This window comes from Schistocerca americana, chromosome 6, assembly GCF_021461395.2.
Source record: "Schistocerca americana isolate TAMUIC-IGC-003095 chromosome 6, iqSchAmer2.1, whole genome shotgun sequence".
NCBI classification, from domain to species: Eukaryota; Metazoa; Arthropoda; class Insecta; order Orthoptera; family Acrididae; genus Schistocerca; species Schistocerca americana.
Genome location: NC_060124.1, coordinates 299,225,212 through 299,297,300, shown reverse-complemented (window position 1 = coordinate 299,297,300; position 72,089 = coordinate 299,225,212). Strand labels below are relative to the sequence as shown.

The 72,089-nt window shown below is 42.1% G+C and overlaps 1 non-coding gene across 1 annotated transcript; it reads left to right on the top strand.

Moving 5' to 3' along the window:
• The first annotated feature begins 26,765 nt into the window (after positions 1-26,765).
• Positions 26,766-26,839, top strand: Trnat-ugu. Its single transcript has one exon. It is a non-coding gene; the product is annotated as a tRNA-Thr (tRNA).
• The last annotated feature ends 45,250 nt before the right edge of the window (positions 26,840-72,089 follow it).

Below are 72,089 nucleotides of genomic sequence, written 5' to 3'. Positions count from 1 at the left end.
CTGAAAGCCTCTATGAGGGTGAAGATTTGTCTGATGTGATAGAAGAAGAAAGAGGAATCGATTTAGGAGAGATAGGGGATCTAGTATTAGAATCGGAATTTAAAAGAGCTTTGGAGGACTTACGGTCAAATAAGGCAGAAGGGATAGATAACATTCCACCAGAATTTCTAAAATCATTGGGGGAAGTGGCAACAAAACGACTATTCACGTTGGTGTGTAGAATATATGAGTCTGGCGACATACCATCTGACTTTCGGAAAAGCATCATGCACACAATTCCGAAGACGGCAAGAGCTGACAAGTGCGAGAATTATCGCACAATCAGCTTAACAGCTCATGCATCGAAGCTGCTTACAAGAATAATATACATAAGAATGGAAAAGAAAATTGAGAATGCGCTAGGTGACGATCAGTTTGGCTTTAGAAAAAGTAAAGGGACGAGAGAGGCAATTCTGACGTTACGGCTAATAATGGAAGCAAGGCTAAAGAAAAATCAAGACACTTTCATAGGATTTGTCGACCTGAAAAAAGCGTTCGACAATATAAAATGGTGCAAGCTGTTCGAGATTCTGAAAAAAGTAGGGGTAAGCTATAGGGAGAGACGGGTCATATACAATATGTACAACAACCAAGAGGGAATAATAAGAGTGACGATCAAGAACGAAGTGCTCGTATTAAGAAGGGCGTAAGACAAGGCTGTAGCCTTTCGCCCCTACTCTTCAATCTGTACATCGAGGAAGCAATGATGGAAATAAAAGAAAGGTTCAGGAGTGGAATTAAAATACAAGGTGAAAGGATATCAATGATGCGATTCGCTGATGACATTGCTATCCTGAGTGAAAGTGAAGAAGAATTAAATGATCTGCTGAACGGAATGAACAGTCTAATGAGTACCCAGTATGGTTTGAGAGTAAATCGGAGAAAGACGAAGGTAATGAGAAGTAGTAGAAATGAGAACAGCGAGAAACTTAACATCAGGATTGATGGTCGCGAAGTCAATGAAGTTAAGGAATTCTGCTACCTAGGCAGTAAAATAACCAATGACGGACGGAGCAAGGAGGACATCAAAAGCAGACTCGCTATGGCAAAAAAGGCATTTCTGGCCAAGAGAAGTCTACTAATATCAAATACCAGCCTTAATTTGAGGAAGAAAATTCTGAGGATGTACGTCTGGAGTACAGCATTGTATGGTAGTGAAACATGGACTGTGGGAAAACCGGAACAGAAGAGAATCGAAGCATTTGAGATGTGGTGCTATAGACGAATGTTGAAAATTAGGTGGACTGATAAGGTAAGGAATGAGGAGGTTCTACGCAGAATCGGAGAGGAAAGGAATATGTGGAAAACACTGATAAGGAGAAGGGACAGGATGGTAGGACATCTGCTAAGACATGAGGGAATGACTTCCATGGTACTAGAGGGAGCTGTAGAGGGCAAAAACTGTAGAGGAAGGCAGAGATTGGACTACATCCAGCAAATAATTGAGGACGTAGGTTGCAAGTGCTACTCTGAGAGGAAGAGGTTAGCACAGGAAAGGAATTCGTGGCGGGCCGCATCAAACCAGTCAGTAGACTGATGACCAAAAAAAAAAAAAAGGCTTCAGTAATATATATGTTCGGATGGCTATACAAATGGCCACTGCACCTGACTAGACCTAAAACTTTCTACCCCATGTTCCTAGCTCAAAGAGGAACAGAGGATCTAGACCCCTTCATCTCTACCCCGGAAACCGCGGCCATTTCATACATATTTGTTACAACACTTCCGTGCAGTATCGATTGTTTCATACAATTTGAGTACTGTTTTTGTTCTGGTCTTCAGTCCGAAGACTGATTTTTGATGCATCTCTCCACACTAGCCTATCCAGCGCATTTCTCTTCATCTCTGCATAAGTACGGCAACCTACATCCGTCTGAACGTGTTTACTGTGTCCAAACCATGGTCTCCCTCTATAATTTTTACTCCCCCACACCTCCCACCGTTACGAAACTGACAATTCCGTTGACGCCCATGAATGTGTACTGAGCCCACGAGTGCTTTATAACGGTTGTGTCTCTTGACAATACCGAATGCATGATGGATTAATATCTAGCGATCACAGGCCCTGCGGACCAAGCGCTGCTTCGACAACCTGCCTCCATTTCTTTCTGCTTTGTGCCCGGTTCCTCCAGGTGTCTTCAGTTCCCAGGGCTGCTAGGTCCTTCGCCAGGTCGTCCATCCAGCGCTGCCTTGGTAACCCAATGGGGCGTTTGGTGTTTGTTTTCCCTTCTAGTGCCATCTTCGCTTGTCTTCCATCTGGTATACGGGCTACATGGACCGCCCATTGTATTCTTTTGCTCTTTATCTTCTGTAGGACAGTTGGTTGTCGCAACAGAAGGTAGATTTCCTCTTTTTCCTCCTCCTCCATTCTCCGTTATCTAAAACGTCCCCGTATCTTCCTCATTACTCCTCTTTCAAATATCAACAGTTTTTCCTTTTATCGCTTAGTCATGCTCCATGTTTCTTAACCATACATTACTGCTGCACATATCACTGTGTTGTAGATTTTCATCTTAGTGTTCACTGAGATCGATTTAGAGCCGAGCGGCTCTCTGAGCGAATGCATGCATTTCTTTCCCACTGCTATTCTTTCCTTGATGTCCATTTTTATGTTGTTGTCCGTGGTAAACCAAGATCACAAGTATTTGAACTGGTGTACTCTCTTGAACCTCTTGCCATCTACCTCAAGAAATTCTTCCTGTTCATGTCTTCTTCCTACCTGCATGAACTCTGTTTTGTCTCGATTCACTTTGAGCCCTACCTTCTGTGCATAATTGTCTTACTTCTGGTACATTCCTTTCAACTCGTGCTTTGATTCACTTAGTAGTACTATGTTATCTGCATGTGCAAGACAATTGAAGTTACCGTCCATCTCTACTCCAGCCAACTCCTTTTGCCTACACTCTGTTATTACTTTCTCTAAGATGGCATTGAACAGAACACATGAGAGAGCATCCACTTGTCTGAGGGATGTATCAGTCTCGAATGTTTCTGATGTGGCTCCTCGGAAACGTACTGCTGCCTTTGACCCTTCCATACAAGCTTGCACCATTCTCACTAGCTTCTCAGGGATTCTGAAGTCACGCATTGCATTGTATAGGCTATTCCTGTGGACGCTGTCATATGCATGTTGAAAGTCGACGAACAGGCTGTAGATGTCTTTATCATATTCCCAGTTATTTTCAAACAATTGTCATAGTGAAAATGTGATCTATTGTTGATAGATTTGGTCGAAAGCCAGCTTGGTAGTCCTGTATGTGGTTCTCTATGAACGGTTGCAATTTTCTGAGGATAATGACGGACAGCATCTTATACGTTAAATTCAACAAGCTGATTCCTCTGTAGTTACCGCATTCCATTTTGCTTCCCTTCTTGTATATTGGGCATATTATAGCCAATTTCCATTCTTCCGACAGTGTCTCCTTCTCCCATATCAACTGGATCAGTTTATATATCTCTAAGTGTAAGATCTCACCTCCCTCCTTGATTAGTTCTGATGTTATTCTTTCCTCCCCTGGGGCTTTGTTGTTTCTGAGTCCTTTGATTGCGATCTTCACGTCTTCTTCACTAACTTCCCATTCTTCTTCATCTTTCCTTTCCTCCGTAGTGTTTGCAGGTAATATCTCATCTGGATCTGGCCGATTCAACCGTTCTGAGAAGTATTTTTTCCATATTTCTACAATTCTTTCCTTGTCATTTATCAAGTTGCCGTTCTTATCACCAATGAAAAAAGCTGAGCTCTGAAATCCAGGTTTCCAAATTTTTATTTATTGGAAGAATTGCCTTGAGTTCTTGTTTTGGCTCTCTGCCTCAACTTGTTCTAGCAAAGTGATTAGATATATTCTCTTCTCTGCTCTTAGGGTTCGCTTTGTCTCCCTTCTGATGTTGATAAAATGTTCCCTTTTCTGCTCATTCTCCCTGTCAGCTAGCCACTTCTCCCTCATCTTCCTTCTCTTTTCTGTAGCCTTCTGGCATGCCTCGTTGAACCATTTTCTCTTCTTCAATATCTTCTTTCGTCCCAATATATCTTCTTTCGTCCCAACACTTAGCACCGTGGACTTTATTTCTTTACACCTTACCTCCATGTTTTCTCTTGCTTCCAGGGTCTCTAGGACCTCAAAACGCTTTTTGATTTCTATAGCATATTGTTCTTTAGTGGCACTTTCTCGTAGTTTCTCAACATTCAAAGCAGGTTATAGTCTCCCCTTCTTCTTATGCATGTAGGTGAACATACGTTTAAGCCTGCACACAATGAGAAAGTGGTCTGACGCACAGTCGGCTCCTCTATACGACCTGACATCCATGACTCTATGGCTATAGCGTTGGTCCACCAAGATGTGATTTATCTGGTTGCTGGTTCTTCCATCCGGTGAGCACCATGTTCCCTTATGCATTTTTTGTGTTCGAAGTAAGTCGAACTTACCCTCAGGTTCTTTGAGATAGCTAAACTTATCATCCTCGGACCATTCTCATTGGTCTCATCATGCAAACTGTGTCTTCCTATAGTTGATATGTAGAATTCTTCTTTGCGTACTTTTCCAATAAAATCTCCCAGCACTATCCTGATATTTCTAGTTTGTGTGCTCTCAATTGTTTGTTCTAGTTGGTCATAGAGCTCTTCCTTTTCCTCATCTGTTTGCTCCTCAGTTGGGGCATGAACATTGATGAATCTGATGTCTGAAACTTGGTTTCCAAGTACTATGTAGGACATTCTCTTGTTAACAGCTTTTAATTCCTTCAGCGAATTTGCTGCTTTGTTGTGTATTACAACACCGGTGCCGAATTCGTGTTTATCTACACATCCGCCGTAGAATGGTGTGTATCAATCCTCTTTGTGAGTTCCTTCTCCTAGCCATCTTGTCTCTTGTACCGCCACCAGGTCCAGTTTATATCGGTTAATTTCTGAGACAATAGTCTGGATGGTTCCTGGCCTATATAGGCTCTTAACATTCCGAGATCCAAAATTAAAATTTCTAAACCGTATACCATTTTTCGTTTGCCGTTTTCGTATTCCATTGCATCCATCCACGTCCGACGCAAGTTTGTGTTTCGTAAAAAAGAGTTTTTTACAGGACTGGGTTGTTAGCCCAATGCCCAACCCTCCTCCTTTATCCAGTCTTGGGACCGGCAGTGGCTGTTGTAAGGCAACTAACCCCAGGCGGAGTTACGGAATGCATATGATACAAAATTACTTTTACAGCCCCACTTTCTATAAATGGCATCGTGCCTCCTTGTCCCCACCTTCTCCTCTGTGTTCCTTGTCATTATCTTTCAGGAGCGACCAAATTTCATGTCTACAAACCACCTCTCCTCCTTCACCCACCTAACAAATGCCTGCCTGAACAGTCAGTATCATTCACATGTTGTTGTGTCTTCAGCTCGAAAACTGGTTTGATGTAGGTCTCCACGATAGTCTATTTTGTGCATCCCCAGTACCGCAAACTACATCCATCCGAAACTGCTTTCCGCAAGAGTCATTCAATGAAAAATCGGATTTATTTACTTAAAAAAATCTATTACGAGAATAAAGTGCCGATTTTTCAACGTAGTCCTTCTCCCCCCCCCCCCCCCCCCCCACCCCACCCCCCACCACAAGTCCTGTTCACTTACACCAGCGCTGGACAAGCTTGTCAATTCCATGTGCAAGGAATTCCTGGCGGCATGTGTGCAACCAGTTATGTAGTGCTGCCTGTACTTCCTCATCACCAGCGAGCCATGAGCTACTAAGAGCTTATCTCAATTGTTAAAGATGTTATAATCTGAAGGTGCCAGATCCGGGAAGTACGGATGGCGGAGCAAGCATACCAACTTCAGGTCTCCCTGCACATATAAATGCGTCTTTCTTGCATTTCTGATGTCAAATGTTTTGGAAGCCACGTCGAACTCACTTCCTTAAACATCAGTAAGTCATGAACAGTATGGTGGGCTAAAATAAAATGTAAATATCGTGTGTCTGGGGTCTCCCGTCTGTACACTGTTCGCCGGGTGCAAGTCTTTCGATTGGACGCCATTTCGGCGACTTGCGCGTCGATGGGGATCAAATGATGATGATAGGACAACACAACACCCAGTCCCTGAGCGGAGAAAATCTCGGACCCAGCAGGAAATCCTACCCCGGACCCTTAGGATTGACATTCTGTCGCGCTAACCACTCAGGTTCCGGGGTGGCCTATGGTGGGCTGATCCGACACTAATGTTTATCGCTGCTGCAATATACGCCTTTTTTCCCGTACCATCTCATCAGCTCTCGCAATGTTGTTCGACTGCACAGAGAGACCATCATGGTCGTGGTGAATCTCAAGCACTTGTTACACACTGAATTTATCTGCCTACTTGCTCAAAGAACTCTCACCATATTGCGCTGCCATCCGACGGAGAATTTCATCTAACAGAAATTTAATTACACTACGCTGTTCCATGTTGGCGCAAACCTGCAAGATTGCCGCCATCTTCATTCTATTTCAAGTGCCCGGCTCTTCTCAATGTTTATTTTTTTCCAATGCTGCGTTTTTATGTCCGAAGGAATGATCGAGATTTGTATTCAGTCATGAAATGTATTCACAAATATTTCATGCCAAAGCCGAAGGAACCTGACGGAAATATAAGTCCCTATCTGTGCGAGAATCACATAATTGTGTGAGCGGTATGGAAAGAAGAAAGTGGGACATACTGAGATTTGGATCGGTCTTCAAAGTGTTCTGCGATAGCCGAAGAGGTTAAGGGACCGATCGCACTAAGCCGGAAATACGGGTTCAAGTCCCAAGCTGTCACTAATTTTCAGACGGCTCCGTTGAATTTTTGTGATAACGCATTTTCAGTTTGCGAATACATTACATAATTTACTAGGGCTGTCAACCGTCAGCAGTATCTGTTCCGTCGTACATTGCATCGAGCTATACACACGCAGTTAAACATAGACATTGCCCGAACGCGTAATCACCTGATTTTATTCGATTACATTCCGTTACATTAATTTCTGGATCAGGTTTAACAATCCTGTTGTAGTGCCTAATCTTTGAATTACAGGAGGATTTTTTTTCATCTGTTCTACATTAGCCTGTTTGCTGGTTCTATCTTTCTGCCTTCTACTTTGTTTGCTCCTCTATTAAGCCCATTTGACAGGATTCACTCACCAAGGTACTTCAGTTTATCTGTTCTCTTGGCATCTCCAGTCCCTGTATTCAGATGAGTTTTTCCATCATGTTTGCATTTCCTGTGTTCTGTTTTTACGTAGGATATCTTACGGTGTGTGGCGGAGGATACACTTTTGCTGCCATTAACATTTCACCTCTTCTCCCATTTGCGATAGGTGTGCGGAAAGAATGATTGCTTATAAATTTCCGTATGCTCGTGTATATTATTTAAGAAATTTGTTTGAATGACACGTGAAATTCACGTCTCTTTTTCCCACTGTTGAATACGGTTACCGTGTATTTAATACTGACATCTTCCAACTACAAAGATATCTTTTTGTGGGTATCGGACAGATTTCTCGAACACCCTACCCGCAAAGAGTCCAAATAGTTTGGGTAGGGGAAATGATCGGCACTGTCAAAAGCTAATGAGTATAATTAGTATTAGCATCAGTTGCCAGACAGACTCTCCCGTGGCGAACAGTGAGTACAGGGTACAGTCACATTGTAAGTAGGCTGTTTATGTTTTCTTATTGGCAATGTTACATAGCGCTCTGTATGAAAATCACTGGCTGTGCTGTGTGCAGTCTGTGGCTAGTTTGCATTGTTGTCTGCCATTGTAGTGTTGCGCAGCGGCAGCTGGCTGTTGAAATGAAATGTCGTGTGACGAGGGCCTCCCGTCGGGTAGACCGTTCGCCTGGTGCAAGTCTTTCGATTTGACGCCACTTCGGCGACTTGCGCATCGATGGGGATGAAATGATGATGATTAGGACAACACAACACCCAGTCCCTGAGCGGAGAAAATCTCCGGCCCAGCCGGGAATCGAACCCGGGCCCTTTGGATTGACAGTCTGTCGTGCTGACCACTCAGCTACCAGGGGCGGACAGCTGGCTGTTAACAGCGCGTAGCGTTGTACAGTTGGAGGTGAGCTGCCAGCAGTGGTGGATGTGGGGAGAGAAATGGCGGAGTTTTGAAGTTTGTAAGACTGGATGTCATGAACTGCTATATATATTATGACTGTTAAGGTAAATACATCATTTGTTCTCTATCAAAATCTTTCATTTGCTAACTATGCCTATCAGTAGTTAGTGCCTTCCGTAGTTTGAATCTTTTATTTAGCTGGCAGTAGTGGTGCTCGCTGTATTGCAGTAGTTCAAGTAACCAAGATTTTTGTGAGGTAAGTGATTTGTGAAACGTATAGGTTAATGTTTGTCAGGGCCGTTCTTTTGTAGGGATTTTTGAAAGTCAGATCGCGTTGCGCTAAAAATATTGTGTGTCAGTTTAAGCACAGTCATGTATAATTGTTCAAAAGGGGACGTTTCATATGGCGACCCTGCCAGGATTCGAACCTGGAATCTTCTGATTTTTTCTTGTAGTTTGTGTAATTAGTGTAGATTTTGTTTATTGCTAGCATGTAATTGTAGAGAGAATCTCCTTTGTAGTTGCAGTCTTCATTGTTGTACAGTAAAACAGGTGTGGCATGCATGTAAATTAGCACCAAGTATTTCGCAGCTTGCAATTAACTAGATATTATTTTCAGCGCTATGTTAATGTGTTCTCTTATTTTCTGTGTTATCGTGTGAAATATTGTGACAATAATGGCGTGTGAAAAACGTAACACTAGGCTCCAAAGTAAACAGAGAAATAATAGTGACGACGAGCGTAGCTTACCAGCACCGCTGTGTAATGAATTAACAGACATTCATAGTAGTAATTTGGTAACTGTGCATAGGGAAATAGAGCGGGCGTCAAATAATGGTGTAGACAGTGAAACAGGTAGTGAACAGGGAAGCATTATCGATCGATCGGTCGGCAACAGCTCGCCTCAGGAATCGGGAATGACAGAACACAATATTACAAATACTGTAGACTCAGGTTTTGGGTTCTCACCGTTTTCTCAAATGAGTCAAGACTCATTTTCCGCTTGTCAAAATGTGAATGTTGCCGGTGAAAATTCACTGCCGAAAAGCACTGAGGAACATGTTTCAGACACCAGTGCATTGTTATTACAATTAATGCAACAAATGGGACAAAAGCTTCAAAAGTTAGACACAATGGAACAAAATCAGAGACAAACACAGCAAAAGCTTCAAAAGTTAGACACAATGGAACAACACCAGAGACAAACACAGCAACAGTTAGACGCAATGGAACAAAATCTTCACACCACGCTTGAACAAACACGTGAAGATTTAACTACTGAGTTACAAAAAATCGAATCGAAATGTCAAAAAGTCTGTAACGACGTAAAAACACAAATTTGTGAGCATTTTCAACCTATTTTTTCGCGGCATGAAAATGCATTACAGAATCACGAAGCAGCCATAAAAGAACTGCAAATTATTGTTCATGAAAATCATGAGACCTTGCAAGCCAAGACTGACTCAGTTGCATCTACCGATTCGGTTACGCAACTTGCAAAAACTCAGAAAAATTTAAAGGACATAGTTGAAAGACACATGGAGGAAATTAGTTCATTATCAGAGAAAGTAGTTGAACTTTCGGATCAGATAATTAATTTATCTACGAAGGTAGATGATAATCTGAATGACACAAAACCGGTAGCCTTAATGACACAGAAGAGTGCGAACAAATTAGGAAATTCAAACAAAATCAGAATCAAATTAATACGCAACACCAAAGAGAAATCCGGGAAGTACAAGATCAGCTGACACAAGTAATACAGGAATTACGTATTTCAGAGGACACTCGCGCCCCAACACGGGAAGAGGGACATAGAAATACGGAACAGCCACAAAATAATACTTAGGGCATTTCGGAAGTTATGAAAGAAATTGGCAATGTGCACCGAATTTTGAGATGGAACGGCCGACACGACCTAACAATGACCGATATGCGACTCGGCGACATGATGATTTTGACTATAAGCTGTTCATTACTACACGTAAATTCAAAACATTTAAGAATTCTGGCAACGACATTCATCCACAAGCATGGCTCCTTCAATTCTCTCATTGTTTTCCTCCCAACTGGTCATTAGAGCACAGATTAGAATTTATGTGTGGCTACTTAGAGAATGAACCAGCTGTAAGAATACGATCGGTCATTCACGATTGTCACAGTGAAGGAGAATTTTATCATGCCTTCCTCTCAGCAAATTGGTCTCAAGCTACGTAAGACTGAGTAAAACATAGCATCATGATGATGAAACACTTTGAACAATCTGAATTTTCCAGTTTTGTCAAATATTTTGAAGACATGTTGCACAAGAATCAATACCTGTCAAACCCATACAGCCATTCAGAACTCATCCGCATTTGCTTAATGAAATTGCCTGAACATTTAAGAAATATTATTTTGGCAGGACGTTGCAAAGACGACATTGAAGCTTTTCAGGGACTCTTACAAGAATTAGAAATTGACACAGACAGTCGCGGGATGCGAAAACAGGAGTACAACAATTACAGGTCACATCTGTCACAATTCCGCGATGACAGAAATAATAAATGGACACGACAAGGCTATTCTTACAACGTAAATCGTGACCAAAACAGACACCACCCATATGACAACCGTTGGCAGAGTAGTAATAATTACAGGGAAAGATCACCTCTCCGTGGTAATGACTATCACAGAGACAATCAGAGAAACAGACAATATGGGAACAAAAACAATTATTACCAAGGGAGACAGAATAACTTAAGACGCAACAGTTCAGCACGCAGGTACGATTCCGGGAGAAATTCTCCACCACATGACCGACAAACAAGAAACTATGTAAACTACCGACAAAACGACAGACCTGAATTCCATCAGAACTGGCGGGATTCAAACAGAGCAGGGCACTCTCGACAAGGTGAATTTGTAGAAGTTAGGTCTCCAAATCCGAATAACGATGCGCGCCAACAAAGAGACAATAGGCAATGACTCATACCGCTGGCAGCCACAAAACGTACGTATGAAACTGACGACGCAGCTGCCGTAGCTAGTAATTACGTAAAAATGGAAGACATTAGGGACATCTTACTCCAGGAAAACGACATAAAACACAACAAAATTGCATATCCTGTGATTCACATTACAGTAAGTGACGTAAAATTTACTACAGTACTTGACTCTGGCAGTCCCATTTCAGTAATTAGTGAAACAGCATTTAGCAAATGCAACAAATCGAACGATTGCCCCACACTTCCGTTACGTAAAATTAAATTACAAGGTGCAATCGTTGGAAAAAGTGTAGATGTACGCCAACAAACAAACTTAGAATTCTTTTGTCAAAGCTACAGCTTCTCTATGAACTTTATCATTGTTCCATTATTGTCGACGGAAATTATATTTTGAGTAGACTTTTTGAATGAATTCAAAGCAATCTTAAACTTTCACGATGCTGAAATAAGTTTAGAGAAGGAAGGTAAGTCAATAGCTTTGAAATTTGAAGATTGGCTCTCAAACCATGACGAGGAAATTAATCGGCTTTACCTTCTGTTAGACAACAGTTCGGAATTTTCTACGGAACTAGACACTAACAATCACTCTGCAAGTACTGACAGGGATGATATCGACGACATATTTGATACTAATGAGTTAATTCAGAATAAAATTCGAACAATTGAGAATTGTAATGACACTGATAGGCAAGACCTTTTTGAGATTTTACAATCACATTCCACAGTTTTTACTCACAAAACAGGAACAATCAAGGGATTTCAATACGAATTTCGTGTTCGTGAGCATACTAAATTTTGTGTTAGACCATACGTAATTCCAGCACATTATAGGGACCGTGTTAGAACAGAAATACAATCTATGCTTAATGAGGGCATTATTGAGCCTGCAGCAAGCTCATACAACAATCCATTACATGTTTTTGAGAAGAAAAATGGATCGATCAGACTTGTCTTAGATTCGAGACAAATCAATACTATCCTCATTCCTGAAACAGGCAGGCCGCAAACGATGGAAGAACTTCTTCAAAATTTTAATGGCGTAAAAGTGTTGTCTTCTATTGATCTCAGATCCAGCTTTTATCAGATCGAACTTCATCCAGAATGTAGAAAATACACAGCTTTCCTTTGTTTCGGCGTTTGTTATCAGTTTCGGAAACTTCCTTTTGGTTTGAACATTTCTTCAGCAGCATTCATTCGCGGGCTAAATTCCATATTACCTGAGTTCTTAAAATGTCACATCACCTTATATGTGGACGATATTCTAATAGCAGAAGCCTCATGGGAACAACACAATCGCATCCTCAACAGCATGTTACATATTTTTGCAGAATCTGGAATTAGAGTTAACTTGGAAAAGTCTGAATTTGGTAGGACAAAGGTGAAATTTTTGGGACATATTATTTCTTCTGAAGGTATTCAGCCGGATCCTGAAAAGTTAGAAGCAGTAAGAGCCATTCCAGTTCCATCCACAAAAAAACAAGTCCGCAGTTTTCTAGGTCTCGTAAATTTTTACCGTCGTTTTCTGAATATTCAAATTCTAGTTACACCAAAACTTTGTTCTCTCACTGGAAAAAATACTATTTGGAACTGGGACGAACAAGCACAGTTGGAATTCAATTCTTTGAAAGAATCGCTACTTAACGCGCCAATACTAGCTCATCCAGATCTGTCACTAGATTTCTGCCTTAGCACGGATTCTTCTAAAGTCGGTCTTGGTGCCCATTTATTTCAAGAAGCCATAGAAAATGACACTACTGTTCAGAAAACCATTGCTTTTGCTAGCCGAGTGCTAAAAAAATCTGAAAAAAATTATTCCGTTACTGAATTAGAAGCTTTAGCTATCATTTGGGCATTTGACAAATTCCGTTTCTTTCTTTCTGGTAAGCACGTAAAAGTATACAGTGATCATCGTGCATTACAATTTCTTATGTGTTCAAAATTAAATCATGACAGGTTAAGACGTTGGGCATTGTTTCTGCAAGAAATCTGCTTCACAATAGTCTACATTCCCGGCAAGGAGAACATTGTTGCGGACGCACTGTCACGCGCACCGGCTGGGCTTGAGAAAATTAACACAGAAGGCAACCTCGAGAAAAATTTCAGTATTCTTTACATTCAGAAAGTCGCCTTTGAAAACTTCATCACCACATCTTTAAAGGACATTGCTCATGAACAAGATAAAGATCCGATTTGGAAAGACATCAAAAGTAATTTCAGATAAAGGACCGCAATTCAGATCTGCTGTTTGGTCACGCATGCTTCGGAATCATAAAATCAAACCTGTTTTTATTTCATTGTACTCACCACATTGTAACCCGTCTGAAAGGATTATGAAAGAAATCAATAAGCTTTGCAGACTTTATTGTCACAGAAAGCATCAGCATTGGGACAGATATTTACACTTATTTCAAAACGTGCTGAATGAAATGCCTCACGACTCCACTGCTTTACGACCTACTCTTGTACTGAAGAATGAAGAACCACCGAAGAGAATCAGAGAGCTTGTACCTTTCCCGAATACATGTAAACTTCGACACAAGGACATAATTGATTTGGCTATTAAAAATATAAAATCTGCAGCAGACAAAAGGAGAAAACTACATGGTAAAGCAAATGCAAAGAAATTATATATTGGTCAGAAAGTTCTCATTAAAGCTCATTCATTGTCACATAAGAAGAAACACTTGCGTCACAAATTCTTTCTAGTTTACAATGGACCTTACTGAATCCGACGTATACCACATGATAATTGCGTTGAAGTTGAAACTCTGCGTACTAGGAAGAGTAAAGGTTTACACCACATTTCGCATGTAAAACCGTTTATTGAAAGACAATCTGCTTTTTAACTTTGTCATAAAACATTTCACTTCACATTTCTAGTATGCTTTGTCACACTTAAGAAACTGTTAACATGCAACAAAGTTTGAAGTTAAATATCCAGTCTAGAACCTAGGGAACATTTTTAAACAGAAATTACAAATGCATTATTATAGTGAACAGACGACACAGTGTTGTATTTGTACATTCTTCTATCAAACTGTCACTGTAGCGGAAACTGATGTCGTAAATATTTCGGTAAGGAAGGTAGGTCACTGTAAGCACCCAGCCGTGCGACAGTTGCCTGGAAAAAAAGCTATTAGTGTGTGCCTTTCAGAGGCACAGGTGGAGAAAAAAGGAGGCCATTAACCTCACTATTGACATTCCTTTGTAGAAAGCACCGCAAATACGACACGCTCATACCTTGGAAACATTCTTACATCTGCACACCTGATTAGGAAAAGTGTCTATCTACGAGAATTGAGAGAATTTCTACTAAGTTATGAAATGCCTCATGACTACTGAATGATTATTTTATGCTTTACTTTGTACATAGTTGCTTATTTCATTTGATATCTGGTTTCCAGCTGTCTTGCAGCATTGGTTTCATAAAATGGAGGTGAGCCGCCAGCAGTGGTGGATGTGGGGAGAGAAATGGCGGAGTTTTGAAATTTGTAAGACTGGATGTCATAAACTGCTATATATATTATGACTATTAAGGTAAATACATCATTTGTTCTCTATCAAAATCTTTCATTTGCTAACTATGCCTATCAGTAGTTAGTGCCTTCTGTAGTTTGAATCTTTTATTTAGCTGGCAGTAGTGGCGCTCGCTGTATTGCAGTAGTTCAAGTAACCAAGATTTTTGTGAGGTAAGTGATTTGTGAAACATATAGGTTAATGTTAGTCAGGGCCATTCTTTTGCAGGGATTTTTGAAAGTCAGATTGCGTTGCACTAAAAATATTGTGTGTCAGTTTAAGCACAGTCATGTTTAATTGTTCTAAGGGGACGTTTCAACATTAATGTAATCACCGCCAATGTACGACGTCAACGTCCAATAACCACTCACAGACGGCAGGTGGCAGCACTAGCAGAGGGGGTATATAAATCTGGTCTGCGGAATGCGGAAATAAGTGGAGTCTTCATAATGGGGAAACGTTCACAAGGGCATCATCATTGGCTTTCGGGACAAGGATGGAAGCATTTCCGAAACAGCTAAGTTTGTAAACTATTCAAATGCCGGCGTGGTTAAAAAAAAACACCGTGGATGGCAAAATGTCGCTATGTAAAAGCAGTGAGGAGACAACTGTGGTGCTCGCGGGCCACAGATGAAATGAAACGAAATGAAATGATCATATAACATTGATGGCCGAGAGGCCCCATTCGGTGGAGTTCGGCCGCTGTATTGCAAGTCTTTCTTAGGTGAGGCCACAAAGGCGACTTGCGAGTCAATGATGATGAAAATTGTGATGAAGGGCAGACAACACCCAGTCGCCTGCCGGGAGTCCAACCCGGGCCTCTTGCGTGATAGGCTGTATCGCTACCGCTGCGCCACGAAGGCGTACGGGCCATAGACCTGAAGGGTGAACGACGGCTGCGAAGAAGTACGTATATGGGCGAACAGATGTGCAACTGTTGAGAAACTGACAATGCAGACGAAACAAATGGCTACCAATAGTGTCTCTCCAACTACCGTTCAGCAAACGTTGCTGCGTAAGAGCTTCCGTGCTGCATGGGATTAGCCGAGCGGTCTAAGGCGCTGCAGTCATGGACTGTGCGGCTGATCCGGGCGTTTGTCCTTAGGATAATTTAGGTTAAGTAGTGTGTAAGCTTAGGGACTGATGACCATAGCAGTTAAGTCCCATAAGATTTCACACACATCTGAACATTTTGAACAAGAGCTTCCGCAACAGGTTCCTGTTTCATGCAACCATTCTGACTGCTATTCATCAGCGACGAAGATCGGGAATTGCACGCCACTACCCTAACTGGGCGTCTACTGGGTGGCGACAGGTGGCCATTTTAGATGAATCACGTTTTATGCACATCGGAGCCCCGCGTATGCGGCGGGAACGTCTGAAAGCAAACGCCCTGGAACAATCGTCGGGAGAGTCCAGGTCGGAGGAGGGAGTGTTATGGTCTGGGGAGAGATTTCTTGGCAGTCTCTGGGTGATCGCGTCTTTCTGGAAGGCACAATCGATGAACACAAGTATCAATCTATCCTTGGGGACGATGTCAACCCCTAGACGCAGCTTGTGCTTTGCCTTGACACGATGGCATCTACCATCAGGACAATGGAACGTGCCACATGGCTCTTAGTGTATCTGCATGGTTCGAAGCACACCAGGAAGAGTTTACCTTACTCCCCGGATTTAATGAATTTATATGGTTCCAGAGATCATTTCCAGTCCCAGGCGTATATGATGTATACATCGCAGATGTCTCAGACTTGAAAAGCTCTCTGGAACCATGTAGTTTATTTTGGTTAAAGTTCGTATCACTGGATTTGAGGCAGGATCACCCGTTCCGTCGACGCTAAGGTGCTGTTCCAATACCTTTGAAAGGATCTGCAATTCTGTTCGAGTTTAAAGGAAAATACCAAGTGGGCTGGGGCGTGAATGGGAATTTGGATTTAGGAGGAAGGCGGCGGGTGGCGTAGTCGTTAGCGCATCAGCCTAGTAAGCAGGAGGCCTGAATTCGAATCTCGGCCTTGGTACGTATTCTCATTCATCGCTTCAGTCTACATGTATACACCATCGGATTTAAGCGCAATCGAGAATCTGTGTGGCCACCTCGATCGAGCTGTATGCGCCATGGTTCCTCAACCATGAAGTCCAGCACAGCTGACCAGGGCACTGGAGTCGGCATGGCTCAACATCTCTTTTGGTACCTTCCATAACCTCACAGACTCATATCCTTCACATATCACAGCGATCAGCGCTACAAATGGTGGTTATTAGGGCTTTGACAGGTGGTCACGTTAATGTGACTGGACAGCTCTTCCTGATGTCGTCGACTCTTATTCCTACGGCAGTTGTGAGATCCTCACCAACGCATACAGCAATACCGCGGAACGATAAACGGCTTTCTTCCACTGTCAAATCCCGACACGTGATGGTTGTCGTTCCCATATTCTTAGACAAGACATAACACTATGTTGTCACAAATGATCAACATTCACATACAATTTCAGAATGACAACTTGTTGCGTTATCTTCCCTTATAAACAGAATGTTGATGGCGTTACTCCTACATACTTCGTTGATCGCGTGAAATGCTAATGATTCGCACATCCAAGAACGTAGTGCACTTCATGACAGTTTGAGAGTTGCTGCATGTCGCCTTCATGGTGCTGCGATTTTAGTGGTAGCAGTGTACTTAGAACTTTCCGACGTTCGATGCCCTTCAGAGTATGAAGGTAGATGTAGACGTAGATAGTCAAAGAAGGAGAGAGCTGGTCACTTTGCGCCAATGGGCGAAGATCGCGCGGCCAGCTGATCCTGACCTTGGCTCCGCTCTGGCGTGGGCCACTCGCCTTGACCGTCGACGTACCCAGCGTCCTGTATAATTATTGAGAAGGCACACGGCAGCCGGCAGATGACGTGCTCTGCCAAGCGTGAAGCCAAGGGCGTGGGAAGTGCTTACCGCCTCCGCTCACCTATACAACATTAGTTGCTTTCATTGACTCACATCTGCGAAGCGAAGGATTTAGCTACCATGTAAAAAAATCTATAAAGTGGCGAGTCTGATTCCCTAATGGAAAAACCACGACCGTCGTGAGGAGCTTGTAGTTCAGGTTTCCACAGGGTCACCGTGGGTCTTGATAGGAGGTACAGGGTGGGGCAAAATAGGTGTTACAAAGTTTTTGTCTATTACTACACAATATGGAATGACAGATTTTTGTTATCACATTTATGCTACAATAGGGAATCTGAAATTTAATAGAAAAGGTTTCCAAAGTGCCTTCCTTCTGCAGCAACGAATGTGCAGAGTCTTGAACTGAATTGCGTGATGAATCACTGAAGACCGTCTTAGGCTTCACGGATCATTCATGAAATTGCAGTATGAAGGTCCAGAAGTGTTGCAGGTGCGTCTTCGAAGACTCTGTCCTTTAGATAATCCCGAAAGAAATAATCGTACGGTTGAGACTGAGACGATAAGGAGGCCTTCCCACACCATTTCCAGCAGTTTCACCGTGAGGATTAAATGTATCCGAGTGGAGTCAGTTCTGTTTGTTGACGTCCTCATGGAGATAGACGTGTGGCTCATCATCAAACCTGACCGTTAACGAATGTTCAGTTATCAAAGACCCTACCATCTCATTTCTAAAAGAATATCTCTGCTCCACAGAGTTGTCACAGTTGAATTTTGTAAGGGAAAAGGTTTAATATCTGTTTCACTATTCTCGGGTGAGACTGTCGTGACATCATGATTTGCTGTTTTTTCATTTGTTGGGGTCGCCCTCGTTACACTTTCTCCGTGGTTTCGGCTGGGGCTGGTCGTCTTGAGAGCCCACTCCATGAGTTTAAACGTTTAATCACCAGCTAAAAAAGACAGTGAAAACATTACACAAAATTCGTACGAGAGGATGCTGTCCGCCCCCCGTAGCTGAGTGGTCAGCGCTACAGAATGTCAGTCCTAAGGGCCCGGGCTCGATTCCCGGCTGGGTCGGATATTTTCTCCTCTCAGCGACTGGGTGTTGCGTTCTTCTAATCATCATCACTTCATCCCCATCGACGCGCAAGTCGCCGAATTTGCGTCAAATCGAAAGACTTGCACCCGGCGAACGGTCTACCCGACGGGAGGCCCTAGTCATACGACATTTATTTTACCAGAGGATGCTTTAATTTTATCGTCACAATTGGACTTCCTTTCACTACTGTAACCTCACGGAGAAGTTTTAATTCCCAATAGTGCTGCTCTTTGACCAAATGTGCTGATGGATGCGCTTCGCACCGTAACAGTACGTTCAGAATTTGTGTATAATGCCTTTACGACAAACAAGCACTGTTCAAACGATCGTCCTTGCATTCTGAAAGGTGTACTGAGATTTTTGAGTGAGCTACAGGATTTTCAAATCTACAAAAGAAGAATATCACAAGGAAACTCATTTGTGGCGCACAATTAAACAATAGTATATAAAAACCTTTTGACACATATGTTGTTCCGCCCTATATTTGGTGTACACATTACAAGACTGACGCACTCGATCAGTGGTCGTCAAACTATTTTGCTCAATAGCTAATCTGAAATTGTGGGACGGCACCTCGGGCCACATGTGAGCCTCTAGTAGCCTAGCTAATGCTAAGGACGTCATAAGTTGGCCGCCGGCCTCAGAGTACTGAAAGTTTCTATCCATATCATTTGGAACACTTCGGGTCGACTCTTCTCTCTTTCACATTCCCGCATCCGACAGCGATCACAAAGTAGTGACACTGTAATTGTATAACGAAGTATTGTTGCGTTGTCAATGTGATTGATTAACTGATTAATAGCAATAATTGAACTTATACTTAAATACATTGTGCAATATGAGCATGATAGCAAATGTTTAATAAATATTTTTAATATCACTTTTCTTTTACGAAACTGGGTATTCTTATATGAACCTTAACTTAATTTCATATTCCTTGCCACAAACATGTAAAACTTTTCTCGGTAACACATATTCACGAACCCATTTTACTTCCGTTTTAAGTTTATTCCATAGCAGCTTATCGGTACGAGCCGCGCAAGGCCTTGAGTTGTCAGTAATGGAATACAAACAATAAAATATTCCCCACTCACTTCCTGCAAGCCTGCAGTGACTGCCCTACCTACGTCTCTGCCTTATAAGTTAGCGGCCAACTGCACTTTCCTCACGGTCAAATATGTCCAAGTCAGAAATAAGTCCAGCTTGAAATATTACTATCTTTGTAAGTATTTTTGTTTGTCATTAAGTAGCAAACTACACTCTTAAAAAGCTTTCAACGTTAGTTGATAATTTTTGGATTGGCCTGTTAGCTGGCAGACGCATGTTGTTGTTAAAATAGGGCGGAGAACCGCGGTACACACGAATACTTGATTCGGGCCGTATGTGGCCTATGGGCCGCAGTTTGACGACCATTGCAGTATAGCTAAAAAATACAAAGGAAAAATCTGAGTCTTACAAGGGGAAGGCCTCAGACACGGCCAACCGATTCGGCTCGTATTTGGCAGGTCGCTTGTGTACAACCTAAGACGAAGGACTCTGATATTTTGGGTCAAGAAAATCGCCCCTAAAGGTTATGATGAGCAATCGACTCAAAATTGGAGGGATCGATACATAATTGTAAACAGAGCATTTTTCATCATCAGGTATGAGGTCCGCAAACGCCAACTTTTCCAGAAATCGAGGAAAGAAACTTTTACAACTGCCGCATCTGTACCCAATGGTAAACGCTTTTCGCCGATAGCGCAACGGCAAAGATAACTGTCTGGGAATTGGAAAACCCGGGTTCGAATCTCGAAGAAATCTAACGAATGTTATTCTTTTCGTTTGTATTTTTCCATATCTCAATTGATAGGGAGGGTTAATAACGTAAGTAAATTAATAAGGAACGATAATAATCAGGTAGGCAAACTAATTTCCCAAACGCCGTGAGTTAGTAAAGTACTAAACTTTTAACCCTTGTCACATGAAAACAACTACAAGTAAGAGTGCTGCGAATTCCTCATGAGGGATGACAGATAGCCAACCGCGCGACGCTTGTTTACAGCGAGGCACGGGACAGAATGCACGCGGGGAGAGTTATGTTGTCCCTCTTCGTCATATCATGGCTGTGAACCTGGAAGAGTGAAGGTGTCCAGCATGAGCCTTATAGAAATCAATCGGAAAGAATTGTTTTCCATCATTAGGCTGCCGCAAACCACGCGGATGCATGTAGTGATTTTTCCATCGTTAATGCACCGAATAAAATACGTTTTGTGAATGAATACAGTGGTCTTCCCTAAATAACGTATGACGAGTATTGTATGTAGTTTGTAGTAATTCGCTCGTCTGTTTATGCCGTAGTAACTAGTTATTGTTTGTTGTTTCATATCTTTCAAGGGCATAATCTAAATAATGGAGGATGTACACCCTTCGACAAGCGCTGTGATATATAGTTGGGAGCCTGTCACAGACGATGGCAAGCGGGAAGTTACCGACGCTGTGTTTTGGTTTGTAAAAGTGTTGCAAGACAGATGTTCAAATGTGTGTGAAATCCTATGCGACTTAACTGCTAAGGTCATCAGTCCCTAAGCTTACACACTACTTAACCTAAATTATCCTAAGGACACACACACACTCCCATGCACGAGGGAGGACTCGAACCTCCGCAAGACAGATGTATTATCAATGCACAAACGGAAGCAGGCAGTTCTGTTTCTCGGCGTTCCAGATTCATAGGAGCGGATATCGTCGAGCGATTTTAGGAGCTGACGAACGAAATGACTTTTGTTGATACTGAAGTACTATACCATGAAGACGAAGCAGAAGTGATTCAGTGGAAGATATCCCGACTAGTGAATCGCAAAATGGTCATAACACTTTCGAAATTTCCACGTCACTGGGAATATGTGCTTCATCTGTTCCCGATGAGTATTATGAACCTGTTACTAAACGATTTAACTACTGCGCTATACCCCTTGAAGTAAAAGTTAAGGTGGTAGCGCTATCCAGGAATCATCCAAATTGGAACTTACAAACACTGCAAAAGAATGGAGCAACAACAGCCCTGAAAAGGAAGAAGGACTTGAAATTATGGGAAAGTGATATCGTTAAAGGAGGGAGAAGATACGACAAATACCAGGCGATAAATAAGTGGACATACAACCGATTTGTCGAATCTCGTTGTCGTAACGAGAATGCAACAACGAGAATACTTCAGGAGTGGGCTGCAGGTGCAGCGCTTCAGTATACGACCAACAAGGATTTTACGTTTGCTGCATCATTATCTCGTGCAAGAAATTTCAAATCGGAGTACAAAATTCGTCAACGACACGTCACTAATTACGTCTCTCATAATGAGGTACAAAAGATAGAAGATATACAGAAAGTGGCGGCTCTTTTCAGCACGCAAACGGCGTCACTTATGAGCGGTTTTAATGGTGATTACGTGATCAACACCGTTCAAACAGGATGCGAGTATCGTGTGAACATTCGACGCACGTTATCGCATAAGGGAGGAAAACGAACCCTTGTCGCAGTTGGTAGTAAAGACAAACTAACACATTCGTACACGGCGCAATATGCCATCACAGCCTCTGGAAAAGTGTTGCCTGAGGTTTTCCTGAGTTTACAAGAAACGAATGTTACATTTGCTCCTCGAGTTCATAGAAGCAGTCAATCGCTTAAGCGACTCGTTGAAAAATGTTTGCATTACTTGCTCCAAATCCGGGAAACTGACGAATGCGATTTACAGAACATTTCTTGAGTATGTTTTAAAACCATACGTTTCTGATAACAAGTTTTGTCTAATATCGGATTCCTTGAGTGGACAAATTAACACTACAGTATATGACACAATGTTTATAGATGGCGAAGGTCAGCCGACATGCACAGTAAAAGTAATACCGCCAAACTGCACACATGTGTGCCAGCCGTGTGATGTTTATTTCTATCGCCAGGTTAAAAGCATTAATTGCAGGCTTCAGAATTGCAGTGTGCTTCTGGAAACCCAGCGGGAGTTGCACAACCGCACGGATGCAATAACTATTCACAGCATAATTCACAACCAACTTTCAGTACCAATTTTTCAGGCAATGATATCGTATGCGTGGTACGCATCAAAATTAATTCTCGAAAAAGACATATTTTTAAATGTAAACTAAGTTTGTTTTCCGCCGACTCTTCGGAAGGAACAGTGTAGCTGCCGAAAGATTGCATTCATTAGATGCTTTTGGTGCCGTGAGTATATTTGTTTCGAATGTTTATATGACAAGTACCATCCATCTATTGTTGTTCGAAGAAAAGTGAGGAGACGTAACGGTGACTGGAAGAGCCATTGTCAAGTGACCTGGAATAACATTTTAGTTGTTTACTGTCCCAAGAGATTTGAGAAATTTATTTGCAAACTTTATTATTGTAATTCCTTATTGATTTACTTATGTTATTAACCCTCCTATCCCTATCAATTGAGATATGGAAAAATACAAACGAAAAGAATAACATTCGCTAGGTTTCTTCGAGATTCGAACCCGGGTTCTCCGATTCCCAGCCAGTTACCTTGGCCGTTGCGCTATTTTTTAATTTTTTAGTTTTTTTAATTTTTGGTTTTTTAATTTTTATTTTTTTTTTATTTTTTACGCTGTCGGCGAAAAGCGTTTACCATGTGGGTACAGATGCGGCTATTGTAAAAGTTTCTTACCTCAATTTCTGGAAAAGTTTGCGTTTGCAGACCCCATACATGATGATGAAAAATGCTCTATTTACAATTATCTATCGATCCCTCCAATTTTGAGTCGATTGCTCGTCATAACCTTTAGGGATGATTTTCTCAAAATTGCGGGGGTGTTGGCCAAAAATATCTTAGAGTCCTTCGTTTTAGGTTGTACACAAGCGACCTGCCAAATTTGAGCTGAATCGGTGGGCCGTGTCTGAGAGCTACCCCTTGTTAGTTGACATGTATTTCATTCACAAAATGATAACGTTCTCGGCCCATAAGTTACCGGTTTCCGATGACGGTAAGGTCGGCGTTGGAAATGGAAATGTCGTGTGGCTAGGGCCTCCCGTCGGGTAGACCGTTCGCCTGGTGCAGGTCTTTCGATTTGACGCCACTTCGGCGACCTGCGTGTCGATGGGGATGAAATGATGATGATTAGGACAACATAACACCCAGTCCCTGAGCGGAGAAAATTTCCGACCCAGCCGGGAATCGAACCCGGGCACTTAGGATTGACAGTTTGTCACGCTGACCACTCAGCTACCGGGGCGGACAGGTCGGCGTTAAAAAGTGTACTTCCAAAAAATAAGTCAAACCGAATTAGTAAAATTTGCTACAGACGAGAGACGCCTGCCTAGAGACATCGTGCAAAATCGCGTAGTTGTCGCAAATATTCGGAAAGTAAGGAACGACCGGTCGCGAAACGGGAACCACAGTAAAAATCCGATGACGTTTTGCACAGGTGTGTTGGGCAGTGTCTCTAGTACGCCCGTCGATCGCGTTACGTCGTTCTTTTTAGTTCTGAGCACACAGGGAGCACATAAAGATACCTAGAACAATAGTGTCTCCCGCAAAGTACGAGGGCCTGGTGAGAATTTTCGTCTGAAGTATGCAGCCAACATTACATAACTGTCGTGCGTTTTCTTCTTCAAGAGAATTCTCAGCCGCATTCTGCAGGGGCAATGAAGATGATCCTGCATCGTTTTCAACTGGAAACGTTTGATTTCCCACAATACAGCCCGTAATTGTCTCCCTTTGAGTTTCATCTCTGCTCACATGAACCGCTGGCTTTGAAGACAACATTTTGGCATAGACAACGAGCTGTAGGCTAGCGTAGAGAATTGGCGGATTGCACTGGCGGCTGCCTTCTATAACGAGGGTATTGGGAAGTTGGTACAACGCTACGACAAACGTCTAAGTCGGATTGGCGACTATGGAGATAAGTAGGTGGAAGTTGTAGCTAACTGTTGCAAATGAACCAGTTTTGATTTTCACTGTGGTTTCCATTTCGCGACCTATCGTTTCTTGGTTTCCGAATAGCCCTTGTAAATACTAAACTAAAATAAATTGTGAATAACTTTGGTTATAGACGGAAAGTTTATCGGCAAACAGACACTGACTTCAATCGATGTTCTTTTCGCTTACATTTAGAGTACGTTATTCGCTTTATTACATGTAAACAACTGCAGTGAAAAGAGAAGCTACAGAATGAAATCGAAAGCACAGCTCACAGATTACAGTTCGATTATATTACACGAAACATTATTAAAAATTTGTTGTGGCTAAAATATATCATCATATACATTTTAAAATGGCAGAAATTCAAACACTCTATAACAACGTAAGAGTCAATGATGTTCGTGTAGCCCCACTCTTTTTGTAGAAAGAATATTTCTTCGAATAACAAGTGATGCAAAATAAAATGTCGGCTAGACAAGCATTCGATGATTATGGAAAATAGGTCTTCAAGAGAAGATAGGAAGGATACTCGTCAAAACGTTGCGACACCGCGACGCCATGACTCGGCTGATAATCCGTGATGACTTCATCAACATACCTTCCTTTACCCCCACAGAGAAAACGCTACTCTTATTTATGACATAGAGGGCACATCTTGTTCACATCTTTGTGTAACACAATTTACACAAAACTTCAAACAACTGAGAGCACAGTGCTCCAGTAAACGCATTCTCCGAGCAGCTGAAGTGTATGTAACTAATTACTGTTTCCCCCCTCCCCCCATACTGCCAGTATATCTTGTAATAGGGAAATAATCCCGGAAATGCAAACGTATTTGAGAGGTTACACTTCGCTAACGAAGAATTATCGGTACGATGTAAAGTCAGATATATGTTGTGATACTACTGTCGCATATCGCTATGTGATATCTATTCATTTCACAACCACTATTTTGCCATTATTTGGACTGTGTGCTGGAAGAGAAAGTTTCGCATCCTGCTGGCGTTTTCAGGTTAGGCTGCTGGTCCTTTTGTTGGCCGAGACCACGTCGATAAATCTCTTTGTGTCAACCACGCCTTCTTGCGGAAAGGCTGACCATGGTATAAGTTGGGGCAGCGCACGCCACCACCTTTATGTGTGGGCGAGCGGCACCAGTCTGGGCAGTGGACTTCGCGCCTGCCTTGCCACCTGCTGGAGGTAAATTGAGTGCCATGATCTAACTGAAGTTAAAATCTTCGAAGTTGTTAGGACGCGCCATATTTCCTTCTAAAATAATCGACATTTCGACCCCTCTGCTGGGATCTTCTTCAGGATGTTTCGGTGTTCACTATTGCTAGAACACTGTCAGAGACCAATGTTGCGTTCTCTTCTAAAGATGAGTTTTCACGCGGCTGTGCTGGAGAAGTGGGAGTATCGGTTAAAATTCATGTGGCTACCATTGGTGGGCCATCGTCATAGGCGAATATTCCATCGCTGATGCAGAAGAAGGGGCATTATTAGCTAAACTCTTATGGATGCTACTGATGGCCCATCGTCATTGGATAAAAAGGCACTTTTCCACATTTACGCTGGAGAAGGGTTGTTGGCTGAAATCCCTCCTACTGCTATGGGTTGGCCATCCGAAACGGACAGAGCAAGAGAGAGGGAATGCTTGCCCAAAATATTATTGTCCGCCGGGGTAACTTTAATAACGTACGTGAGCGGGCTAAGGAAACTAACATTTATGGAAGAGAAATCGGAGAAGCGGTTGAAATTTACAAGAATGGATGTAATTTCAGTAGAGAGTACGGCAATAGGCTTCCGGCATCGTGGCTCTACGCCACTAGGAAGTGAATATGCGGCCTCGGTGTGCACGCAATACAAACAACGCGCTGCAAGTGACCTCGGCAGACAATAAAATTTTGGACGTTCATTTACTGATATACTAGCTGCAAAGACGCCAGTGAAACCTAAATACTTACATATATATACTAAGATAGTATCTGTTCTTTCGGACATATCCGAAAGAACAGATACCATCTTAGTACATATATAGTTAAGGCTCACCGGCCACTTGACCATCTTCTTCTTCTGTGCGAATGCACAAGCAGTGCCCGAACTCTTACGGGAATCGGCAACGCGCCGCGAGTAATGAGTATAATGGGCGGGCGCACTACGAATGTAGTGCGGGACAATACGTTAAGAATGTGAGTTTCGCGGGAGGCGTGCCAGAGATAAATCCCTGCAGTCGCGCTATCCTTTGTGTCCTCGGTGGCTCAGATGGATAGAGCGTCTGCCATGTAAGTAGGAGATCCCGGGTTCGAGTCCCGGTCGAGGCACACATTTTCATCTGTCCCCGTTGACGTATGTCAACGCCTGTAAGCAGCTAAGGGTGTTCATTTCACTGTAATTTCATTCTAAATACTTGCCATGTAGCAGATGGGCTTCCAAATCGGCCACCGAGCTATCGGAAAATATGCTAAAGAACTCCCGCGAAATCGATTTGAGGAAGCACGTAATCGAAATGGAGGGTGGCTGAATCAACAGTGACCTTCCAATTTATTCCAACAATGACGATGTTTCATACTGATCTCAATGGCAGCTCGTGGTCACACGTTGTCCCTTACCTCGCAAAACAGCTCGTTTGCAGCTCCAACGGCACTATCCCGGCTGGGTATCGTGTCGATCTAAGCTCGGATGACAGATACAGGTACGCCATTCAATGCTGCTTAACTCGGTCCAAGAGTTTCTCAAGAGTAGTGGCTGACGAACAGTAGTGTGCCTCTCTCGCGGCTACGAGTGGCCAGAAGGCTTTCAGTGCTTGGCAGATCTGTGTAACGTACGAGCTAGGGCAGCTGTGAAATACTCTCTGTATCTTTCGCTAGCTTGTTGAAAGATGACGTCATGGAAGCCTCAGAATTAGGTCCCAGCCACCAGCCTCAACATGCTAGAGATGACGAATGTTGTCTGCTAATGTTCATTCATCTCGCAGCCTATACACAGTCGGATGCGTCCATCAGAACCGTGACATGGTATACCTGAAGAAGCCTGTCGCGTCAACGAATTTCAGACAGTTATAACGAGTAGAACCGGTATTACAGGGTACAAGCTGTCTGTTCAGTGTGACTGTCGACTTAGGTGACAATCTGTCAAAAGCCTGAATAACCACCTTTTGCAGAGTGGGCCGTTGCGAGATCTGCAGGAAGAGAGTCAATGAGATTCTGGAATGTACCAACTGGGATCTGAGCCACGTTGACTCCAGTACTGTTGCCGACTGAGCTAGCTTTCTCGTTTGAGGATTCAGGGCGCAAACAGCCCGTTCGAGGTGGTCCCATAGATCCATGATTGAGTTTAAATCCGGGGAGTTTACTGGCCATGGGAGTACAGTAAACTCATTCTGGTGTTCTTCCAACTACGCACGTACACTGCGAGCTGTGTGACATGTGGCATCGTCCTGCTGGTAGATGCCACTGTTCCGAGGAAAAGTAAAGTGCATGTAAGGGTTGATATGGACCCAGTGATAGATGCATACTTGCGTTGATCCATTTTGCCTACCAGAAGGACAAAATCATCCACGGTATGCCACGAGAGCATTCCCCAAAGTGAGTGGGACCGTGATAGATTGTCACAGATCTCGGGCCGCGCTCGAGGCCCTGCTACCACGCCGCCTCGCTAGGAGGCGACAGAATCTCGACTCTGTGGAAATGAAGGACCATGCACTGCCTGGCTCAATCGCCTCTGGGTCTCACCTATCAGCAGTGCTCTATGTGGCGCCGAACGAGTAATGTCTGCACTACCGCGTCTGTTGTTGTTATGAGTTGAGGGGAGATCCTGTGGGAGATGTGCGGTGGCGCTTTGGTAGTCACCGAGTGAGTTAGCTCAGTGGTTATCACAATGGACTCGCATTCGGGGAGAAGACAGTTCAAACCCGCATTCGGCCATCCAGATTTAGGTTTTCCGCGATTTCCCTAAAATCGCTTGAAGCAAATGTTGGGATGGTTCGTTTGGAAGGGCACGGCCGATTTCCTTCTCCGTCCTTCCCTAATCCGGACTCGAGCTCCGTCACTAATGACATTGTTGTCGACGGGACATTAAGCACTAATAATCTCCTCCTCCTCCTCCTCCTCCTCCTCCTCCTGCGTCTTCTCCTTCCGCTGTGGCAGTTGCACGCATGGCGCCGTTCCTTGGCCGACGTAGTACACCTTGCAGCGGAATAACCGTGATAGCCATAGTGGACAACTTTCTGGTGTGGCCTATTTATAGAGGTACTGCATACCAGCGATTAGAAGCACCAGACGGAGTTGTCAGCTGCTCCCGATGTTAGTCGCCAATGGATGCTTCCCGAGATATGTTCGCTGATGAAGGTCAAAGAAACACTTCAGTCCATGGTTAGCATCAGGTTCGCTCTGAAACAGTTTTTCAGTGGCATTAGCACAAGAGGTTCATTTGTGCTCTGCACGTTCGGGTGTGTATCTGGCTTTGATGTTCCTAAATTTAACCGGCCGTAAGGCTTTTGTTGGTTTGAAAATTTGTTGTTTTAAGAAGAGAGCTTAAACTGTTTGAAATTCAGTATGTTTTTGTAGTGACAGTACCTTTCAAACTATCTTACTGCGTGGACTCATTTGTTTTTTCGGTAGTTCATTTTAATTTAAATTATAATGATACTTGAAGCAAGTTAAGAAAGATTATAGGTAGCCCCAAACGTCTTGTGGCTCTCTGTCAGCTTGAGTTTAGCTTAGTTGCAAGCCTCAACATTCTAACTTAAGATAAAGTGTATTTTCTGTTAACAATTTTTCTTTGGCACTCCTGGCCATAGCCCTTCAGTGAATATCAAGTTTTATAACTGGTTCTTAAACTCACCTAATTTAATTTGCTTTTTACTCCAAGACTGGCTGCATAAATGTGAAGCAGGTTGCCTTTTAATTATGTTGAACGATTGTTTGCCACTGTAGGTTTTGCAGTTTTTTAATGTATCTCTGTTTAAGATTCTGCCTGTAACCCACATGCGTTAATGTGTTCTTTGAAGGCAGTTGTTAGCAATGACGTAGGAGTTCTTTGTATGGATGCTATGCCGCTTGTTGCGTGCCAATGTCATTGCCATTTGAAAGCTTTGTAAATTATTCAGACTGCTATTTGTTGTTTATTTACAATTGAACAGTAATGTATAATTTATGTTTGTTTCTCTGTGTTTGTGTCCACGATCCATCCACGACAGAATTGAGCGTGCTAATTTTTTTTTTTTTTTTTTAGTAGTACGACTAGGGCTGCTCACTACTCGGGCCTGGACCATTTTGACGATTGCTGCTGGGTGTTTGCTTTGTGAAGTCCCACGTCTTACCGCCAACGGCCGTCTGTCGATGGAGCGTAAAACGTGATTCATCTGAGAAGGTGACCTGTCCCCACTCAGTGGACGTCCAGTTTGCTGTACGGGAGTGTTACAAACAGGGCGGTCAAAAACAATCAGAAAAACCTGTAAGACTGTTGCAGGGGAAGTTCTACCGACAGCTACTCGTTGAGAACAGAATTCGAAACGTTTCGCCGTTTCCGAGTTATTTATCATCACAGGTAGCCAATCAGATCATAGCGCGCGCCAATTCAAGCAGTCTGGAAGAGACAGTGTCGCCAAACGTGTTCTTTGTTTGGTTTTCTCAGACAAAACTAACGTAGCTTTTGCTCACCTAGCTAAAATTTATTACTTCCGGAAAAGGCTCATTTTAACTGGTAATGAGCGTTTGGACAAATGGTGATTCACGGACTCACGTCTATCTGTGCCTTACAGCATTATGGCGTGTGCAGGTGGTTGAATTCGCGCAGTAGGTATAATTTAATAAAATAATGGAATAGATGATAATAAAATGTTGAAATGCGTGGCTTTTTAAAATGTATTGAATTAATGAGACTAATTTTTCGGCATGAATGACAAGCACAATAAGCTGAGCTATGCCTGGAAATAAGTTCGTATTAGTTCATATTATTTTGCAGGGCGAAGTAGTTTCTTTCTCCGCTGTAGATTTGTGCTTACCATTCTTTATAATGATACGTTTGGTCGCCGTGTTCACCTTTGAAGTCTTGACCGTGTTCCCATTAAGCTTATCGGATCTTCGTAATTTTCCAAAGTAAACAGGTGGGCTTCAGTTCTTGTAATTATTGTACTATTTGAAGTAACAACCCACACGACCTTTCTGTTAATAAAACAATAGTGTATTTTTCTAAACGGTGCACATATGAAATACATACTCCTCTCTTATTCATAGCGACCCCAAAATGGCGGTCTACAATTACTCGCTAAAATGGCGTGCTTGTCACTCGTTCACTAGCTGAGCGCGAATCCTTCCTTCCTCCTAATGGTACCAGAAAAAATCCTCTGTTTTTTAACAACTGAAAGTCAAAAAATACATGACGGTAGGCATAGGCTCTATGATTGGCTACTGCTTCATCTTCTCTCTTTGCCTTTAAAGAAGACGAAAACATAAAGGAAATGCAAAAGGTTTATCACAAAGGACATGACTGACTAACGTCACTGCTAAATACCTCGGAAATGGCCGCAAAGTATCGAATTGTTTTCTGACCAGTTATTTCTGAGCACAGCCTTCCCTGCAGCACCCTTAAAATCTTTTCAGGCTGTTTCTGACCACCCTCTATATCGTTTACCGCCATTGTCAAGACCTGCCGTCTGTGAGTCGGTGAGCAGGTGAACGTCGAACGTAGTCGGTGGACTATGTATTTTGTCATTATTTGTACAAGGCAGTTCCCATCGATTCCATTACACAATATGGTTTATTTTAAATGGTTCAAATGGCTCTGAGCACTATGGAACTTAACTTCTAAGGTCATTAGTCCCCTAGAACTTTGAACTACTTAAAGCTAACTAACGTAAGGACATCACACACATCCATGCCCAAGGCAGGATTCGAACCAGAGACCGTAGCGGTCGCGCGGTTCCACACTGTAGCGCCTAGAACGGCTCAGCCATCCCGGCTGGCAATATGGTTTAGTCTGATGACGAAACAATTGTGACTAAAATAAACATTTGAGCTATAATCACTCCTTAGTACCGTTGTCGGTGGTATAGGCCTGAATCACAGATACTTTACGTTGTAAAAATTAAGTTTTTGCACTGTACCGTGATTTCACTTTCATGTGTGAAAATATTGAATACCCGCTGGGATAGCCGTGCGCATTAGCATGCAACTTCCGGGAGTCTGGGAGGCGCACCTGCCACCATCCGATTAGGTAAATACCGGGCTGGTACCCACGTCCCGCCTCAGTTACACAGTTCGAAAACATGTAGAAAACTATCGCGCACTTCCACAAAAATGACGCTACATGCACGCAGTCTTCTTCAGAAAGGAAAACACCACACAGTCATACAAGCAAGCACGCCTCATGCTGTCTCCAGGCGCACCGACGTGGCTGCAGATAGCAGTCACGATTATGTCAGATGTACTTGCTTGTGTGTGTACTTTCCTTTCTGAAGAAGGCTTTGGCCGAAAGCTAAAATGTGTAACAGCCTTTTAATCGTGCCTATCTGCAAGTCAACATGTCATCTTTCGGTCAGTAGCAATGTCTCCATTTCATAACATTGTTGATGTTCCAATCTGGACTTTCCGTTTTTTGACATCACTATATAAAAATATAGTTTTTTTATATTTTAAGATGCAGCTACAGATAATATCTCTCTGTAGCTTTCAAACAGGTTGCTCACTTACATTATTTACAGGACCATTACCTTTTGTGCACAAGTATTACAAGTCAGTATAACAGGTCTAGTTTCTTCCCTTGAATTTCAGTGTGAACCACAATGAATGTCATCTGCTATCTGTTCTGTTTGACGATTATGTATTTTTTTGGAGTAGATGGGCCCAAAAGCATCCGTGTGCCGTTTCTAACAAATTTGGAAACGATTTTCTGTAATTTTCTGTTTAAAGCAGCAAAGCATTTGCACTGAAATGTTTTTAGTCCACTGTGTTATTTCAGGTCGCTTTGTGTTTACAACTACTATGTGTTTACAACTACTATACATAAAATTAAATTTCATCTTATCCTAAATATGTTTGTTCGAGTCGCACACCGTCTGTTTTTGACGGGCTTCCCTCATCATGCTGTAATTTCGGTTTTTGGCGTTTTATTGTACGGAAAGCTCTTCAGCAACAACACCCAATAACGACCATTTTCTGGTGATCTGATCAAATCTCGTAACACCAGCCATCAGTATAAAACCTACCATCACTATAAAACATGTAGCTAGAAAGTGTTGCTCGCTGTGTCATTCTCACCGTGCACGACAGTACGCGCGATTTACCGAACAAAATTATCGCGTTAGACCCCAACAAGAAGAAGAGTAATTTGAAGGTATTTTACGCCTTTGTTTTGGAACGGAGAAACAGTTGACGAATGTGAGTGCTGCACAACAGTTCTAAAAGAGCCCTGTAATTATTTTAAAACGGGGAGTTTCATTCCGCTTTTTCTCCTGCGGTGCTTTTTGTGGATAATTGCACCGTTTGTCTCACGACACGGACTCTGATCTTTTACGGGTCCCCGCGTCCTTCAGTCTGACCGTCAGGAAGGACTTTGCCAAAGGTTTCGTTGTTCCAGGTACGCATTTGGTAGAAGTGCAGTGCCTTCAACATAACCGCGGTGCGGGGATTCGAAAGTGTAGCTAATGAGTCATCTCTCATGTAAACGTGATGTTTCTCGTCAGCATATAGAAGCCTCTAGTGAACTGTAAGTGGCGCAGAGACGGAAACAAAAGAGTTGTCTTTCCAAATGCCATCACAGCATCAAGCAATTTTGTAAGTAGAGGTAATTTAGAGCGTTCGTGGTTGTTTGGTACATTGAAAAGTAGCCACCACCAACTACCCCGAAGTCATTTTCTGTGTGTAACAGTGTATTTTAAAAACATGCTGTTAATTTCATGTCAGTGTCCAAGTGTAAATGATAACACAATCAATATTTTGACTCGTTACATTCATGATTGTTATCACAAAAGCTCAAAATACAATGATAAGTATAAGGCCGTCGTATTTCCAGCTACGAGGAAAATGCAAGACATCAGAAGTTTCATTCGCAAATGGTAGTAAAGAAAATCAACACTTGACTATCGTATTTCCTGAAGTTTTCCCAGCGCATCGAATATTTCATCATTTTTCGGGCGTGCACCAAGGATATTATTAGTTCTTGTCCCTATAGGTCGGGTAACAAATATTCGGCCTGTCTCAACGTGATACTTGCAAGATTGTTAAATCACTTTATACGAAAATTGTGGACTGAACGCACGTGAATCGGAGATAGCACTATTGCTAACAAGTGCATCAATTATACACAAAAATATTGTTTTTCCACTGGTCAGTCCACGAATTATGGGAAAGTTAAGATGCAGGCCACAGTTCCATCCCACTGGGTTAGAATCTGTGGACACACAATTAGCAGACAACCTACTCAATGGAGAAGAGTGATACCAGCCCGAAAAATAATGGAAACCTCTCATTTGACGTTTGCGTTGTCATAGCAAGTATTGTTCTAAGTATTTATTGCCTGGCATTCCAACATTATATTCGCTAAGTACTTTTTAAATACTATGCATTCACTGACTATGCGCTTGCTTTGTTTTACTCTTACACATGTAAGGTTTTGTGTGTGACTGACGCTCTTGATGTCAACAACATTATCCCTGACGCATGCGGAATTAATCTACGCTATTGTGGGAAGAAATTTAAAAATCTTGCAAGCGACTCACCTTGTAAAAGCCTGAAATGTTGTCAGCCTAAATATCGGAATGAGAGTCACTAATATTCAAGATGCAAGCCCGAAAGATGACGGAAAACTGATTAAAGGTTCGGTCTGTAAAACACGATGTATTGTCGTCTGAAGATGAGCAAAATGTTAGAAGCTGATGATGACAGAAAACAATAAAGTGTTTCTAAAATTTATCAATTTAATGGCAAGTAGCTGATTTGAAACGTGTCTTATCGCACAGTAGCAGGATCATAATTTCTCAGGGATGCTGTCACTGACAACTCAGTAAGTTAAAGTTCACGTACCAGCTGCAGATGGTATCAGTCCGGTCTTTTATTTATTCATTTATGTTAACTACAGTTCTTGGTTTTGTTGCAAACACAAATTTTTCGTCGGTCCCCGATTGAACGAAGCTAGAGTTTCGCCAGGCAGCACAGCACTGAAGAACAGTGAAGAATGTTGAGGCAAGAGTGCGCTGTTACCTTTCATTTGCATATCTAGGACGCCGTGGTTGTACGTAAAATTTTGTATATTATGCATGTACTGAAAACGACTCGTAGAAAAAGTAACATCCTGGCATACCATAGGAATGTATTTCTAATTATTTAAGGAAACTGATGGGTTTTTTTTGTTTTTTTTTTTTGTTTTTTTTTTTTTTTTTTTTTTTTTTTTTTTTTTTTTTTTTTTGTCATCAATCTACTGACTGGTTTGATGCGGCCCGCCACGAATTCCTTTCCTGTGCTAACCTCTTCATCTCAGAGTAGCACTTGCAACCTACGTCCTCAATTATTTGCTTGACGTATTCCAATCTCTGTCTTCCTTTACAGTTTTTGCCCTCTACAGCTCCCTCTAGTAGTACCATGGAAGTCATTCCCTCATGTCTTAGCAGATGTCCTATCATCCTGTCCCTTCTCCTTATCAGTGTTTTCCACATATTCCTTTCCTCTCCGATTCTGCGTAGAACCTTCTCATTCCTTACCTTATTAGTCCACCTAATTTTCAACATTCGTCTATAGCACCACATCTCAAATGCTTAGATTCTCTTCTGTTCCGGTTTTCCCACAGTCCATGTTTCACTACCATACAATGCTGTACTCGAGACGTACATCCTCAGAAATTTCTTCCTCAAATTAAGGCCGGTATTTGATATTAGTAGACTTCTCTTTGTCAGAAATGCCTTTTTTGCCATAGCGAGTCTGCTTTTGATATCCTCCTTGCACCGTCCGTCATTGGTTATTTTACTGTCTAGGTAGCAGAATTCCTTAACTTCATTGACTTTGTGACCATCAATGCTGATGTTAAGTTTCTCGCTGTTCTCATTTCTACTACTTCTCATTACCTTCGTCTTTCTCCGATTTACTCTCAAACCATACTGTGTACTCATTAGACTGTTCATTCCGTTCAGCAGATCATTTAATTCTTCTTCACTTTCACTCAGGATAGCAATGTCATCAGCGAATCGTATCATTGATATCCTTTCACCTTGTATTTTAATTCCACTCCTGAAACTTTCTTTTATTTCCATCATTGATTCCTCGATGTACAGACTGAAGAGTAGGGGCGAAAGGCTACAGCCTTGTCTTACACCCTTCTTAATACGAGCACTTCGTTCTTGATCGTCCACTCCTATTATTCCCTCTTGGTTGTTGTACATATTGTATATGACCCGTCTCTCCCTATAGCTTACCCCTACTTTTTTCAGAATCGCGAACAGCTTGCACCATTTTATATTGTCGAACGCTTTTTCCAGGTCGACAAATCCTATGAAAGTGTCTTGATTTTTCTTTAGCCTTGCTTCCATTATTAGCCGTAACGTCAAATTGCCTCTCTCGTCCCTTTACTTTTCCTAAAGCCAAACTGATCGTCACCTAGCGCATTCTCAATTTTCTTTTCCATTCTTCTGTATATTATTCTTGTAAGCAGCTTCGATGCATGAGCTGTTGAGCTGATTGTGCGATAATTCTCGCACTTGTCAGCTCTTGCCGTCTTCGGAGTTGTGTGGATGATGCTTTTCCGAAAGTCAGATGGTATGTCGCCAGACTAATATATTCTACACACCAACGTGAATAGTCGTTTTGTTGCCACTTCCCCCAATGATTTTAGAAATTCTGATGGAATGTTATCTACCCCTTCCGCCTTATTTGACCGTAAGTCCTCCAATGCTCTTTTAAATTCCGATTCTAATACTGGATCCCCTATCTCTTCTAAATCGACTCCTGTTTCTTCTTGTATCACATCAGACATATCTTCACCCTCATAGAGGCTTTCAATGTATTCTTTCCACCTATTTGCTCTCTCCTCTGCATTTAACAGTGGAATTCCCGTTGCACTCTTAATGTTACCACCGTTGCTTTTAATGTCACCAAAGGTTGTTTTGACTTTCCTGTATGCTAAGTCTGTCCTTCCGACAATCATATCTTTTTCGATGTCTTCACATTTTTCCTGCACCCATTTCGTCTTAGCTTCCCTGCACTTCCTATTTATTTCATTCCTCAGCGACTTGTATTTCTGTATTCCTGATTTTCCCGGAACATGTTTGCACTTCCTCCTTTCATCAATCAACTGAAGTATTTCTTCTGTTACCCATGGTTTCTTCGCAGCTACCAACTTTGTACCTATATTTTCCTTCCCAACTTCTGTGATGGCCCTTTTTAGAGATGTCCATTCCTCTTCAACTGTACAGCCTATTGCGCTATTCCTTATTGCTGTATCTATAGCGTTAGAGAACTTCAAACGTATCTCGTCATTCCTTAGTACTTCCGTATCCCACTTCTTTGCGTATTGACTCTTCCTGACTAATGTCTTGAACTTCAGCCTACTCTTCATCACTACTATATTGTGATCTGGGTCAATATCTGCTCCTGGGTACGCCTTACAATCCAGTATCTGATTTCGGAATCTCTGTCTGACCATGATGTAATCTAATTGAAATCTTCCCGTACCTCCCGGCCTTTTCCAAGTATACCTCCTCCTCTTGTGATTCTTGAACAGGGTATTCGCTATTACTAGCTGAAACTTGTTACAGAACTCAATTAGTCTTTCTCCTCTTTCATTCCTTGTCCCAAGCCCATATTCTCCTGTAATCTTTTCTTCTACTCCTTCCCCTACAACTGCATTCCAGTCGCCCATGACTATTAGATTTTCGTCCCCCTTTGCATACTGCATTATCCTTTCAATATCCTCATACACTTTCTCTATCTGTTCATCTTCAGCTTGCGACGTCGGCATGTATACCTGAACTATCGTTGTCGGTGTTGGTCTCCTGTCGATTCTGATTAGAACAACCCGGTCACTGAACTGTTCACAGTAACACACCCTCTGCCCTACCTTCCTATTCATAACGAATCCTACACCTGTTATACCATTTTCTGCTGCTGTTGATATTACCCGATACTTATCTGACCAGAAATCCTTGTCTTCTTTCTACTTCACTTCACTGACCCCTACTATATCTAGATTGAGCCTTTGCATTTCCCTTTTCAGATTTTCTAGTTTCCCTACCACGTTCAAGCTTCTGACATTCTATGCTCCGACTCGTAGAACGTTATCCTTTCGTTTAGTATTCAATCTTATTCTCATGGTAACCTCCCCCTTGGCAGTCCCCTCCCGGAGATCCGAATGGGGGACTATTCCGGAATCTTTTGCCAATGGAGAGATCATCATGACACTTCTTCAATTACAGGCCACATGTCCTGTGGATACACGTTACGTGTCTTTAATCCAGTGGTTTCCATTGCCTTCTGCATCCTCATGTCGTTGATCGTTGCTGATTCTTCCGCCTTTAGGGGCAATTTCCCACCCCTAGGACAAGAGAGTGCCCTGAACCTCTATCCGCTCCTCCGCCCTCTTTGACAAGGCCGTTGGCAGAATGAGGCTGACTCTTCTTATGCCGGAAGTCTTCGGCCGCCAATGCTGATTATTTATCAAAATTTAGGCAGTGGTGGGGATCGAAGCCGGGACCGAAGACGTTTTTGATTATGAATCAAAGACGCTACCCCTAGACCACGGGTACAACACCTGATGTACGAGGGCGGTTCAGAAAGTAACCTCCGATTGGTCACAGTGCGGGTTGTGGGGGGGAGTAGCGACGCCATCTGTGCGTTCACGCACTCAACAGGTCAGTCGGCATCAAGCCGTGGTCGAGTGAACGTCGTACCTGCGCTAGTTTAGTTTTTGTGGCAGTTTGAAATGTGTGCTGCAATAGAAAACCCCGCCAAATGTGAAGTGCGTGCTGTCATAAGGTTTTTTACAGCCAAAGGATATTCTGCAGCAGCTATTCATTGTGAGCTTTGTGCCGTGTACGGACCAAGAGTTATGAGTGAAGGAGTTGTCCGTGAATGGGTACGTTTATTTAAAAGTGGACGAGAAAACGCTCATGATGAAGAGAGGAGTGGTAGACCATCATTGGTGACTGACGAACTCGTTCAGACAGTTGATGCAAAAGTTCGTGAAAATCGACGTTTCTCAATGTCGGAGTTGTCTACTGGTTTTCCACAGATTTCTTAGACTCTCTTGTACGAGATAGTGACAGCAAGATTGGGTTACCGTAAGTTCTGTGCACGATGCGTGCCCAAAATTCTTACCGACCACCACAAAACTCAAAGAATGCCCTCTGCATTACACTTTCTGTCACGTTATGAGGACGAAGGAGAACCATTGTTAAACAGAATCGTGACCGGTGACGAAACCTGGATTAAGTACGTGAACCCTGAGACAAAAGAACAATCAAAGATGTGGGCACATTCAAATTCGCCTACCAAACCAAGAAAAGCCTCGCAAGATTTTTCTGCCACAAAACTGATGGCAACGGTGTTTTGGGATGCCAAAGGGGTGTTGTTGGTTGAATTCATGGAACGTGGTACGACCATTAATCAAGACGTGTACTGTGAAACAATAAAAAAGTTACGACGGGCTATACAGAACAAACACCGTGGTATGCTGACTTCCGGTATCGTTTTTTTGCACGATAACGCCCGTCCTCACTCTGCTCGCAGAACAACGGCCCTTCTTGAGTCCTTCAAGTGGGACGTTATCAACCATCCACCTTACAGCCCAGACCTGGCGCCAAGTGATTATCACCTCTTCATGCATTTGAAGAAATGGCTCAGGTCACAGCGGTTTGATGACGACGAAGAGCTCAAAGATGCGGTCACAGGCTGGCTCCAGGCACAAGCGGGTGATTTTTATGCAGAAGGAATTTCAAAGCTTGTGAAGAGATACGATAAGTGCCTCAATCGCTATAGAGACTATGTAGAAAAATAGTGCAAAGATGTAGTTGTAAGATGTATATATTAAAATATTTTTATTTAACTTGGTGTATTTTTTTAAATCAACCGGAGGTTACTTTCTGAACGGCCCTCGTATATAATTACCCGTAAATCAAATATAGATCATAAGCCGGCAACTGTGGCCTAGCGGTTCTAGGCGTTTCAGTCCGGAACCGCGCGACCGCTACGGCCTCAGGTTCAAATCCTGTCTCGGGCATGGATGTGTGTGATGTCCTTAGGTTAGTCAGGTTTAAGTGGTTCTAAGTCTAGGGGACTGATGACCTCAGATTTCAAGTCCCATAGTGCTTAGAGTCATTTGAACCATTTTTAAATAGATCATAAACGCAAGAGACACGTGATGGAACTCTTTTGAATCACATACACAATCTGATCAACATTGCCCAGACACCTGCTAGTGTACAGTAATATGGGGTGGCTCCATACATCGCCTCTATGATGACTTGATGGCTTAAAGTCTGCTGAAATGTCATTGCACACAAGCCATCGTCTCAAAGATGCTGTATTGTGACTGTGTGCGTTGCATCTGCTAGGAATAATCATCAACTTCTAAGTTTATCTCTACTGTACTCAGTACATAGTGTCGTAAAATGTGTTCATATCCTTTCCGCATTTAGCGCTTTGTTCAGTGCCGCCAGTGTATCACACCATAATGACGAATAACACCCCATACCGTAACGCCAACTCCGCAGTATTTCACAGTGGGCACTACACTTGACAGCAGGTAACGTTCTCCAGGAACTTGCCAAATCCAAACCCTTTCATTGGACTGCCACCGGAAATGGCGTGTTTTCAAAAAATGGTTCAAATGGCTTTGAGCACTATGGGACTCAACTGCTGTGGTCATAAGTCCCCTAGAACTTAGAATTACTTAAACCTAACTAACCTAAGGACATCACACACATCCATGCTCGAGGCAGGATTCGAACCTGCGACCGTAGCGGTCGTGCGGTTCCAGACTGTAGCGCCTTTAACCGCTCGGCCACTCCGGCCGGCGGCGTGTTTTCAGTCATCCACTGTCCAATGGCACAGCTGTTTACACCACCTCAAGCGTGGCTTAGCACTGACTGCAGAAATGAGAGGTTTATGAGGAGCTGCTTGATCACTGAACGCCACTCTCTTTAACACCCGACGCTCAGTCATTGTTCTAGCTAGACTGCCAGTAGCGCGTTAGAACTCATGAGCGATTCGTTCCTCTAGTTTCATGCAACTTTCACACCCACCCTCCGCAATGGTCGTCAATACACTACGTGCGCCTAGTCTTGGTTTCGCTGTTGTGACTTCGCGTTTCCACTTCACAATCGCATCAACAATAGTGGTAATATTCCGGCCAGACTTCTCGCCACGTTGACAAACAAGAATTTACAGAGTACGTCTTTCTCAATATCACACTTAAGAGCAATCATGATCAACATCAAGGGATTTTCAGCAAACAAATGAGTTTTATTATATGACTTACGTCAAAAACAAGACAGTGATACTGTACGCATAGAAGAAACACACCGTGGTGCGAACGACTGCCGACCAAGAGTTCACGCCATGGGTCTAATTATAGAGAGACCTCCCTCGAAGTATGGAAGTACAGTATTCTGCAAACGAAGTCCAGAGATAAAAATCTGCTTGTCTAAGAGATGACGACGACATCGAAATCCTAACTGTGGAACTCGACAAATGCAATGTATCTTCTGTCTACAAACCCTCTGAAGCTAAGTTTTCCGACCTCCATAAAATCACCACAAACAGAAAAATAGTTATTATCGACGATTTCAACAGCCACAACGCTGGTTGGGCATATAATGCATGTAGCAACGATAGACTTGAAGTTACTCTGTGGGTAGAGAGTCAAAAACTCAAACTCATCCATGATCCGAAACCGAGCGAGGTGGCGCAGTGGCTAGCCCACTGGACTCGCATTCGGGAGGACGACGGTTCAATCCCGCGTCCGGCCATCCTGATTTAAGTTTTCCGTGTTTTCCCTAAATCACTCCAGGCAAATGCCGGGATGGTTCCTTTGAAAGGGCACGGCCGACTTCCTTCTCCGTCCTTCCCTAACCCGATGAGACCGATGACCTCGCTGTTTGGTCTCTTCCCCCAAACCAACCAACCATGATCCGAAGCAACCACAGACATTCTATTTCAATCGATGGGAGAAGGGTTATAGACCTGATATCCTATTTGTCAGCTGTGACATCAGTAAGTTAATAAAGAAGCAGGTTCTCTAAGCAATACTCTCCACACAACTCAGATCAGTATAGGCACCGATCAAAAAGTTTTACGACTTTGAGTCGTCCACTACTGATGCAGATTCAGCTTCAACAAAACGCTTGAACACAAAATACTGTAAACAGTCCGAATAACTATGACGCATTCATCAAGCTCCTGCTTAAAGCTACATGTCAGAGTATCCCAGGGGGCTGCAGAACCGGCTACACACCAGCCTTATAAGACGAAGATGCCCATCTGCTTACATATTGTCACAGCTTTGAGGAAGACCCTTTCTCCGACGTAACGAGGGAGTGGTAAACACAGGGCAAGTCAGAGATGTACCGTCCCCTTTCAACCTCGCTAACTTGCAGCTGGCAGTGCGTAACAGATCCAGTCCTTCCAGACTCTTTGCCGAGTTCATTTGTTATGTTACTCTAGGACAAATTGCTTTATAGCATCAGCCGTGTTTCTTGACTTCCGCAAGGCGTTCGATACAGTTCCCCACAGTCGTTTAATGAACAAAGTAAGAGCATATGGACTTTCAGACCAATTGTGTAATTGGATTGAAGAGTTCCTAGATAACAGAACGCAGCATGTCATTCTCAATGGAGAGAAGTCTTTGGAAGTAAGAGTGATTTCAGGTGTGCCGCAGGGGAGTGTCGTAGGACCGTTGCTATTCACAATATACATAAATGACCTTGTGGATGACATCGGCAGTTCACTGAGGCTTTTTGCAGATGATACTGTGGTGTATCGAGAGGTTGTAACAATGGAAAACTGTGCTGAAATGCAGGAGGATCTGCAGCGAATTGACGCATGGTGCAGGGAATGGCAATTGAATCTCAATGTAGACAAGTGTAATGTGCTGCGAATACATAGAAAGATAGATCCCTTATCATTTAGATACAAAATAGCAGGTCAGCAACTGGAAGCAGTTAATTCCATAAATTATCTGGGAGTACGCATTAGGAGTGATTTAAAATGGAATGATCATATAAAGTTGATCGTTGGTAAAGCAGATGCCAGACTGAGATTCATTGGAAGAATCCTAAAGAAATGCAATCCGAGAACAAAGGAAGTAGGTTACAGTATGCTTGTTCGCCCACTGCTTGAATACTGGTCAGCAGTGTGGGATCCGTACCAGATAGGGTTGATAGAAGAGATAGAGAAGATCTAACAGAGAGCAGCGCGCTTCGTTACAGGATCATTTAGTAATCGCGAAAGCGTTACGGAGATGATAGTTAAACTCCAGTGGAAGACTCTGCAGAAGAGACGCTCAGTAGCTCGGTACGGGCTTTTCTTGAAGTTTCGAGAACATACCTTCATCGAAGAGTCAAGCAGTATATTGCTCCCTCCTACGTATATCTCGCGAAGAGACCATGAGGATAAAATCAGAGAGATTAGAGCCCACACAGAAACATAGCGACAATCCTTCTTTCCACGAACAATACGAGACTGGAATAGAAGGGAGAACCGATAGAGGTGTTCAAGGTAGCCTCCGCCACACACCGTCAGGTGGCTTACGGAGTATAGATGTAGATGTAGATGTAACACTGAAACGGTTGGTTTTTCCCGCTAGGACCTGGTCAGTTGTGTTGAGCATGCGTACAGGACACATTCCTATTTCCAAACCACAAATCCCTCTGACAACATTAATCGCGTGGCGCGATGACAGTATTCAAACCAGAACTCATGAAAAATAATGGCACACTTGCGCAGCAATGCATTTTCTTTCTGACCTCTGGCCGATTCCGAATGGGCGCCTCCTCAGTTGACTATCATCTGCCGAGTTGTGCCGTTCGAGCGTTCTGTTTGCTGCCTACTACACAGCATGGCACCACAGTCTTCACGCGCTATATGTGCAGAGAAAGTTCTTAACAATCAAGCGCGTGTGATTATATTCAAGGCCATTGAAGTCAATTTGGAAGAGGCGAAGAGGCAAACAAGGAAACTAAAATCTCATTAAAAACTGTAGTTGAGAGAGTTGCAAGAACTGCATGCTGTTCCAATCTCCCCTATACTGGATGATTGTAAATTCCCGTTACAAACTTCTAGGACTTGTTGGGTGGCGGGAGGGGGGCGGGGATAGGGGGGGAGGGCGAGAGAAAGTACATAATACTTTGAATAAGCTCATATCCGGAAACTTACCGTTCCGTGCTACAGTCATTTGAAAACATGTTTGCCAGGTACTGTATTGTAGTCATATTGGGAAGTGGTTACGTCTGTTAGGCTGATGTCATTTGGTGTCTATGCCACCTCTTTGACTTACTTCGAGCCTCAGTCATCTATCTGTGAGAGTTAGAGCAACATGATCACTACACATTTGCAGAATACACCGATATGACCCTTCTGAATACGAAGCTCACAGTAATGGAAGAGCTGTTCGTCGCTTTTATCCAGATCGTTTTCGGCGACATCCTATCCCATCGCATACCCTTGTCGCCACAGTTACACATCGACTCTGAAAAACGGTTCCTTCATCGTCAGCAGGCGTGACTGTGGTGCTCCAAGGAGACGCCGCACACCCGAATCGAAAGAGGCCATGCTGCATCACCTTGAAAACAACCTGTAAACGAGTACACGAGCAATTTCTTTGGTTATTAATGAGTGGAATCCTAAAGCAAGAGACGTACTGGGTCACGTCTAATCAATTTCTTGTAAAAGTGGTTGCGTTACCAACATGTTTTAAATGGTTGTGACAACGGGTTCCAACTGAAAATATTATGTACTCACTCCCCTCTACAAGTCGTGAAAATTTGTAACGGGAATTTCCGAGCACCCCGTATGTACAAGGAAGCGTCCTGACTGATTCACTGACTCATCATTGCCCAGCCCCAACTTATAACGATAGAAACTTGAAATTTCAAGAGGATGTTGATCTTATATCGTAGGCATCGTTTAAGACTTGATGTTTCGATATTCCACTTCTGAGGGGGTGAAAAGGGGATGAAAGGTATTTTGAAAATATGTCACTCTTAAGGCAGTTTTGACACTAGAACTACGAAAATGGAATTCTCGCTCTGAAACAAAATTATATACGTGTCAGTATTTTTGCAAATTCATCGCTGAGGGTCTCAAATAGTAGATCAATTTCTTAAGATAAATAATTATTAAAGAATGCTTAAGCGTCTTTAAAAATACTCCTGTGAAAACTGGTATTTGACTTCGTGGCTAGGAATTGCAAAAATTCGTATTTTATGGTTTTTGGAAAATCCGCCCCTAAGGAAGTCAAAAAGGGGATGACAACTTCCGTGAAAATATTTCATTCTGAAAGCAGAATCGCTTTTTGGTCAGAAGAACATTCGGAATAGACTACGCTTCTATGGTCTTCACCGGCCGTGGTGGCCGAGCGGTTCTAGGCGCTACAGTCTGGCACCGAGCGACCGCTACGGTCGCAGGTTCGAATCCTGCCTCGGGCATGGATGTGTGTGATGTCCTTAGGTTAGTTAGGTTTAAGTAGTTCTAAGTTCTAGGGGACTGATGACCTCAGAAGTTAAGTCCCCTAGTGCTCAGAGCCATTTGAACCATGGTCTTCATTACTGTGAAAAGTTTAGAAGCTGTTGCAATTTACGAACTAAATCAGAGAAAGCTGTTTAACAATGACCACGACGAACGAGCTTTGCCAGAACTGCATAGCAAAACAAATGGATCTTTAATACATTAATTTTCGCAGTAGGTCTAATACATGTTCCTAAAATTGTTTTTTGTTGTAATTGCTACATAAACTAATTATTACTGACGACAAAGTAGATACCACATTTAGACGCGATCCCATGTACAGTAATGTCCGTTTGATATGAGAGTTTTTCCTTTTGTTATTGGCTTTCGGTACTTGACCATACAGCCATCTCAGTAGTCTGAAGACGATACCACAGTGTGATTCGACAGTTCAGAATATTCATTAGGGTCTAGTTGTACTCTGGTTCGAAGTTATATACAAGTGTGTAATAAAAGGAATGAAAGTGATTTTTTCATCTACTGAAGTTTTTATTTTTTCAAACAACACTATTGTCCCCTTGGAAACATTTCCCTTCGGCAGCTGTACACCGGCGCAGTCATTGTTCCCAGACTTGGTAGCAGCGCTGAATGGCAACTCTTAGGGCCTTTAACATATCGTATACATTTGTTTGAATGTTCTTCGGAGTGCGAAAATGACGACCTTTTAAGACAATTTTCAATTTGGGGAAAAGAAAAAAGTCACAACGACTCAGACCAAGTGAATAGGAAGGTTGTGAAACAACATGAATGCCTTTTGAGGCCAAAAATTCCTTTATGGAATTGGCTATGTCACGTCGAGGATTGTCATGATGTAGCATACACTTGTATGCAATGTCTGGTCTCACTCGATTCACCCTTTTCCTGAGCCCCTCAAGGATATCTTCGTAGAACACTTGTTTGACACTTTGTTCTGGAGAAAAAAATTCTTTACGCATGATACCCCTACTGTCAAAAAAGCAAAGCTGTTTCGGCAGAGTAGATATCTCCGTGTGCCACTTCTCACTTTTCCGCTTTGCCTCAGGATCCTACTCAAAAGCTCCAGATTTACCACGGGTGATCATACGAGTGAGTCATTGCTGGTCATTGGCAACCCTCTCAAGAACATTAACGCATACGTTTCTTCGATTGTCCTTTTGCTCAGTTGTGAGGTTTTTCGGCACTATTGTGGCGCAGACCTTCGGCATACTAAAGATTTCAATTAAAATTTTATGTAGAGCGAAAGTGTTTAAGTTTAACAGGTCAACCATTATCCTTATTGTTAAACGTCTATCTAATCTCAAAAGAGCACGCACACGTTCTTCGTTTCCGTTGGTGTTTGAAGTTGAAGGTCTCCCTGAGCGAGTTTCATCTTCACCATGCTCTCGGATTTCCAAAAATTATTTGTGCCAGCGAAAAACTTGTGCTCTTCATTAGGAATGTTCCCCAACCTGTTTCAACATTTTAAAGGCCACACTAGTGGCTTCCCCAAATTTAACACAAAACTTGGCAGCATACCTTTCCTCTAAATTCCTCGTTTTCGTAACATACAATAAGAACACAACTTCACTGATGGCGCTCTCATAAATCACATGTTGGCTCTAACTCGGACTGAGCATCTGGGAGGGATGAACATACTAGTATACACAAGCAGAACAACATGACTTTGCCAGATTGCTGATAGTATTGTCAGTCTCATTACTTTTCTTACACACCTCTTAGGCCTACATTTGTCATGTGACGCCATGCAGGCGATTTCCATGTCACTTATGAAGATAAAAGGATGAGAAAAACACAACACTAAGTCCCAGAGTGGAGATACGTCCGATCCGTCCGGGTATCGAACCCGGGCCTCTTTGTTTAGCAAGCTGCTGCACTGACTCTGCTACTTCCAAGGTGGATAAGATGACACTTCACTGTTGGTTTTAACACTGGTACTAATAACCATATAACCACTTATCCGACCTATGTCTTTCTCTTTTCAAGGCATTATATGAAATTAAATTAAACTTGCTGGAATACTTTAATTATGCAAAGACTATCAGTCATGTAAAGGGTCACTAATTCTTATATATTGAGTAGATTTATGCATAAGCATTGGCCATAAAACATACAAATTCGATCAAAGGAAAACAAAAAAGGCTGTGCAGACCAAGCAGTCTACACAATTGAAGCAGCAGGCATTAAGCTGACCACACAATAAACAGACTAAAGAAGGACGAGAAAACACAGTGGCAAGTGCTTCCCAAAGGTTCACTACTTCCACGAGATGTGGAAGTAGGAGGGCAAAATTTCATTTTCATGTAATACTGCTGAACATGTCACGAGACTGGCGCAGAATTCCCACATGACCCCTGTTCTTCATCACACATTGTCAACTTCATAGTAAGTAACGTTGTCTCTTATGCTTCATTTTTACCTCTGTTTTGTTTTATGAGATTTCTATCCTGGCAGCATGGGGTCGATTTAACTTCCTTTGACCGATCCATTATTTTTGCAACTCTTTGTTTTATGGTACTCCAGTGAAAAGCTGTTGAGTCTCGTTGTCTATATTTGTTGAACTAGTAGTCGTATTGACATAACTGGTTAACACAATCGTTTGCAGACTCTTTAGCTGTAGCTTACAAGTTATGTGAAATAGGCATTTGTGCATAGGCGTCTGCTGTCGAACTGCACTGTCCCTACCATGTAGTGGTCATTAAGCTGGTGACCCGACCACCACCGTTGTGCCTCCCGCAGCTTATATGCAAAACAGTAGGGCTCAGATGCGTGTTTATGTGCACCGACAGGTAGTCAGGGTTTTTTTGTGGCATTCGTGTTCTTTCGATGTGATTGCAATATACGGGAAAACATGAAATTTGGCGATATTATTAGCAAATGCATCCAAACAGAATCAATGTGCTGTTATTCTTTTCTTGCCTGCCTAAGGAGAAAACACCAGAAGACATTCATCAAAGAATGACGATTGTGTGTGGGACAGCATGTCTGTCGGAAACCAGTATTGTGGAAAGGCTCACCAAGTTCAATGCTGGTCTCGAATCAACAAAAGACGCCGGTCGATCAGCGAGTCTACGCTCATCCATTAAGGGCCAATCAAGTGTCAGGCACTCGAGCTCCCGGCCTGTAGTCCCGATATCTCCCCATGCGATTATCACCTCTTCAGTCCATTAAAAAAAAGCCTTGAATAGTTGACAGTTCTGTCGGATGTGGACGTGCAGCGGTCAGTTACAGACTTCTTCACGCAGATGGTCACAGTATTTTACCAAGCGAGTATCTTCAGCCTGGTGTGCCGGTGGAATGACTGCCTCAATGATTACGGCCATTTTGCCAGATTGGCATACTAGTTCTAGACTGTATGACCTTTGAATGTATTTACTGCTTGTTGCTTACTGATGTATTTATCTTACATCTAACGAGCCATTCTACAGATTTTACATTATGCCCGCATAACGACACAGAGGTTTAAAAAAAATTACTCTTAATATTGCATACAACATCTAGAAGTTACTGTATCGTAAGTACTGGAAAGTAGTAGTACCAACAGTAGTAAAAAAAAAAACCAGTTTAACACTGCCGGGGAACAAAAATTTAACTCTCTCAAGGACTGTGTTCAATGGCACCAGGGTATACTATCTGCATACTGAGCGGTTGTAGTGTTAGAAATTCATCTGTCACGATCATCGGTTATCAAATGGCGCTCAGGAAGCCTGTCTGCGCAACCTGTGTTTTCACTCTGCATGCCGTAACTGCACTGAGCTTAGAAGTGAACAGTGGTCGCAAAGTTCACTCTAGGGTACAACCATGTCCCACAGGTGAGTATGTACGCCTACTGAACGTTTCAGCCATTTGAATAGCGTCGCATTGTCGGGTTGCAAGAAGCTCGATGGATGTACCAACGGATTGCTGTACACGTTGGGAACAATGTATCGGTGGTTATTCGCTACTGCAAACTGTGGCCTGTGGAACACTTGCACACCTGTAAACCAGGTTCTGGACGTCCACGGAGTACAGGCGCACGTCAACATCGACACATTGTATGAGCAGAGGTAGCAGACGGAATATCACTCAGGCGTGAAATCTGGGCAGACTTGCACCTGCTGTGTCAATAGGGACCACTGGGAACCGCCTGCTTGCAACAGATCTCTGGCCAGGCTATCGTTGACTCCACGACACCACCAAGCAGGGCTACTCCAGTGTCATGAAAGGGTTGACTGGAGAGTGAAATGGCGCTCTTTTGTCTTCAATGATGAGAGGACATTCTGTCCATATGCCACTGATGGACGAGCCCGTGTGTGGCATATCTGATGAGCTGCCTGTTCCAGAGTGCATTCACGAACAACACACGGGTCCCATCCCAGGCGTCATGGTGTGATCACGATTGGTGTTTTTGTAGGGTAAAGTAATCAGTGACCGCTACATTGCATAGGCTGTCACATCAGCTCTACTGCCAATTCTTCCAAAGGGACGTTATGTGCTTTTTCAGCAAGACAATGCACACGCACATTCGCCTACTGACAAGCAACGTGCTCTTTGTGATGTACAGTAACTGCCCTGGCCCCAAGATCACCAGATGTCTCACCAATTGAACACGTCTGGGACATGACATAGTGGGAACTTACTCGTTCTCCACGGCGTGCCTAGTTACAATAAAAATCGCAAGATGCCGTTCAGCATCTTTATCATTGTGTGCATGTGTGAATACACGTCTGGCGTTGCTCCATAGGGAAGTACGCTACAGAGTGATGTCACTATTTGGGCATCCTTTACTGAGACTGGTGCGTTTCCTTTGGCATGAATGTATCATATATTCGCTCAATGATTAACTGCTTGTCACCTCACTTCTCAATAAAATACGTACTGTATATTGGTTCATAAAACGTAGAGAAATAAAGGCAGATGACAATCAGGTAGACGTAAACTGAGAACATATGGATGAGGGAGAATGAGAGGGAGAAGGAGAGTGATAGAGAGAGAGAGAGAGAGAGGGTAGGAGAGAGGGAGGGAGGGAGGAAGGGAAGGAGGGAGAAGAGAGTGGCTTGACTGACTGAGAAAATAAAGGAAAAAAGAATCGTAATCGGAAGAGATGAGAGCTTTACTCATTCACGGAAATGGATCTTAAATGTTAATGTTATAGGATAAAGTTACGAGGCTGACGAAAGTAAGTGCATCAACTTTTTCTTATATGTTATAGGTCACTGGACTGTTCACAGAAAGCACAGTAGCCTCCACTCCCAGTTTAGTTATAAAATGTTCAAGTTATTTGACTGTCGAAATTAATAAGCATCGGATTGACGGGCTATAACAGCATTTAGAGGACATGCTTGCACCCAAGGTACATGCATCAAATTATTAAAGTTTACAACCGTGTGCCTTCTGACATGTACCCTATCAAAACTTCCACCACTTCTGTCCTTTAATCCCCACTAAAATATTGAGTACGATGAGTTTTTCTTAAACATGGCTTAAATAACCACTGAGTTGTACTGTTCCTACGTTGCCAAATCACCGTTCACACTTCACGCACTTTTGCATTGCCTTCTGAGTTTGTCTTTGCTGTTGGTTTCGATATGGCCACCTACAATTAGACACCTTATCATACAGACCGAAGCTTAACACAATCATCAGTTTACATAATTCCGTACGTGATCAGACTCAGAGCGCGAGCCTGCAGCCCATTCGGTGGACGCTGGAGTGGCTCATTTGTAAACCAAATACCGGCAGGCGCAGAACCTCGCCCTATTCGTAGCGTGGGGCTTTTTCCTGTCAGCTGTTCCACTACACCAGAGAAAAGATGAGTAAGTGTAGAGTTGATTTTTTAAATACAGGATCTATATCTGTACGCTTACAGGCTTGTTCCAGAGGCGGACATCAGCACAGATCTTCGATACTAACACATCAAAAGAACATTCTATGGACCTAGTTCGTAGTTAAATATATGCCTGTCATTGAATAATTGTGTTTGACGATATAGTTCCATAATGTGTTTTGAGAGAGAAAAGGCAGTCTTCTTCCAGCAAAGGCTTTGGGTCCCAGAATCGGGATCGTGCCTCTTGACACTGATTTACCCAAACATCTTTAATAGTCTGCACCACTGTCTATGTCATACTTACCAAAGCCTACTGATAAAAGTAATCCATATGCAACTGTTACTGCAAACAGGAAAACCCTGATGTCCTTTTCATCGAAGCTACCAGTACAGTTCGGTAGATTCGAGAATTCCCAGTAACAGTCAGCTGTAAAAATCTATTTTCTTCCATCATTATTGTTGGTAAATACTCATGTTGCAGATGTTCTCATGTTGCCTTTAACATACCAGCCGCAGTTCTTTAGTGTTTCCTCAGAAAAACTGAAAGGAAAGCAGGATACATTTTCAACTGTTTAAATACCTGAAGGCTGATAAAGGAAACGCACCATAGATCGCTCTCTGACACAGTCCAAACTTCAAAGGGTGAGAGAAGAGTGAAAACAGACACCTATTTAGTTGAAGTGCCGACACACAACAGTTTCTGAGAAAACGACGGTCAAAGTTCCCACGTCACTTCATCAGACCGGTGGCACAGTCTCAAATATAATGAGTCGATACCGTAGGGGTAAGAGCCATTATTTCTAATTTTAGGCGCTCTGTGTCCAAATTCAGTATTACGTTTTCTTCTTCTTCTTCTTCTTCTTTCTTTCTTCGTTTTTGTCATCTAGGGACCACGCACCAATTTCAATGCTTCCTTTTTTGTTGTTATTTATTTTTCCTCCAATATTCTTTCAGCTTTTCACTATGTACCCTTTTTCTCTCCTCGGACCATTTATACGCTGTCTTCTTCTCCCTCTTGCCTTGGAATCCTTTCATTTTTAACACTTTCCTCTTGAAACTCTCTCTTTCTGTAGCATCTTTTTCACTTGTGTTGTTTCTTTCCAAATCTTTCCTAACTTCTTGAATCCAGGCTATTGTTGACTTTTTGTCCCAAAGATACTTAAAAATCTGTTTGATTAGCCTGTTGCTATTCATTCTGTATAAGTGTCCAAAAAATAGCAGTCGCCTCTTTCGTAGTGTTTCATTTATGTTTTCTATGTTACGATCCATACCTCTGTATTTTTTGGTGGTACAAGTATTTTTCGAATGATTTTCCTTTCTAGGATAGGACTTCAATTTGAGTAATTTGCAGTTCAGTACTAAACATTCACTTGTATGAAGACATTCTGGTTTCACTACTGTGTTGCAGTGCCGTATCTTCAAATTTTTAGACAGACACCTTTTGTAGACATTCCTAGTTATTCCATAAGCTCTCTCCATTTTATTAGTCTTTCTTCTATAGCGAATTTATCTAAGCCATTTCCTTGGCTAATTTCTCCCAAATATTTAAATGTATTTACCCTCTTCATCTGGCCAACCGAGCGAGGTGGCGCAGTGCTTAGACACTGGACTCGCATTCGGGAGGACGACGGTTCTATCCCGCGTCCGGCCATCCTGATTTAGGTTTTCCGTGATTTCCCTAAATCACTCCAGGTAAATGCCGGGATGGTTCCTCTGAAAGAGCACGGCCGACTTCCTTCCCCATCCTTCCCTAATCCGATGTGACCGGTGACCTCGCTGTCTGGTCTGCTTCCCCAAAACAACCAATCAACCAACCATCTGGCCAATATCTGTTGCTAGGGATTCAGGAGCATTTTTACATTTGTCATAAATTTTTTCTACAGCTATTCTTAAACCTGCTTTGTTGGCTATTTCTTCTAAGAGATTGATTTGTATTCCAGCGTTTGTTAGGTTTTCAAAAAATGGTTCAAATGGCTCTGAGCACTATGGGACTCAACTGCTGAGGTCATTAGTCCCCTAGAACTTAGAACTAGTTAAACCTAACTAACCTAAGGACATCACAAACATCCATGCCCGAGGCAGGATTCGAACCTGCGACCGTAGCGGTCTTGCGGTTCCAGACTGCAGCGCCTTTAACCGCACGGCCACTTCGGCCGGCTGTGAGGTTTTCAAAAAGAATGGAAAACTCATTCGCAAATGCTAAACAGTGAATTCCAATACCTTTGTTTCTAGTTCCCAGTCTGCTTGGTGACAGCTTCTCTTCTTTTAGTTTTTGTTTCCATTATCTTACTATCTTCTCTAGTACGCAGTTGAAGTGGAGTGGAGACAGGCCATCACCTTGCTTTACACCTGTTTTCATGTTGAATGCCTTCGATATTTCGCCCTGAAACTTTATTTTTGATCTGGTGTCAGTGAGCGTTTGACGAGAAAGGTTTGCTAATTTAGATTTGATGCCAAATTCTCTGATCGCTTTATCTAGTGTTTCCCTATCAACTGAGTCAAATGCCTTTTTTAAATTTTTAAATGTTACAACTATATCTTTGGAGCTGTAAAGTCTGTGACGAATTATAGACTTTAGGTTGAAAATCCGTTCTGAGCGAGATCTGCCCTTTCTAAATCCACTCTGATACTCTCCCAATTGGATATCAAATGTTGTTTCTCTCTTGTTTAGTAGTATTGTTGAAAATATTTTATAACACACTGGCAACAAAGATATACCTCTGCAGTTATTTACATTTTGCTTATCACCTTTCTTGGGTAAGGGATGGATGAGAGCCACTTTCCAGTCTTCTGGTATTTTTTCAGTTTCCCATATTTCTTCAGACATGGGTTGAAGGTTAGTTATAATTTTTGGTTGAGACCACTTAATAAGTTCAGCTGTAATTGAGTCTTCTCCTCGGCTTTTTTTGTTTTTTTTTTTTGTTTTTCGGGGTCCTTATTGCTTTTTTAATTTCTTCAGTTGTAGGTGGTGGATCTGCTTCTGTATTTTCACGGAGATCTGGAAATTCTAGCTTACAGTTTGGTTCTTCACAGTTCATTCAAAGTACTTTCTTAGTATTTCACAATTCTGGCTGTTGCTTAGGCCTACTTTACCATTTTCATCTCTGAAGCAAATACTTAGAGTTTGGCAGCCCTTTACATGACTTTCAAACATCTGATAGAAATTCCGGGAGTTATTTCTTACAAAGTTGTTTTGTATGTCAAGACGTTGTTATTTCTCAAATGATCTTTTAGCACTCTTTATCATTCTTACTATTTCTTTCCTTTGCATTCTAAATGCATCAAGATGTTGAGGCTTCCCAGAACATTTCCATTTCTTCCACTGCTTTGTTCTTTCTGTAACTGCTTCTTCACAGATTTCATTCCACCAGACGTTCTTCTTCATTTTTGTTGTTCCAATTACATTTTTCGCTGCCTTGTTGATTTCTTTCTATATTTCTTCCCATTTTCCTGATTTAGTTCTTTTAATTTCTTCCTGAAAAATTTTTATTGCCTTTTTGGTGAGGTTGAGCCTGTCTGTATCGCATTTAACTAATTTTTGCTGTCTCTTTTGGTTTTTATTGGGGAGAAGTTCCAGTTTAATCTTAATCAGGTAATGATCAAAATCAAATTCCCTGTCGCTTGCTACTTTGACATTCATGATTTCTTTAAAATTACATTTATAAATAGCCACGTGATCTAACTGTAACTCCCCTAGCATTGGATTCGGAGAGATCCATGTTTTTGCCTTTTTTGGTAATTTTTTGAAGAAGGTTGACATTACCTTCAACTGAAATGTTCTACAAAGACTGATTAGTCTTGATCCATTTTTGTTTGTTCTTTTATGAGCTGGATAATATCCTACTATTTTTCGAAACGATTTTTCCCTCATTTGTGCAATAAAATCCCTCATTAGTATAACATTTGATTTTGGAATTTTTGATATTTCTTCTTCTAGAAGTTCCCAGAATGGTTCTACTTAACTTGGTTTTTCTACTTTGTCATCATTGATTGGATCATGGCAATTAACAAAGGTATACTGTTTATTTTTGCATTTAACTGTTTCCTTTTTATTTATTTATTTATTTATTTTGTCGAGAAAGTCTTTGACATCGAATTTTTGGTGACAATAGGAAATGATGAAACTATTGACGAAAGAAAGAAGTATTTCAAATCTTATTAAAATAGATTTTATCACTATAAATCTTGTATCGTTAACATCAGCCGAAAATGAAAAACGTAGATTCCAGTATTTCAATTTCTGCTTTGATTTTTACTTTCATAATTCAAGATAATCCGTGCACTTCTCACTGCGATATCTATCACAAATGCATTTAAAGCACAAAAATCTGGAGCACCACGATTAACGTGTGAAGACACATACGCCTACCACATTCTTTATTGTGCATACCTTTAGCAAACCTACCTCGTTATCGTTGTTAATTACCACGATATCTTGCCATAATTTCTCAGTAAACCACATGCAAATTGATGCATTCCCTCGAAAGCTGGAGTCTGCAACTGATGATGGATCAAGACATGTATTTTAATTGCTACACTTCTACCAGTGATTTACCTTTGCTGTGTACTGACAACACTCCTCTTCTGTAATCTGTGAATATAGCTCTTCACGTATCGGTAAAAGTCGCATGGTTGACAGAACGCCCTACACTTGAGCGGAATTATTTTTAATGAACGCTTCGGTATTTCGAGTTCATCGACAAACAGCCCATCGTATAAGGAAATTAATTTAATTGAATATACATGTTTTTTCAGTTTCAATTGCTGTTAGTATTATAAGGTTATATAAATTCTGTGACGATAAAATCTGTTTTTAATACTATTTGAAATACATATCTCTGTTGACAATAATTCCACAGTATTTCGCGATATCAGAAAAACATTGATACCACATACGTCCGCAACAAAGAAAGATAAAGAACAATAAAATAACAATAGACTGGATTTGAACAAGGTGCGCCAAAATGCCTCTTGGTGCTGTTAACCTCTGCGCTACTGACTCAGCCGGCTTTAGATTGCATGAGCAACTGGTAAAGAACTGTCGAAACTTTACCCGTCGTTTTCTCAGAAAACCAAAATAGGTGTTCTTCTATTTTCACTCTTCTTTCACTGTGGGAAGTTTCTTTCTACCACAGAGTGAGCTACGATGGGTTCCTTTTGTGGGGTCACCTGAGCGAAATGTTTGCAAAACGTTATCTGCAGGATGAAGTTTTCAGGAACTCTTATATTTAAAGTTTTGACCAACTCCTACATTTCTCTTCTTGTTGACAAGGTGCATCACTAGTGTTACTTACAAAATAATTAGGCATTTCATCTCTCTTTCTTATTCCTAACACATTTCTCCTTCTTTCATCCAAGGTTGGGGCAGATGCAAATAGTAAAATGATCTTTTAGTCGGTGACGTCCAGAATACAATAAGTTTTATTTATATCAACAGCAAAACCGCATTCCACATTCATTACTCGTTGTAACAGACGCCACTTATTCGACAAGATGTCAGAAAAAATGACTGTTGAATGTTTAATGAATGAAAGTAATGTAGACAAGAAAAATTGATACATACAGTATACAACTAATTCTACTCTGAATGTGCGATTGTCTGTCTAGTTTTAAAATTAAAATAACTCTTACTGCAGTGTTGACTCAGAGTATGGTTATAACTGACTTCATCAAGCCACACATGAAGGACACGACCCGCAGCACCGCATAGTGTATGGCCATAACATCGAGTCTAACATGTCGTAGTTCCTCGAAGCCAAATGCCAAAATATGTCGCTTATTTACTCAGGACTACTTCCAAGTATTAAAATAAATTTCGACGTCCTAGCTCCATTTAGAATGCAATGGTGAAGGACCTAAAATGCACCAAATGTAAATTGGCTACTTACTCCAAATCTTCTGAGAAACTCGCAATTCTGACGTAATTTCGAATTATCAAAATAAGTATAAGCAATATCGAAAAGAGACCCAGTTCATTATCTGGGCGCCATATCAGACTACAAGGCGTGGAAGAATGAAAATTTTTTGTCAAATACGAGTAGTGTCCTCGAAAACAGAAATACAGCATTGTGGATAACACGCACATAATGCAAAGCAATGTTTTATAATTTTTTACGTAAAAATAATAATTTTACTGAAAGAGTAACTATAGAAAGAATACAGCTTTGCTTCATCTATATAAAACATTAATTTGACTGTAACCGGAACACCTACATCGTCAGAAAAGAAAACGGTGCCATGTTACTTCTATTGGCATTGAGACACGTGCATCCCAACCCACTGCTATCTATCTGCTGCACTTATCATGTTATGTCGGTGGGTGCCCTACCAAAGAAGTTGAGTATGTTTTTACTTTGTGGATGGACATACCTGGGACACAAGGTAACTGTTAAGATTATGCACATAGATATATATATATATATATATATATATATATATATATATATATATATATATATATATATATATATACAAAGCTACAGGCTGTAATCCACATAATGCCCATCTCGAATTATTTGTTCTAGTTTTATCAGTGTTGCAGATATGCATCCCAAATAGGAACTTTACATATATTTTTCCAAAACGGTTATAATTGTGTAAAGTACACAAAAGTGAAACTGAGTTGATGTCTTGTAACAGAGAGTAACTTTAAAGAACATTTCTCATTGAAATCTAAATTGAAACTTATCTTGGAAGTATCCACTAAATGCAGAAAAAATACACGTTGCATAATAACATAGAAGACAAGATAATAGGTAGCATTTACATAAATGTGTCAAATATTTGCTTTCCTTAATTATAAATCACATTTTCTTTTAAAGTCAGAAGCAGGAGGTTCTGTATTATAAGTTTTTTTTAGCATCCACTTTCCTAGTAAAAGTGGACCAAGATTGTTCTAGAAATACATATTCTCATTATATTTCATTAACTAACATTTTTCTAGTGAAAGTATACACTTCTGAATACAGCAAAATCATTGCTGTAAGAACGGTATGTATTGTGAATCTTATGTAGCATAAAATTTTTGGGTAAGTATGCAACAGCATTTATTATTGGGGATATTTGCTGATCTATGAAACTTGAAAAAAAAACAAGGACATGTCCCTCACGTAGAAGAGAATCTGGGATTCCACATGAGATGTGGCAGTCCCAAAACAAATTCTTCTTAGTGGGGCTGGATTATCAAGTTTACGTAGTTTTCAGAATCTTAAATTTTGGGTATTTCCTTAAGTAAAATGTCTCTACAGAAAATATTTTTGTCATTGCCATCAACCAAGTTTCATTTGAATGCTGTTTTGTCAAATAATCACATTTTTGGAAAACAGTGGGTATTGTATGATAAGGAATGTTCATAGAGTGCAGCAATTGCCATCCCCAATATTATGATGGTGTACTGTATTGCAAATCACTGGTCTCAGTTTCAGGTTTATATATTCATCGTCAGGCAACTCGCTTGCTTTTACAAAATCGTATGGCCGTTTGCTATTAGGTGGAGTTGCCGTTAATTCTCCGTGCAAGACCATGAAGGAGTGAAAAATGGACTAGACTTCTTTCAAGTTAGCTGCATTAATAACGAAGCCACGCGACATCGTCATTTGCACGTCGAATGCAGTTTCGGATGTTTAGTTGCCAGTATACTGGCATTCATTAAAAGACTTCCTAGCTCCGTGAATTTCTTCTTCACAATTTCCGTGTTGTGTGCAAGGCCTACGTATTATTACTTCTCCGGCAGACATTGCAAAAGTTGACCCTGAGCGCTGAATTAATTCCTATTCTGAAAGTAACCACCGTGCTTACGCAGCTCCCTTAATTACAGTAAATACGTCTCTCGTCGACACGCATTAAGTTTTAAGCAGTTCATTCAGTTCCTTTTTGTGGGACTGGTTCGAGCGAAAAAATTACCGTGGCATTACACTCCTAAAAGGTCACGTACAGCGCTCGTATCTCCCTATCAGCTCCACAGCACTTACTACCCAGACTGGTTATTCAACGAATTAGCGGTTCCCCCATTTTCACCGCATGTTCTTTTGAGATATCTAACATGAATGACCGAGTGAAGTGGAGGGATGCTTACCACTCTGGACTTGTATTCAGGAGGACAATGCCTCACATCTACGTCCTGCCATTCTGATATGTAGGGGATGAGCAAAAATAGGGGAACACGAAAATCAGAGCAAATTACCATATCAAATACAGTGTAGGAAACATGTCGGCATTAAAAACAGCTTCCAATCGTCTCGAAATGGATAATACAGATCCTGTACTGTTTTCAAGAGAATCTTACATCATCCTTCCAGCAAAATAGTAACAAGTTCAGGTAAGGGTGATGGAAGCGGATAGCGATAATGCATCCTTCTCTCCAAAGTATACCACAAAGGCTCAGTAATATTGAGATCTGGTGACTCTGGTAGCTATGGGTGATGCGACAGTTGATCCTTGTCTCATAAAACAAGTATTGGACAATGCGAACTGTGTGGCAGGGACTATGTGGTCTTTGAGCACAGCATCGCCCTGGGGAACAAGCATTGTAGCATTGCACAATGGTACGTACCTGGTCAGTCAAAGTAACGCAACCTTGTAGAACAACCATTGGCTCCCTAGAATACCACGGTATGGCTGCCCACATCGTCAACGAACTCCCTCCAAGTGACGCTTTTGGGACGTAAACTCGGGTGGAAGGTAGGAACAGTGTGAAACAAGACTCATCCGATCAAATATCTTTCTTCTGTTATTCCACAGTCCAGGGTTTACGACTTCGGCGCCACGCTGGGCTGTTTCGGACATATGCATCACTGATGGCCGGCCAGAGTGGCCGAGTGGGTCTAGGCGCTACGGTCTGGAACCGCGCGACAGCTACGGTCGCAGGTTCGAATCCTGCCTCGGGCATGGACGTGTGTGATGACGTTAGGTTAGTTAGGTTTAATTAGTTCTAAGTTCTAGGGGACTGATGACCTCAGAAGTTAAGTACCATAGTGCTCAGAGCCATTTGAGCCATCACTGATGTGTGATTTTCAACTCCAGCTCGCCATGCAATTGTGCGCTTATGGAGCTCCCTTCGTGTTCTTTTGGTGATAACGGTGTGCGTGAATCTGACATTGCATTCTGCAGTGACTTCTGCAGCTGTCGTCCTTTTTTTCGCAGTCGTCTTCAACACACGTCCGCAGCAAGTGGTCCGGTGGCTAGCCTTGCTGCCTCTGAACCACAGGTTCCCGGGTTCGACTCCCGGCTGGGTAGGGGATTTTCTCCGCCCGAGGAATGGATATTTGTGTTATCGTCATCACTTCATCATCATTCGTAAACTTGGTGAGACTGGACAGTGTAAAGATTGGGCATTTGTTTGGGCGTTGGTAACTATCCCAATGAGCACTCCACAAACCAAACATCATCATCATCATCCTCTTCCGCCAGCGTTGTGACTTAACGGATGTTGTTTTACAGCTTTCCTTGTATGTGGTATAAATCTTCGGTACGGCACCTTTTGAATCATCAAACACTTCGGGAACCTTGGCTACGGAAGCACTTCCCATACAGACACCAACAATCTGCCCACATTTGAATTCACTTAGCTCCGATATAATGCATTTCCAGAACACTGTCCTGACCACTATTGACACTTGGAAGGTATTGAGGACATTGTACAAGTGCCGTTCGTGCTCAGATATACCAGTACAACCTGCAGGCTTGGGTAGCCTCTGTATTTGTGTTCAGGCTTGCATTTCTCTCAGTTGCTCCATATTTTGGTCCAACCTGTGTAGTTTTGTCGCGGTTTCACTAAATCTTTTCAGGCAAATGAGGTGATGGTTCCTTTGATAGGGCCAGAATCCTCCCCAAAGCCGAATTTGAGCCCTGTCTCTAACAACCCGGTCGTTGACTCCCTTTCTACGTGTGCATAAAAATCTGTACTTTGCAAGTGACTCTATGGCATGTAACACAGCGTTAGTGTTAAGGAACCAATTTCCCATTCAGGTTTTGGATGGTGTGTGGGAAAAACTGCTATCCACAGTAGTTTGTATTAGCTACAAATCTAGTAGTTTTACAGACTTAATGACAACACACAATGTATGTGCGAATAAGTTTCTACACGCTCCTTGGCCACCGATAGACGAATCATATTACTGAGCCCTCCGTGTTAACATCATAATGCTTTTATCACATACTATTGAGGATTTCTACAATGGCCTTAAGGCTAAGTGAACAGTCTTCACAGTAGACTCGTAAGATTTCCCTTCGTCTTCCCTATCTCTTGGCTTCAGACCGTCAAGCACCCCAAACAACGAGCAACGAGTCAATGTGCACTAGAGGCAGGGAGTGTAATATCGTCAACAAAGCGAAAGTTGTTTAATCGTGTCCAGAAAGTCGTATTCCAGCTTAGTTTGGCCAGATTGACCAACTGAAAATTTTGGATGAGTCTATTGGTAATATTACAATGGAGTCTCCTCATCTCGTTCATCTTTCAACTTCGCTCTTTTCGCTATTTTGAAGTAATCTAATGATGAGTGTAGTAGTGATGTACATATTCACGAGTATACTGATATAGGTTGAGTTAAAGCTTTTTTCTCATGTTCTGTTAGTACAGCTTATGCTGATGAACCCAAACTTTATGACCACTGCCTTCAGAAAGACTAAATACTGCTTTGCTGCACCGCGGTCACGTGTCGCGTAAGGAATTTATGTAAGCAGAGCAGAGACGAACTGGGATTCACTCTAGTCACAATGCAAGCCGCAAATGGGGAAATCCACTGACGTAAGCGACTTTCACAATGGGCAGACTGATATGGTCAGGCGCTTGGGAACGAGCTTATCGGTAACACCGAAGCTGTTCAGGTGCCACTGTCGAGAGCATCTATGGAAAGTAATGCAAATGTAACACCACAGCCTTATTTTTAAAGTATTTCGTATTTAGAATGCTATTTTCAACGCTACGGTTGGGTCATCTTCAGGTTCCGTTAGTCAAAAAAGGACTTATATAGTTACAATGCCTATGTCTAATAACTTAATTGATGTAAAGATAAGTTACAGCTTCAGGTCGTAAAAGGAACAAATCCTGTGAGTGTAAACATCAACACATGGAAAGGGTTTAGTTGAATCATAAAATGGATAAAAGTACATGAACATGAAAACACTTAATAGAAAAATATATCATTTTACTCATATTTGTGATTTTAGAATATGTGAAAAATGTGAAACTTATAAGGTATGTACTGGTTTACGTTAAAAATATTACAGTATAAAACAAAGTTGGCCTACTGTCCAACAATTGCAAATTTTGATAATGGCAAAATATCAAACGTAATCCAACTGAAAAATATACAGCGACATACAAGAAACATGATATGTAAAAAGTTACAGAAATGCTTTAAGGTACACAAAATGGCAGAAAGGAACCCACATGGTGCATACCAGCCGCAAGCAAACTATGAAAGCATGACAGCATTCGTAAATACGATATTTGGTTTAGACGATCTTTAAGGAACAAAAATAGCAACCTGATCTCTTTGTTTGTTTATTTATTTATTCATGTATTTAACCTAATCTGTTTGGGGCCATCAACCTTTTTCTTATTGGACCAGTGTTTCACACATACGTTATATATTACATTGTGACTATCTGAGAAAATACCAATTTTAGTACGACAACTAGTACTAAAATGATTTGAGTGTATATAGTGATTAAATTATACTGACTATGAACTAAAAAACTTAATACTGGCATTACTTGAGTACTGGAGCTGCAGCCACAACTAATAATAATACTAACCTAATAATAATAATGCCCATTATTGTGACATTAATAACAATAATTATGGTGGAAGATAAATGAATTTATAAGTCCACAAAATAGATGTTTCCTGATATAGCGTGCTCTGCAAAAATGAAAATTTAAGGAGACTATGTTGCCTTAGAATACTGAGAAATGAAGATCAGGTCGGAAAGAGAAATGTACAGGGGAATGAGTGCATACAGAGACAATGGTAACCTTATTGTTGGTTAGTATATGTCATTACCTGTCTTCTGAAGCTGGAGATGTTATTTAGCTGTCTAATATAATGCGGTAGGATATTCCAGAATCGGGTTCTTGCTACTGAGAAGGAGCTCGAGAAGTGGCTGTACGATGGAGTGGGGCTGAGCGGATTTTGCTCTGATTGGAATGGCTGTTTCTGCCATGTTGTTCAGACAAGAGACTTAAGGTCGAGGAGAGATACGAGGGACAGTGTTCATTGATAAGACAGTATAGAAGACGGAGGTTACGGAAATCTCTGCGCTTGTCTGGATGCAGCGAGGATAGCTGTGCATATGGTGGTGAAATACGATCAAAGGGTCGAAGATAACGGATGTAACAAACATAGAAACTTCGGGCCAATATAATAGACTCGTAATAATTGTTAATTCTGGGATCTCTGATGTCGTGTGCACTATCTTATCTATACGTAATAAACAAAAATCTCGTGAAAGGTAAGAAATCTAAAATGAAAACAATGTCAAGGAACCGGACGAAAACAGAAGTGCCGAGGTTACATGCCCCTATTATATCGTACACACTTTGTCAATGCTACACTCGTCAATAGATTTCAGTGCGTTGAAGTGGTGAATGGTCAACACAATTCTTTGTCGATTCTTCTCGCTACAATATTCTCGTTCAATGAGCCATAATTTTGGTTGCTATTGACAACAACAGTTAATCTACTCAGTAAAGTCGCGTACGTTATAACCCGTAACTTGCGCCGACTATGACGTTATTATTAATCTTATAAATGATTAAGACCTGTTAATGACGGCAAACAACTTTATCATCTGTATTAACTATAGCTGTCGCTGGTTATTTACGTTACTCATGCTAACGATCGGTGCAGTTTGCGGCGAGAAAATCTTAAACTCACTACTATAAAACAAAATCACTTAAAAATGCGTAATAAATATTTTCCGTTATCTACGTTTCAGTCACCAACGTTTGACTAATTTAAGGTGAATCTTAATTTCGTACACCCTGTTTACTTAGATTTAATAAACCGTTTGTTATTGCGATTATTCCGACAGTGCAACCAAAGTTATAATTTCGCTGCAAACCAGGGATGTAGCGATAGCTATCTCTGCGATACTATAAATTCTCTTACGATCTGTAAACGTTACTTCTTATTGTCCCTTTTGCTTGTTTCTTTCTCTTTAAATCCTTGAAATAACCGTTAAGTGAATAAAGAAATTAATACCTTTGCCTTTTCTTAAATGAAATATAATTAATTCCTTTTTTCTAAATACTGACATTAAATCGTAATAAAATCTTAATAAGACATTGATTCTTTGAATCAAGCTCTCTGAAACCTGCACTTACTGACTTATCTTTGCAAGCCTGACTTAACTACTTTGCATAAATGTAGCTCTTTATTATTTACGCCACTTTCTTATCTTTCAGTGTGGATTTAATCCTTTCCATTGTAAAATTAGACGCCAAACTCAGAATTAAGATTGACTTTTCTATATTAGAATCAAATTAGTGTCTCACATACAATTTTTACAATTTTCATGTGAAAGAGTGACATTCAAAAAGTCTAAGTCCCACAGACTTCGATACAGGACAGACAAAACAAAAACACAAACAAAAATCCTACGTGCCACCACCATTTTTGTACTAACTTTAGTACAGCAATCAGAGCTCATCCACTTCAGGTGTTGGCAAACGCGTTCCCTCTTACAATCCATAAATTAAATCTGCCACTCGTCACCCTACCAAGCAATGTAATTGAACATAGCCGAATAATATTAATTGGTTCCGCTAGGGTACGAAATCCATCTTCAAATATTAGTGTCACAAAATTTACGGGCAACAATAACTGTGTCCTCTTTTACATAAGTCATGGAGATACTGGTTCCTGGCTTTATAAAACACCAATTGACACCTAAACTCAGTGGTACACAAAATCACAATTATTAAGCCAATAATCCTACAGTACCTACTCAAATTGTACAGCAACATAAACCGCTCAACACTCAGCTGCCTTAGAGTGGGCGTCCAAACTGAAACAAGTGCCGCAACCGCTCTGTTACCTCAGAGCGTGCGCGAATACAACATCCACCAACTTAAACCACAACGACTTCTGGAGTCTTGTGCGCACCAGGAATGCCACGAATATTCTAAGTCGAGCCCAAAGATTGACTAACACCTTCAGACATCAACTTCTCCAAATATGGAACACAGTTTCACCGAAACTAGAGTGTAACTTCACAACAGCTGTACTTCCTACACAACTTGACACCTAATAAACTTTATCCACGCTATTGGTACGTCAATTAACCAGTTCCTCGACGTATACGATCGTAGCCAAAATCTTTCCAGTGCCACGATCAAAAATAAACTCAAATCATACTTTAATGCACCATATTTTCCCCCCGGTGAACAATATGAATTGAAGCAGATACACCGCCAAACACGTCTAACAGATCGGTCACACTAACTTCTGGCTTACAATACCGACCGAATACTGACTTAATAATTCAATAAAATTTCTTGACGATATTCTCACAAAATTTATTAGTCGCGATCCCCCCTATATCCGGGATCTATTGTCTTTCGCGTTGACTGTTAGACATGATAATTAGAGCTTGCACCTACCAGTTCTAGCGTAGGTTTCCCCAGCAAGATTGAAGTCATAACTGAACTCATAAATCCCAAAAACCAAAGGGGAACCAATTTAAATGAACACTTCAAAATTCCACTGCTTTTAACAATTAAAAGTAAGTTCTTCGACGGCATTCGTTTCGTTGAATAGCGACAAGCTCGATGTGATGATATCTCTGGATCGGACAGCTGAGGTCTGCTGCTGCCAGCACGAGGAGACACTTTGCACAACTTGCTCATTCTGTCAAGTGCGATCGAAAGCTCGCTTTTCTACGACAGTTGCACATATACAGACTTTAATTACAGAGCATACAAACGTTTATAACTATTCATCACGTATTCAATACTTCCGAACCGCTAAGTTAATATGTTGAATCGAATCGAAGTCCGTGACGGTAGTCACAAACTGTTTTCCTGTCACAGCTTCAGTACTCTCAATACTCCGTTAAATAATCGCCGAAAAGCTAACGGGCTATTCTTCAACGCAAATAGCATCCTCCATACTGATAATTACCCCGGGGTACCGACGATCCTTTCTTCAGTCGAACTCTAGAACCACCTTCAACTGATGGTATCCTTTTCTTGAAACCACGGTAGGTAGACACGAACATTTCCCCAGGTTACCGATGCTCTCCATGACGTTGCATACAGGGTATTCACGTGTCACTGTGTTACTATTAATGCAACAGTAATCACAGCAAAAGCTGAATGTCATAGACTTTTTAGACACGACGAATATCCCTGCCCCCACGGACTATTGCTCTCATTTATTACCCCATCAGCCAAATGCTGGCTGATTAACTCCTCCATAATTGGTGCCAAGTATTGGATTACCCAGTAAGGTGTCTCATACAATGATGCTTCTTTTCTTGTCAGAATTCGTTGCAGTGTAATCGGCATCGTTGGTAATGGTCATAGTGGAAGGAGCTTCAGACTCCAACAATATATCCTCCATGAGTACTCTTTCCACTCCCTTTAGATACTCCACCGTCTTATATAATGCAATCGTAGTGGCATCTTTTTGTGTACTGTCCATGGTTTACAGCGTCTGCAGACTACTCATTCTCCTCCAGAATGTCCAGACTTGCTACTATGATCCCTTCCGTCAACTTCACCTCTACAGCACCAAAATTATCTGGATTTAAGTGTATTACGTTCGCGCCATCTCTCTCCTGTATGCGTAGCATACACCTTTTTTACAAAATAACTCGCTGAATCTAAGTCCCTCTCTACTATACACAACATATCGAAAGGTAAGTTTGACCTCACTCTCACTCAAAGCGACTTTCTGGAGCCACCTGGCACACAGTCATGCAAATCAAGCCTTAGTATATTTTTAAACGGTTTGATCGGATTGCCCAATATGTCAGACAAACCTCGCAGCAGCTCTACACTGGCGACAGCTTTCCCTAGCCGCAGTGTTCCCAATAAGTTTCACCACATGTCACCTAAGGTCAGTTTGGTCATGATGTTGATACGAAAAGTCCCGCGCCCGGGTCACGCTGTTATCCTCGCTTATAGGAGGCACTATTTTCACACTGCTGAAATTGAACTGCCTCCACTTGAAAATCTGTCTCCACTGCCCCCACTGGCCTCACATCATTATCACCTACTTCACCCAACCTGTAGCACGGTGTGTTTCATTGTCTCTGGCCCGCTACGTCTCTAGTTGCTGCTGTCATAAGCGCCCTTGCATCCAACAGAAACTTATACCTCTTGCCCCCTACAGCACATATTGTTGTACATACCTCCTTTGCATATGTAACCGCTACATCTAAGTCTAACGGGAATACTTTTTGGGAGACGTCAGGCTTCCTCTGGTATTTAACGGCTGCTTATTTCCTCCGCGTCCATCCCTATTACTATCACAATAATTCTGTTGTTGATATGTGTGTGAAAACTCATGGGACTTAACTGCTAAGGTCATCAGTCCCTAAGCTTACACACTACTTAACCTAAATTATCCTAAGGACAAACACACACACCCATGCCCGAGGGAGGACTCGAACCTCCGCCGAGACCAGCAGCACATTTCATGACTGCAGCGCCTTAGACCGCATAGGAAATCCCGCGCGGCTGTTGTTGATACATATTACCTGTATCTCACTGAGTCTGGTAGCACTCCCATTGAGCACTCCCTGTCCCTCTGTATCTGTAACGTATTACATTTGCCGAAAACACTCCACGTCTATCACCGACACCTGGTAACATATCGGTCCCCTCTCGTTGCATTGTTACCGTAACAGCATAGTGGAGATCCTTTGGAGCATCTGTGCCTACCCTTCTTGACGTACGAGCTGAAAAGCCTCTTAGCAAAGTATCTAGAGCCTTTTGATCAGCTTCCTGCAGCAAAATGTTATTTGCTTCATCATTCTTCCTGAGATCATATGTATGCTCATTGAACTCCATATCCTATTTGTGGTATCATGTATCGATACTACCTCACGGGCGTCATAGCAACGGAATTGCAAGTTTCCGTGAGACACCGATAGCAGCCGTGCAGGATCTGATGGACTCAATGAAACATACTCTCTGAGCCACGCCTCCTGCAGTTTGGTTCCTCAAGCGCCCTTTGCCGCAGCGATATAGGACGGACGGCGGTAGCCAGTCAGCCCAGTTGCACTCAAGAGTCACGTCGCTATATGAAGCTATGCAGACGCCGCCTAGTCGCGGCTCCATCACCATCATTGTTACTGTTGCAATAAGTGGCCTGTGTTTATTGCTGCAATGTTTGTGTTGAGTCTTCACTCGTTTTTGAGAAGTACAAGTTAAGTAAATCTTCTGTTTGCAGTGTTAACTTGTTCGCTAATCATTTCTTCTCCCATTAAGCTTTCCTATGACGATAGATGCTACACCATTCTATAAACCATCCCTCCTTGCCACTGTGTACGAAGTTGTACGCAACACTACTTGCAAAATCATCCAAGGCTTCCATATGTATATTTGTAACAGTACTTAATCATTCCTGAAAGAACCTTGCACTATTTTGTTTCTTGTACCTCTGCGGCAGCCCCCACTTCAACTACACGATTCCTCAGAGACTCTGTATACCTTACAAAGGTTTTCGCCTTTCCCATTAGACGTAATTTTACCATGTGTAAGTTATGACAATTGGACCAACCACCCATACCCGCCGACGACGTCAGGTCCTCCATAAACGATACCACGTCCCATGATCACCTTCCACAAAAGGGAATGATTAGGCTAGCCGCAGATGGCCCTACCTCGTGGTCTGGAGCCTGGGCACTGTTATTTGATCATCCTCAACTGTAATTTACCACCACAAGTCGACAAACATACAGCCTCTGACTCTGAAACATCCTGTTACTCTGACTCTGCCATTGCGAGACCTTTACCCTTCATTCACACACAGTACAAAGAGAAAAAAATACGTAACATTTCTCAGACTGAACATTATCAACAAAGTACACCTTACGCCTTATCATTAACCATGTAGAATCTCTGCCTTTCCTTGCAACGTGAACATAACAATGGCACAAAATCAAAGTACAGGCTCTGAAACTGATCATGGTGCAATATTCCCAAACAGATTATTTTGTGAGTATCTAACAGGCTCCAAGTACTGATCCCTGCAACTGTCTTGAAATTCAGAAAGATTACATGGTTCCTCTGGCCTAAATAAAACAACCTTCTAGTTATGGTGACACTCCCACGTAGATTTCATCCCTGTCACACGTACCAAAAAATAATCTACAGCTCTTTCATTCATCCCACTGTGTCGGCACTGCAGGCCATGTTCCAGACGTCATGCTGCCTAGATGACGAACCATTTACCACTTAATGAAGACGACGGCACAGCTTCTGACGCCACGTATGGCTGGTTTTGGAGATTGATGGGTAGTCATGAAACAGGACGGCAGATGAAAAAAGGCTGAGCCTGGATAGAGGGCTGGTGAAGATCCAAAGAGGCTCAGCTCCCAGCAGTAACACTTTATTTTAGTCCTACATTTTGCTGCATCAGTGTGGGACAATGACCACACCCCCTCTCAAGATAGAGAGAGCTGGGTGACCAGCGTGATGACAATCATTATCCAACCAGCTGGCTGCAACACTTGCATTCCCAGCTTTACCGAGCCTGTGCTCAGTGTATGGCATGCGACCCACTGAAAGAGTTGTAGCACAGTCACCTTGCGTTAGCAACACACAAATTTGGTCGGTAGTGTTGCTGTCGTAGCTAGCTCTACACTGAATGACTTTGTCCTGGGGGCTGTTGATGTGTGATGTGGAGGCGCTCACATCACGTTGGCAGAATATGGCTGCCGTAGATGGGACAATATTCACTGCCCTCTGGGCAGGAGTCTCGCTTTACGATGAAATGAACCTGGGATGCAAACCCAAAAGGCGTCCCATGATGGAAACCTGAGCTCGTGATTGCTGCTGGCTGTTCCAGGTGATCTCCTCGTCTGACGTAGCTTCACGTCCTGGTAGAACTGCTGGGCTGCGAATGAAACGGCGTCCAGCATGCTAACTATCTATACAAAAAATGGTTCAAATGGCTCTGAGCTGAGGTCATCAGTCCCCCAGAACTTAGATATACTTAAACCTAACTAACTTAAGGATATTACACACATCCATGCCCGAGGCAGGATTCGAACCTGCGACCGAAGCAGAAGCGCGGTTCCAGACTGAAGCACCTAGAACCGCTCGGCCACAACGGCCGGCGCTATTTATACAAGATAGCGGCACACCTGTTACGCCAATGTGCCACTTCCAGTCACATTCTTCGCAACACCACTGGAACACATCGGTGGAGAGATCCCACTGCCTGCACTGCAAGTCCCATGCATTATGGCTGCACTGGAAGGTTTCACCGAGCGCACCTAGCCCATCTTGCAATAATTCAACACCTCTATTGCTGTAATGGAAATGACAACACCCTGTGCTCACCAGCTACCAGTGACTGCCTCAATACTTCAACATATATTCCCACAGATTAGTCCATATAATGATAGCGGCAACACTGAGCAGAGTCGTGTGATTGATGCCTTATGTCTCTGCATGATAAACGTCTATAGGTTCCCCATTATAATACAAGACATGCGTTGGGGCAACGTATTGTCTGCGACAGTGAGGCAATCCCAGCATTATCGCGAGAGGTCGCAACTGCTCGCCGCCATTAAGGGCAGCTACCAGCTGGCATCACTGCTGATCCCATTCAATAGGAAGTCTACAAGAGACTAAAACTATTGACTGACCGACAATGGGGACTACAACTTTCCACAGTTCTCCATACCTTTCAGATTCGGTCACTCTTCCCTACATTAATCTTCTGTCATCCTACAAAATTCCCTGGCCTTCTCTTCCATACTGAACATCGCTGAATATTCTGCATTACCTGTAAAAATGACAAATTCCCCCTGCTGCCTGATCCTGGTTGTCTGGTTCACAAATACCAACTAAGTCCCCCAACATTATACCTACTCACCCTCCACACACTCACCATATAGTTTAATCACTTACCTGTCAGGCATGAAATCTGCCTGATGTATTCTTGTTCTACCAGATCTAGCAGAAGCCACACCACTCTCCTGCTCCCGCTCCCCTCCCCACCCTCCTATCAGGGACTCGTTCCTCACCAATCCCTTCCACCCACATTCCCACATCGTAAGCTTTGGTTCAGAACCCTATCCCTCGCAGAACCTCATCCCTCGTCACCCTCCAAAACCCCTCAAACAAGCATCCATTAACATGAAACCCATATTACATACGATCTAAAATCCCATAAATCCCACAATACAATTATTCTTGGCCACAAACATTCATTAATATGAAACCCATATTACACACGATCCAAAATCCTATAAATCCCACAATATAATTATTCTTGGCAGTATACATAGGCCCATCACTTCGTTTCATATCTGCGTAAATATTTTAAACAATCAGCAGCTCAGAGTTTTGTCTTTTAAGGAGTGCCTCTCACGATCAGTATTTTATCTTGTGAACACTTCCAATTTTTGACACCATATAAAAGCATTACAAGAAGCTTTAGATTTTCAGAATAGTCCAGCTGAACAGTGGCGAACTGTAACCACCATATCTACACAAGCAAACATAAAAAGTGATAGCAATTGTATGAAAGTAAATAAAAACAAATATGGTCTCTCCGAACAAAACCGTCAGCTGTCACAGAAAACTGTGCAAACATGCTCTTTGACCTGCAAACGAGATCTAGAAGGCAGTTTAGTGTTTCCCACCCAACATAAATACGTACGTACCATCAGCCTAGGATGTGGGTAACATGCAATCAGAATAAACAATTATAGAAAGAAGTGGTACTTACAAGTACCGACAGGCATCAAAGGCTGAAGAATTGAATGGTCCAGTTCAGTTTAATTGCTGTGTTATGTGTTCCACATCAGCCAATTACTAAAACTACGGTATACAGCATGTCTTACGGGAGTATGGCACATCAGTACAGCACTGTAATCGTCTGTGCGGCCGGGCGCTTGC